Raw genomic sequence first — 72089 nt, forward strand, 5'->3', positions numbered from 1 at the left:
CCAAACAGACAGGCTGAAAGCATGCTGTGTTCACATTATTTTTAGTCTGCCAACACAGATGCAAATGACAGTAACAGTGTACTGTGATAGGCAAATCCTGACCTTCGCACAGTGTGTGTGTTTTGGAAGCCCTCTGAAACAGGACTGAAAAGTGAAGCCTGCTGAAGACAAGTGAAAGGACTTTTTGGGATTTGTGTCCTTTCCAGAAATCAACAATTTTGACATTTATTGATTGCACAAAAGGAAATTCAAAAATGTGGTGTAAATTCATGCAACATGAGGCCACAGCCATGTGCGGGAAAGAGGAAACGGCAAATAGATTGCAACAGAGAGAGTCTGCAAGGCAACAGGAAGTCAGAACAATTGTCAGAACGTCATATTATGACCACACTTTTGTTTCAGTCACAAAGATTTTACTTTACTGTTGAAACCTTTCTACATGGTCAAACTGTAGATTGAAATCCCTATATATTGTGTGTATATTTTTTTTGTTATGATATATAAGATATAAATATGCTCACAAGAATAGGAAGGCTTGCAAAACCCTTGAAAGGGAGGACATATTGCCAAGCCTCACATCCTATAAGAGAAATGTTTTAGATGGACAACACTATGGAGTTATAATATGTTAGAGAATGACATTTAATTTTTGTAAGGCTTCACCTTACAAAACTAAACTAACTAAAGAAATTGTGTGAAATTGTGACATAAGAGAGAGATGGCCGACAAGGTCAACTATTACAATAATGAACACAAACCCAAATGCTAATGTCAACAATGACTCATACACATTTGACAGGCCGCAGCCTTTAACATCTGAGCCTGTTACTTGTTCAAGGGACTGGGAACGGACATGGGTGAATAGAAATAACCGGCCAGAAATCGAGTTGTGGTGTGAGAACTTGAAGTGAACTGGACAGTTTCTTGGCGAGGGGCTAGCGTTAGCTGAAATTAGCGTTAGTAGCACTGACCCATGACATTTTATGTTTCCTTAAAATCCATTCTGCCCTGTGACATATTTTGTCTGGCTTTGGGAGTAGAAGCTGCTGCCGATGATTGGAGCTTAAGAACAAGCTGTGGGAAATTAAATTCTTCGTCATCCAGTCATGAATGCCCATCTTAAAGACAGGGGAATGGTTGAACCAAAATAGTTTGTATGAAGGGTCATTCAGCTGCGTCTATATAGCAGTTCCAAATGGCCACATTCACACTGCTAAAATGGAGAGCGGCAAGATGTGATAATCATCTGCATTTTCAAAACAGCACACGCTTTCTGACAGCCCGCATAAAAGGTATTTATAGTGCTGCACTTGATACTAATGTCAAAGGCACCTTTTTGAGACTACCCTTTTTGCATCTGTATGTGACGCACAGCTAGCTCCCAAATGTCAATGTAACACGTGGTTAAAGCTGTCAAATAGTTGCAAGTAGGTTCAGGCAATGAAAATACTTGGTTAGATTTGGAAAAAAACATTGTGTTTGGGTTTAAATGTTCATAAGTCAAGTAACATTCATTGATTCTCTGTTTGGTCAGTTTGGACACAAACAGCTGTGTCCTGGCTGAAAGTGTGTTATTGTTTGACCCATCCACCTCCCCTTCCTCCCTCCTACCCTAGACAGACTTTCTGACTCTGTATACTATGTCAGTTGCTCTGACCTTCTAATATTACCTTGGATGGGTTTACCTTGGAATTAGAGGCCGATGCCTCTCAAAGAGACGCCAAAGGGTGCCTTCGGTGATGGTATCACATGCCGAGGGGCTTGTCAAAGCATCGGCAAATGGTCCACCAATGCATAACCATTTCTTCATACGTAGCATTGCTGTGATATGAATTGCCAAGCTTTAGTTGGTTTGACGACCTGGGAATGGGACGGGCTGGTGTGAATGTCAAATTGTCTGTTCAAAAAAGTCAGATAAATTGTCCTTAGCAGGCACCGCAATTCTGGCTTTGATTGCAGATTACTGACTCTTTAAATGCTAAAACACAATTAATGTTGAGAATTAAGGTTGAAGGTATACAATGCAAAAACTGTCAGTTATTTTTTGTCAAAACTATTGCCAGTGATAGTGAAAGTGAAAGCCAACCCTAGAGTCTGCTTGATGTTTTGCTTCACTAAATTTGCATTTATTGTCACTGTGCCCACAAATTTTGTATCTTCCTCTTGGGTGCGTGCTGCCTATGGTCTGACACCTAGCTGCTACCTTTTTATAAAGTCACAAACTCACTGTGCCCAGAAATGTCTCGAACACTGCAAAATAAGAACATAAGTTTTTTACATGAGTTCATACATTGTTTTTTATAAAAGTCCTGCACAGTAAACCATTAAGGCTTTAGGGTAGGTGAATAATATTGACAATGAAGATCCAAACAAGTGTAGTAATACAACTGCTACCAAAGCCATTTGAATCCAAAAGCAGTTATGTTAGAAATGCTAGCCCTGGATGCAAAGTGTAAGTGTTTTTGTCAAGAAATCTTGATAGTTTTGTTGGCCCAGTTGACTGGAAGCCTGAGAATCCAAAGCTGTGCTGTTAGCTTTCCCCCCTTCTATTCAGGAGTACCACAACATACTACACCAACAGAGATACTGTCACTTGATGTAAAAATCATGTTTAAAGCTGCCATGGTAAGTTTAGAGGGAAAGACTGCAAATTCCTGCAAATGTAGCCATGTCTCCTAGCTCCACTCTAAGCTTTGGCGAGAAGTGTGAAAAGACAGAGCCACACCATCTGCCTCTGACTTCACATTCGACAGATGGGTTTCTACACATTTTTTTCTTAAGACACATTATTCTGCTCATCCTTGGCCACACAACACAGCACAGTATCTTTATTTGTCCCAAATGAATGTCAGTTAGTAAAAAATCTGCTTTAGACTGACGAGGGGATTGATGAGAGGATCAGAACATTTACAGTCTGAGGTGTTCAGGTCCAGTGAACATGTGATTCTCTTGAAGCCAGTTTCTAGGTCAGTGCTCACAAGAGAGTCAAGATGATCTTGGTTTGTCAAGTTAAGAGGATTTTTGAGTATCTGAGAGAGCTATTTCATTTTATCTCCATTGAAATATATTCTGAACAAAGTATTTTATCTTAACACTATTTAAATCAGGTCTACTAAGAGTAGAAGAGTAAATGTTTTCCAGTGCTACCAGCCTTGGCTTCAATTACATTTAATTTCCCTGCCAATACAAGGTAAAATAAGCTTAGAGAAAAGGGGGAGCAGCTTCTGAGAAAAAGAAAAGAAAGAGGATTCAGAGGGTAATTAAAAATACCTCACACGAGTTCTGTGATATTAGAAGCCTGACTCAATGTATCTGTTTTTTTAGCCCATTACCAGTCTCTCCTACCCACCATCTGATGCCCCAGGCTATTCTGTTACAACCTGCCCTTTGGCTTCGCTTCACTGATGCTGCTCTCCCTCTTTTGACCAAACACGGTTCTAAGTACTGAGGCGTTTCGAAGAATCACCAAACATTGTGAACTGAAAGCTGTCCCTTTGTGTGTCTTTGTGTGTCTATATGGAGAAACACAGCGGTATAGAAAGTACCCTGCAAAACATTACAAGCCTATAGCTATCCAGATCTGGCTGTGAAGTTCCCCAAGTGTGACTGTCTTGACTAACATCGTGCCATGGACAGTACTCACTTCCTGTTTGCTACCATGGTAACTGTGCTGGGCTATGGGAAAATAGTGACAGATTGTGTGTGAAGAATATGCACCATGTGATGCGGGAGATGTGAGACCTTTGCCCTTATCAGGAACAACCCCTGACATCCCAGTGTATGCAGAGTTACTGACGTTTCATGTTGATTGTGATACCAAATAGTTTCAGCCTGCAGCCCAAAAAATTACATTTATATCATTACAATATTCAATAGCAAATACATGTTAGGACATGTGGAATACTTTTTAATTAATAGAATGAGGACAAACAAAAAACAACAACAAAAAAAACCCCCAAAACTCATCTGTCAGCCAACTGTCATTGAGCACTGTTTGTGTCTCGTGTGAAAACAAAAGACAAGGTTGAGTCATTTTTTAATATCACCTGACATACTTCATGTGACATAGCTGTTAACTTACTTACTCAATAAAGTTACGCAACAAACCTACTTATCATAACCCAAACCCTGACCTTTTATCTGAATCTAACCAAGTAGTTTTGTTGCCTAAACCCAAAGTACTTTTGGTGACAAAACCTGCATTTCCTGAGAACATGGAAGTTTATCTTGAAAAGACATCATCCATGGAATGAGCGGAAATTGACATGCTGTCCCAGAGCATCCAAAACTGATGCTGGAGGGGTACATAGAAGCGTAGGGCCCTTTTCAAAATGCTGTGTTTGTTGACGAGCTGGAGGTGAGAAAATGTTGAAAATGTTCACTGACGACATATTTTCTTACTATACCTGCTCTTGCAATACAACATCTGCTAATAGCAACTATTGAGTCATTATACTTTTTCATGATTGTGCATAGACACTCAAAGCACCTGGTTAAGATTGAGAAAGATGGTGGTCTTGGTTAGATACTGAAAAAGCCAACAGTGACTTGTTGTGAAAGACCGTTTTAACATTTACTCTAACCAAAACCACAAACTTTCCCTTCCCCCACCTTCACCATAGTGCATCTGTTACCTAAAATTAACCACACATGGGATTTGGTATGCCAATTCGGGTGCCTGGTGTCAAAGTCCATGAAGAAAATTTCCTCTCAAAACTTTATTGGCAAAACCACAAGTTGTAGACATAATCTGTAGGGAGGCAGGGTTGTGTAGCCAGTGGCTATAAATCCTATCTCAAGTGTCTTACATTTAGTATTTGTGGATGCATGGGGAGCTGACTGCTGACTATGTTTGTACCATATTAAAGTTATTGAGGTACAAAGTAGGTAACACAGGTAAAAATAAGATGTTAAATTTAAGCATTTTTGCCTTGAGTTCATGCTTGATCTGAAGTATGTGTGACAAAAAAAATCCAATGCCAAAGATCGTCCTTGAATCTGGACAGGGCATACAATCACCTCCCCTTCATGTACAATCACAAAACCTGGATCACATTATTCAAACATATATCTATAACTCCATTCACTGATGAAGACCATTATGTGGTGCATGGTGGAAAACTCGGAGGCGTAAGTAGACCATGGAGTTGAGATTCACAAAATGTGTTTTTCGTCACCATGAAATATAGTGAGTATTTAGTGAGTGAGTGAGTGAAATTCATGGTTCGTTTTTCACAAATCTTTGGTGGATCTTTCATGAAATTCTCTCTCAACTGTATATTGTGCATTGCTTAATGGTACAGTATGTTTACTTTGATTTTCAGAACCCGCTCCCAAACCAGCACTGCCATGTGCAATACTGAACCCACCATTCCATCCGCAAAAATGGCCAATTTTTTTCTTTACTTCCGCAACTCAACCTGAAACGTTGACAAAAGATCGGCTGCTGACCCCAAACCATAAATATTATAATAAATATGTTGTTAAAATGAGCCAGTGAGGCAGCATGTTTAAAGTAATAATTTTGAGACATATCCTACATGTGAAACTAAGACAGTTTATTCAAAAATTAAGTTCATTCAGGAAATACAGTTTGTATGAATATTTTTTTGCTTATTCTCATAATACTGAGTAGCACATCTCCACATTTAACCTGCCTACAATAATGCACCAGATTGAAGTGGCTCAAAAGACAGAGCTGACACACAAGGTCAGCCATCCGAGGATTGAAACGTTAAAACAATAAATTATTATTATTATTATTATTGTCATTTTATTTTAATTTTTTATTATTATTTTATTATTATTATTATTATTATTATTATTATTATTATTATTTATTTAGTTTTATTTTATTTATTATCTATCACTTACAATCTGACCTGCATGTTTAACCCAGAACTGAACAATCACCAACCACAAATCACCTTTTTCGCAGGTTACTCACACAGTGCCCGACCTGATGCAGGACTCTGGTTTGAAATAAATTGGAAGAAGAAATGTTAAAGTTATAGAGCAAAAAATATCAGTAACAGTAAAACAGTTCAATACATGAAATGTATCTAAAACTAGGACTTCTACCTCTTTGATATCCATTGGCCTTTGTCCCTCCACCAGATGAGGTTCAAAGATCTTTTGAATAACAGTCAGTATGTCTTACTTATGCTAAAAAATATTACTTTTATTCTTATTTCAAAAAAGTGTGGATTGAGTCAGCAAGAATCTTAGGGGCACAGTGTGAGAATTTGAGCTCACCTTATACTCCATATTTTCTTTTTGCACCACCTTATTAGACCTGGAGAGACTGCTTGGAAGAAATAAGCTTTCAGAGTTTCACCCATAAAACATACATCTTTAGGTAAAATGTAAAAAAGCGCATGTACCAAAGAGTCCTCCCCTTATAATTCTTTTATTTTAACAACATGATCTTTTCCCAGAGTACAATTCTTTCTGGTTATTTTTTCTGAGAAAAGCACCTGTGTATCTCTGCCATCATTGTCTGAGGGTGATAAGCCTATTCCCCTAACAAGGCAGCACATCCAGCCTGATCTGTTACGCATCAGGTTGTCTGATGACTCCAGTGTTGTCGTTTAAGCCCCCTGAGTTATTATTAGCTACCTCAGTACTCCTTTTTAAGGCACAATTTTTAGGAATAAGGCCATTTACAGAACAGAGTGAGATCAAGGGTTACTGCAGGGTTACTTTTTTCCAGTTTGGTAAACCCTGTTGCTGCTGTGTGGAGTCATCTCTGCACCTAATTAGAGGATATATCAGACATGTGACCAAAAACAGAATCTCCTTGCTGGGTGAGCTGTGGAAACTGTTCTCCTATTTTTCTTTTGACTCATGCCCATCCCCGCACCTCCAGTTGGACAGTCAGTCAGATAAATATAAATCGTTGTCTCAAAATTCTGACTATATGGAAAATCGTCAGAATATTAAGAATAGTTATAGACGGTGAGTGAGAGCTACTCATCTGACGAAACGTATCCAAACATGGTCAAGAAGTCATGTTTTGCAAAACTTGGAATTTAATGCCCATTTATGACACTTTTAACGAAAACTAGGTCATTTCATTCTACATGTCAGAAACCATTTATTTATCAAACTGTACTCTGCACTTTAACTAACTAAGACTTTTCATTAACACATACAGTATTTCAAACAAGTCCAAACTCTCAACAATCATCTGAAGTCCTGACACATACCAACTGCATTCCTTCTCTCCTACGTACGTATACTTTTTTCCACTCACATTACTTTGTCTTTTCCTGCTTTATTATTTTCCACAACATTTCATCAATACATCATCCAGCCATCATATAAAAGATTGATGTGCACATGGTTGAAAACATCGTTTCAGTTTGGCTTTAGCGCAATAGAGAGATGCTCTGCCCTTAAAAGAATAGAACAGAGTCTGATCCACATCTCATACAGCGTGAAATAACTTTTCTATTCAGCCAAGCAGAAAAAGAAAGACAAAAAGTGAGTGTTGGAGAAGCAGCTTTGATACAGCATTTTGAGCTAAATGTACCAAAGAGTCCTGGATCTGTGCTTCAGACTCAGGTAGGCATCTGAGTGCAGAAATCTGGGGCAAGAATCTCTTTCCATCAGCAGGTAAATGTGTTTCTGTGCCTCATCGAAGCAGGAGCGGCTCGGCTGCTCCAAAGATTTCTTGATCTTCTCTCTAATGCGGTGGTCAACATTGATCTAGAGAAAACAAAGAGTAAAGTACAGTCTAAATTGTGTGGAATATGGTGGCATTCACACCAAATTTCTCTCCCAGAAAACAAACTGTACTCCAAGAATGTGACTAACACAGCTAATAAACAAGACCCTCTAAATATAGTCCATTGCTGTAAAGAGACAAATGTTGGCATCTGATAAAGATACTTAATTTTAAGCATTTTTTTCCTTCAACTTAACTTTCTTAACTTTTTAATTGTTTTAACTTTCATGCACAACAGGTATTTTTTTGCTGTGGTGCTTTGTGAAGATTGGATTTGCTTCCTTACTGTTTGGGTCTCAGAGACCCCCCTGCTGTTTGGTAAAAATAACATCAACAATTGCTTTTTTTCTTTTCTTCTCACCTCATGAAAACCCAATGTAAGAAAGTATTGAAGTGGTAGCAATTCCCTTTCCCCCAAACTGGACTGTCACATTTGACAAAGGTGACGTTATTTATGTTTGGGGTCAGTTCAACCCCATAGAGGTTTGTCTCTGTGATAGACCTCTGAACAAACTGTTACAAAACACCCATAAGGTAAATCATAATAGACTTATTTGGGATCTGGAAGGGTCATGTTGCATAAAGTGTACTGGACTACATCAATCACACCAACATAGAGCATGTCGTACAGTATATGTAGAGCAGTAAGGTTCAGTTACATGGAAGCAGGCCGGCAATTACAGCAAATACAAGTCCTTTGGAATGTTTCTAATGTGACAAGAATTAAAATTGGAATTTGTGTTGATTGTTCATTGTGAGACATTGTCAGACCTCCTTGATGGTATGTATTTTTACTGGTGATCTTAGGTGTCCTTGTAATTGGAAGAAAATGCCTCAACAAAACCTGGATTCAGAGTGGACGACTTTTATGTCATGATCAACTCCAAAGAACATCAACTAAATAAAGATGTGATGGTAGTATGAAAGTTGTATAGGGCCTTGTCTGATCTGCATGTCTGTAGATTTTTGGGGTCCCATTTAATCATGTATGAAACACAAACATATTATAATGCAGAGACACTGACAGGAAATCCATTGTAAAAATAATGCTATGGTGACTTTATTCATATGTTTTAATCCATGTGCTTTAGCCACCAAGAGTTAATGGATGTGCCATCTGCAGCTAGCTACACACACATGGTGTGTGTGTGCATGTGTGTGTGTTAACACATATTAAAAACAAAACAAAACTTGACAACACAAAGGCCGGTGCAGAATATTTGAATGCCAGATGGCAACTTCTGATGCTGAAAAATGAAGCATGGACATGCCAAAAACTGCAGTTCCTTGAACGGCCACTTGAGGCTGACTCCACAAGCAAGTCATTCTTCATAGCCCCCATGTTGAGATGCCCAGCTATACAATAGAAATATGCACGTTAACAGCCTAGTACAAGAAAAAAAATGGTCTCAGTTAGATAATTTCAACATTCATCACAACTGTACGGGGCTTTAAGTTATGAATAATTAAGAGCGGGGCAGCGATGAGGTGACAGGCATCACCACAGTCTATGAGTCAGATCCACCCCTCACTTCTCCACAGCTCCACTCTCTCGTAATGTCTGGCTCCAAAAATACAAAATGGCGACAGCCAAAATGCTGAACTCGAAGTTTCAAAACGGGAGTCCACACACCAGTGGGTCACGTCACAATGGCTAGGTCTATTATTGTTATACGTGGTTTAAACTCTTAAATATTAAGTTACTTATGACCTTAATTCCTCAAACCCACATTTATTTGAGTGGTTCAGATTTGATAAGCTGATTCTCTACTGGGGTCTGATTTGAAAAAATGCTACTGAACCCCAGCCTAGACTCAAGGGGATGCATCTTCACCCCATGCACCAACACTGAAAAAGCATGTAGCACCACAAGCAGTGGAAGTTGTGACATTTAGTAGCCATTCTTATGCATATTGCTTCATCCACTTTTACTCATTCTTCTTCCTGATATGAGCCGCCATTTCTTGTTCTTATGCAATAATAGGTTACCCTGTTCTGCAAATCAGTTTGGAGAAATCTAGTGTATGTTTATCATACTTAAGTATGCTGAAAGATAGAATATATTACAATTTACTTCTACTGTCATCTGGCTTTTCATCCAGCTCTGTCTCTTTCGTCCATGAACCATTAACCCTGGTATTACTGACCTCTCTGCAGGCCGTGGGCTGGATGAACTCCTGGTAGATCCCCTCTGCTTTCCATTGAAGGTCCTCCGGTGAGGCAGTTGATTTAAAGTCTTCGCATGAGAGCCAGAACTCAATGTTTTCTTCACTGAACTCAGACTGCAGGAAGCTGCGGAACGCCGCTAAATATTCTGTTAGGAGCGTAAAATTTAAAAGTAATTATGTCTCGTTTAAATCTTGTTAGAGAGATTAATGAGAGTGTGATATGTGAGTGTGATATACTTCCAACAAATATTTAGGTTTATCATTTATTTCATATTTCAAGGAACATTTCTTACTTTTATCCTGTAGTAATTTTTCCAGAGTTGGGTGGAGTTTATGGTCAGTCTTCCAACTGTAATAGAGATATCTGTGTATGAATTTTCACCATAATGAACCGCTAGAACATTGAAATGTCTATGAAAGTGCCACGTACACTACCTGAGTTTTGAAGGACATGTCTCATCATTCAATTTTTGTGCCTTCAGACACTCAATGTCCTTCTTATGCCTCCTCCGAATAAGGATATCAATTCTGCAAAATGAGTTTAAGTTAAACTTTGTTTTAGTTAATGTTAAATAAAAATTTTAGAAGTGAAAAAAGAAAGTAAGACTAACCACCTTACTGACACCATTATTCAATATCATTAATTTGTCTGGCTTACCTTCTGGGCCGCTTCACATTTGGCATTAAATCCTTAAAGTCATAGAAATGAATTTTTGAAAACAAACGTTTTGGCATTTTAACATCCCTGATAACGTCCTGTAAGGAGTTACAATAGTCTGCTGTGTTGTCTGTAAACAGTACTGCTCCCTCCAGCTCTCGCCTTTAACCTGGCAGGGAAGGTGTAACAGTTATGACGATGAGGGCCTGCTGATACAGGTCTCCAAATGCCATTTGGATAAGCATACAGCCGGTGGCTGCTCAGACTCAGTTACTGTTGTCACTGACTCACAGCTGTAAAATTCCAGTGGGGCAGGATTTGTGTGGAGACATTGAATGGAGGGAGAAACTCTGAATAAAGCGGTGGACAGGGGCCTGAAAACATGACGCAGGTGCGTCTGAGTGTATGTCCTCTCTGTGCCCAGGACAAGATGATCTCCAAAGCCCACCCCCAAAAGGCCTTTCCCATGCACACAGCGGGCTCACTGCACACAGGTTGCAAAAATGTTCTGTGCACCAGTGCAACATGTGTTTTTAAAGATGTCCAAAGAAAACTGATAACAAACTTGTTAATTAGTGATCTGAACATACTCTATGCCAGATTTATATGAAAAAAACAAACTCTGGGACGTTAAAGAGCCTAAACATAGGCCTACGTACATTATTATCACATTATAAATCAATTATTATTGTTATAAACCTACCAATGTTTTTTCGTTCTGTAATATATGTCCATAGACTTCCCATGCACAGTCTTATTATTGAGCAAATTAGGCACGTGATGAAAAATACTCAATGTGCTATCCTTTTCTAACCACACAAGGAAACTATGGTCATGGTCACAGCAGTTTCAATGTCTTAGGCTACTGTTGGTGCGGCATGTTTGGTGTTGAACTCCAAATGTCAAGTGCTGAACTCTCCTTATAGCAAAGTCATTTATGATGTCTTTAAAGTCCAGTTTCTGAGAAAGTTGACGTTCTATGGAGAGCTTTGCCAAACTGTTTAAGGTCTCCTGGGACATGGTAGAGTGCAGGTAGTTTTTTATGAGCTTTATTCTATTGTTGTCACAGTCATATGCAGAGGCAAGGAAATGCACAGCAGCTTTTCAGGCTTATTTTGTGGCTGAATATAATTTATAGTTTCTTAAAATATGAATGAGGATAGTGATCGTGAGATACAAGCTACAGTGGAATTTAAAGTGGTGATGAAAAAGCAAAAAACAAACAAAATGAGCATCAGATGGACTAAACTAAACTAAACTGAACTAAACAGCGAGCAGCAGCGACCCTCTGTCTGACACCAGCACACCGTGAGGATGGAAACAGAGGGTTTGGCGGGGATGGAGAACCTGCCGCAGCAAGCAAACACACCATCTGTGGTCTTTTTGACTTGACCAGCAGCCTTCAGTACAGTCGAGCTCAGACCAACTGGTTCCCCTGCTGCAACTTTTCACTGTAACGTTCTAAAACGGTTTTGTCTCATCACAAATCACTGGTCTGAACTGGGCTTTGGTTATTATTGAAAACAACTTTTGAAATTGGTCCAGCGTTTAGTGAGAGGGATGCAGCCGGCAGCGATGAAACAGGCTGCAATGTAACCCATCAGGGCATGTTCGCACCGTCCATAAGCATCCACCTAAAGTGCCCATTTTTTCCACTGATATGCTCAGATTTATATTTTAAGTGTCTGACTGTATTATGGAAAGGATCACATCTGCGCCAAAACAAAGCAGTCTGCCTTGAGCTACAGTAGGAACTTGGGGAGGTACTGAAAGCACAGGATGCTATGGCTGGAAGTCATGTCAAGCCTGCCACCCTCACTGGGCAAGGCCAAGATCTTCAAGGGGCTGACCTTTGCCAGTTGCCTTGGCATGATACAAATTCTGGACTGTAGCAGCTGTGTCATTCTGGTAATGCTGGTTAGAGGTACAGAAGCGGGCCCAGGGTGAGCTCCAGAAGCTGCAGGTGCAGTCACAGTTCTTGCTGCTGAGGGTCTGTAAATTCAATGTGAGGAGACTGAACAATACAGTCCCATACAGACTGGCCCCACAGCCCAGTCCAGCAGTTAGGGTAACCCATTCTCATTTGGAATTTTCACCTGTGACTAACAAAAACTACTGGACACCCTTTGAGTTATTACTGGTGAACACAGATCAACTGATGACATTTTAATGCCTTTGGTATGGTTCTGGATTTCCATAGAACACAGAGCTTGTTGCATGTCAGCATGTCAGAGACAGCGCTGTCCATTGCAACATGAAACACTTTATTTCTGAATAGGATGTCTGGGCTTTCCTCTATTCCGTGTTCTGACTCATCAAAACAGCGCTTCCTCTTTCTCTGTCTCATTTCCAACTTGGGCCCCATGGCCACGGCACAGCAGTTGTCCTCCTCCAGAAAACTATCTCATGATCTACAGATGCAGGCCATCTCTTCCTCTGGTGCCTTTATGTTGGCAGTCTGCACTTCAAGGGAAATAGGTGATGACTAGATGACAAGATTTCTATCCTCTATGCACTTGACCCACATTGTGAGGAGCGCAACTTCATTGTAAGGACTGAAAGTAGGTCTTTAAGCCCCAAGTCTCCAAACTGGTTTCACTGGTGAGGTTATATGTTGTAGCAGGGGTGTCTGGGCGCACTGCCTCTATGCATGCATTCCACTGTGTGTCAGAGATGTGATGGAAAGAACAGCCTATAACCCTCTGTAAGATTCCCCATATGGTGAGAGCTTACACTGAATACCTTGTATAGTTGATTGATAAAGTCAAAGAATGTGTCTATTTCTAGGCAGGCCTGGATTGCATGGACTCCTACTAGGTTTAAAGTCTAAAACTGAGACGCACACAGGGAGTATGTGACAAGAAGACTTTTAACTCATTGTCCACACTTGCACTTTCTGAACTTTTCCTGCCATGTTAGCTTCATTATCATAGCACTGACCTCTGCAGTGGATCAGCCCATTCTCATTCCCAGGGCATCAAATACCTCTGTTTCGTCATGCCGCTCGGGTGAGATATCAGCGCCTTCAGCGTCTTTATGAGACACAACAGCCCATAAACTCATTCAAATGTAAACTAAAAATCAATGCTGTTTTTTGTCACTTGTGTGATGTATTTACGACACGTTACGTACTTATTTAAACCCAAACCATGATTTTTTTTCTTAACCTACCCAAGTAGTTTTGATACCTAAACCTAACCGTGACCATTTCACAACATTAACCATGGTTTACAATGTGTTTCAGCTCTGTGGCCTTCACGTCACTTTTTGACGCAGAGGGGGTGTGACATTTCATCTGAATTTGACAACCTGTGATGAGAACGTGTTGGCCGGCTTTATCAGTTCCATGTTCACTCAATGATTCTTCCATCATTGCCACAATTTCTTCTCCTGTCTTTTTTGAAAAGTCCCTAAATTCTATGAAACATTCATTTCTTTTCCACCCAATCACACGGGTAGTTTGATGGGCAAATCTCACCAACAGTGTTTTAGACATCTGGGGATGCATCACACATTGTGGAATAATAATGTGTTGTCTCTCGTCTTTTGCTCAAAAAAATCTTGAGGACATGCTGAGCACAAAGATAGATCGATAATTTCATTTTGGCTGTCAGGCGAAAGGTAATGGGCTTGGACTCTCTTTCCTCGGTGTTGGTGCTCCCTAATGTTGTTCATAATGAAAATGTCATTGCACTTTGCCAATATCTCATTTATGCCTACAAAATGCCCATTATCTCGCTCATCGAGTCTCTTTGTGTGGCCCCTGAATTACAGATTCTTGGAAGCTAAAAACAGGGTAACATCCAATGCTCTGTGTATTAGTGATTGTTTTTTTTTTTTGTTTTGTTTTGTTTTGTTTTTTTTAATTCCTGACGCCATGAGTTTTTGTGGGTTCTTCCATTTTATGCACACTCTGTCTCTCATGCTCTAGAAATTTTTCCATAAAGCTATTGGCTTTTGATATTGATAATTTTCATCTCAGCTATGGAATTCAGTGCACTGCACAACTTTTGCTCTAGTTCAGAAGAGAAGAGCAAGTGGAGTAAGTAAATCTAGCTGTTTTAGAGTTGCTATATATTACACAGTCCCACTCCATTTTTTTATGGCCATTGGGGGATTTAGAAGATGTCAGGTAACTTGGGAATGCCCTCCCCTCTGCATCTTTTGGTATTTCTTTCAGATCTTATTTCTTTCAGATCTTTGTATTTCTGTCAGATCTCTGTGAAAGGTGCTCTCTTGGCCCTGACAACTAGGTTCAACCTGTCAGAATCAGTCATTTTATCCAGCCATAACCAAGGATCACGAAAATTAGTCTCCGATGCTATTGCGTTTGTGCTCATCATTCACCTGCTGCTCTGACTCCGGGGCGAGCGCTGTATCTCCCTCCCTCTCCTCTCTGGCACAGCTAGCGTCTCCCGCCACGCTCTCGTCTGCAGGCTGGGTCTCTCATCCTCTGTGACGCAGCTAATTCTGTCTCCAGGCTCAGCTGTTTCTGTCAGATGTGTTGTTGGCTTTTATGCAATGTAATTACTGGAAGTTAAAGTTAATCCTAGGCTGGGTGCTAAAACTAGGTGGTAGCTATAGGTGGCTGTGTTTGCCATATGTTTCAGCTAGCTAAATGGATGTTTCGCCTTGCTCTCAATTATTGTCCACCACCCCCATTGCAGGTGGGACTGTACTTGTTGCAGCTGCATCTTCCACTTCAGTATCTTTTGTCAAATACCTAAGTCCCTTGCGCCTCTGCAAGTTTTCTCTTTTTCATTTCTCTTTTTCTGAGCAACTGACTGGCTGAAAGTTTACTGGCAGGAGGGGAGGGTCTGACTAGATGTTGATCTTTTGATCTCACACTAGTGTGACAGACCAAACCATGATTTTGCATTATAGGGAGGGAAAGTAAAACTGATTTTGAACACTATATCAAAGAAAATTAGGAAGTTAAAAAATAACCTTTTATGCGACTCACAAATACTAAATAAAGTCCTCACAAATATATATTTTTCACAAATTTTTCCAGCAGATTATTTAAAGGTTAGAGGGCCTTTTGGGCCTTCCTTCAACCCAGGGCTCAGGACAAGTGACCCAGTGTTTCCCAGTGTCGTTGGCCCTGGTCAACTTATGCCACGTGCAGCAAATGCTGCTGGCTCTCATTCTTTTGTGTCTCTCTGTGTGCAGGCCAAGGTGTCGCAGTCATGAGGCACTTGGGCTTCCTTAAGGTGGGGGTGTTTTGGTAGTCTTTTTCTTGGTTATATCACAGAGATGACTGCCATCGAGTGACGTTTAGAGTTGTAAAAGGAGTGTAAGGAAACAAAATACCTGCAGCACAAATTAAATTTGGACTGTTTTGCCCTCCTTTTTGATAGTTGACAAAGTAGTGTATCACCACAAGCCCAGATATGAAACAATACTCTAAACTTTAAAAACTTTTCTGTGATGTGACTGAATTGGTCAAATCACTAATCTGTAGGCTCACTGCAAAAACCCTGCAATGGGTTTGTTATAATCTCTGTTAAACAATAAGGTTTCTTTAAAATGTACAAATAGAAATCCATAAATAGAACACAGAATTAAAAAATAAAATAAAACAAAATGAAGTAAAATAATAAAGAAGAAAAAAAAAACTAGATTGAAAGAAGATTACAAAAACAAAAATTACCACAGCAAGAAAAAAAACCCAACCCTGTAAAATCAAAGTTTTCATCTTTTTTCTTGTCAACAAATGTCATGATAAAACAATAAATTAAAGAATGAATAAATAAATAAGAACTGACCAGCTGCTGATCTGTTTCAGAATATTATTTTTTCTTTCTTCTTTTTTTCAGAAATAAAATTATATTTTTGACCTGTTTACAAAGATTTATATGGTGTTGTAATTTTGTGGTATTTATTGACAATAAGAATTATTTAGAATATGACCAGTTTTATCTGTAAAAGGATGTGGCAGATGTGGCAAAAGGATGTGGCAGATTTGACAAGAATGGAAGTGACATGATCTCATTCCCTGTCGTCTGTTTGTTGAAACCTTAGAGTCAGCATTTGGATGAGCTGGAAGCCAACTAACATATGGCTTAGTCCAGAGTAAAGATAATTACAGTATTATGAGTCAAAGGAAATAAAGGCAAGCTCTGAAACTGTGAGAAAATCGATTCAAATTTAGTCCTCAACTGAAGGAAGCATTATTGTACCAACAGGATATGTGGAACCCTAAGATTGTGTGCAAACTCTTTTATAGTGGATAATAGACAACCAAAGAAGATGAAGATGAAATAGGGGCCAAATGAAAGTCTTTAAGATCTGGACTGAGTCAGTAGCAGAACATGCTGTGCCACCCTGCTTTTAAGATCAAGACAGCTCAAGTGTTGGGCATTGATGGAGTCTCCAGGTTTACAGAAAAAAAACATCAATCTAACAACAATCTAAAAATCTATAAAGAACGGAAAATACGCACACAGAATTGAACAGTGCATATAATAGCATTAAATGAGATAGGAAGTTAGCTGGGAAATTCCTATGTACCAAAACCAAGCAAGTGACCCAGACAGTTCTCAGAACAACTTAACCTTTATGTCATACATTCATGGTCATCCTCATATGCATTATTACACTGATATGTGCGCAAACTTTCTCCCAATCTTGACTATGTATGTAAATCAGCATGACATAATTCCTTTTGTGGAAAGCCCTATGACAGAGATTGAAATGATACTGGAAATTTTACAAAGCCAGTGTGTTTGTGTTTTGGTGGGTGTGTTTGTGTGGTGCTTCAAAGGATTCCCTCAGGGGTCTTATGTATAGTGGTGTGTTTGTGGTTAAGAGAATGCTGAAGTGGGTTTATTTGAAACTTTCCACACAAGAATTACAGTAGGCTACAGAAGCTGCAGTAGATGCACGTGCGAGGTCACGGAGTTGACTTCTCAGTGGGCAACGCCCTTAATATTGCATGCTTGGCTGAGCGGTACTTTCATCAGGGACGTGAGAAAGTTCAGAAATGCAAAACTACCTTGGGTCATTCAGCAATCACAGTTTCATCATGATCAGTTCATTGAGCTTGTGGTTGATTTATGTATTCACACGGTTTATTCTTTAAAATGGCAACAACAGATATTAGAATAGCACTGTATCAGATGACAATGCGAAAACAGTGTAACAATGTCGAAGGTGTTGCTGGTAGTGACAAACTTAAAGAGGCTGCAGCTCCCCTCAGCTTTACAGAGCAAAGTTAGTTTATTGTGCAGCTGTCCAAACCAAATTTTTAACTTAAGCTATAGGCTATGTCTTTTTTTATTTTATCGGTGTTGTAATGAAGCACAATGTCATTAGTGCAACGCATCTAACCATTGCCATTGTTAGAGTAATTGCAGACCATTTGCTAAACCCCTCCCGTGAACAGAAATTGACCCTTCCTAAGTCCCGCCCTTCTTAGCTTTGTGCTACAATAACTATTGAGCAATCTTGTAGCCTAGCAAGATCTCAACTTTCCCCTTATTGGTATATTTAGATATGCTTTGTGCTAAGCTTGTCTACGTTGAAAAGAAAAAACAATTTTAAAGATGGTAAAAAGATGTGGCCCAGTGGCTGTCAAAACCTTCCCAGACAACACTTTTTGTAGACACATCTTAGGTTAGCTAGCTATGTCAGAAACATGCAAGCTAACTACATTAGCTAGCTAACGTATACCTACATCAAGAGGAGTTACCCCAATGTCAGATCAATAACATCAGCCACGTTTGCTTCCTCCTAATTCTTTGGTAGGCCTAACATTGAAAAGATCACATAAAGGACAGAAAAGTTGGTTGCTGGCATGTTTTTAAAAACATTAGCCAGAAAAGATCAAGGCTCATGTTGCTTTGTTCGTATTATCTCTGTGAGCTCACATGCCGCACCAAAGTAACTACCGAGACAGTACATCTGGCCGACACATTGGACAAGCGACACAACGTCTGACAAGCGTCAGCCACATGGGCGGATATCTTCAAATTTAATACTCTTTTGTCCCAGCCAGCACATCAAACGTCTCTGTTACGTCGGCTTTGGGTCGGCCCATACCTGCCCACGTACGGAAGTCACCACGGAAGGCAGAATTTCATCTCTGCGGTCTTTGTTTGGCACTGAGCTCGCAGGTCGCAGCATCTCATCGCAGTTGGTTTCAGGTAAGCTAATTGGAATAAATTGGCAGAAAATAGCTATGATGTTTATTCTGTGACCGTTAAAAGAGGTTCCTGATGAGTGGTGAGGCACGATTGGGTGTAAAGCACAGGTCCCCACCAGCTAACGTTATCTTTCGTTAGATGTTAGCTAGTTTAGCTCATGTTAGCTAACACGCTACAACTGTGGTGTTTTCATTTTGTTTTCCCTAGTTGACGTTATCTGCTGGTTATCGTGAGCACTCGCTTTGGGTTAAAAGTGGAAGTGCCTGGAGCAGCCACCTTTTCTGTGTCTTGCAGGCTGCCAGGAGAAGCGGACTGGCCATCAGATATTGTTTGTGGAAATTTGAAAAATAAAGTTTCTCAAATTGACTTTTGTGTCTTCATTTTGCACACTTACACACGAATAGGGTAACAGTTAGCTATTTTTGAATGTTAGCATTGATTTCTCACATTGGATGGTGAAATATTTGTAGTTTGAAAGGTCTGACCTAAATGAATAAAGGTCGTAGTTAACAAAGCATATAAATATACATATAGAAGGAGCGCCAACTGAGCGCAGCTTCTTTTATTGATCGTTTGAATGTCGTGTGGTGGTCATTTTCGATTAGGCCAACGTCTCGGCGACGTATTGGCAATGAGCAAACGCTCTCCCTGCTACATCTTAACGATCTAAACTTGATACATCAGGCCGACGTCAGCCAGATGTATGTGTGCTATCTGGGCAATGTAACTTTCTACAGTAAAGAGATACTACTGTTAGCTTTATGGTCTGTAGTCAGAAATATGTACATAACACTTTACTTATCCTAAAAAGAACTGAGACGGAAACAGAGCAGAGCAGAAACAGAACTTGCATTGCCATTTTTCAATTTGCTAAACTTGTCTCAACTAGAGACAGTGGGGGCGGGGCTTAATTAATAGAGTGCTAGTGTTAACCACAGACCTTATTTCGGGCATCAAACCAAAAACCTATTCAAATGACTCTGAGATGAGGGAACCGAGAGTCCTAGAAGGTTAACTCATCTTTGGGGTTTGAAGACTCATTCCTGTAGCACCCTATTGTTTGATCCTGTTTTAACACCTATAACTGTCAGTTTAAGAGTATGTAAGTGTTTTTAATCCTTTCAAAAAAATCCAAAAAGACAACAGCAAAAATATGAGGAATATATCAAATTTGTGTATTTATCCATCTAACACAAGCTACAAATATTAGCATGCCTGATTACCTACATTAGCAACTGAGTACTACTTCAAGGCCACCAAGGAGCTTGATTAGCCACCTAACTACATTTAGGGGCTATATTTTCAATATAATTTCCTCATTGTGTGGAAGCTGGTCTTTGAAGTGTATTGCCCAGTAATAACAGTCAAACATTTAAACTAACATTTAAAACTCAGCTGGAGACTGTGCTTTAGACCAACCCATGGAAGTAGCAGCAAGCTACAGCTAATGAAGTCTGTGAGCTACAGCTGTCACTTTAGTCGGCACAATTGATAGGGGCCGTCTAGAATAAGAAGACTGCTTTTGTGTATCTCTGTCTGAAATCAAGGGCCTGTTGAATAAAAAATACTCTGAATCCTGAATGGTAAATCTGCCACCATTATCAGTGTAAACTGCATATTCACAATGCAGGAGAGACACGTTTCCAGTGAGGTATGTGGATTATCCTGAATAACTGTAACAGTGTCTCTAGAAAGACAAGGTGCTTTGAGGTATTCTTTTTCTTTTAAAGGTCTTGTGATTCAGGTCATTGTGTCACCACTCAAAAGTGTATTTGTGGTCTTCTTAATAATAGTGCCATTATTCCTGACATGCATTTTGCAGGTTGCTTGTCACCTGCCTTACGAAATATTCTAGTTGTTGCCAAAATTTTTCCACCATGCAGCCTGTTAGATACTGTAGGCTGACTACTTGATGCTGTTTCTCAATGAAAGTGAAACGCAAATGATAACAGAGACCGGAGGGGAGAGTGGAAGAAAAACGCAGCAGAAAGCATATCTCCGTCACCCACATCTGCTGAGTCAAACTGTGTTCTATATAAAGTGTACACAGGATGTGGTTTGCTTCATATCTTTATACTCTGCACATTATTTTATCAATTTACTTTTAAGGTCTGATAACCAGCCTGTCTGGATTGTGGCTCTTTACAGCTAAGCCATGCCTGCTTGTCATCTTTTGACACAGGTTGTATAAATCTTTCAACTGTGAGCAGTTCAATCAAACAGTGATGCTCTCTTCTCAGATTGTTTGATTTTAATAGTTTAGTCAACCAGAGGTAAAAATCTGAGCACAGATTTGAAAAATGTTTATGAAAAAGAATATTCACCGGAAACAAGTCTAAGTTTCTTGGAGATTTGTGGGTAGAGACCATTTTTATTCAGGTATCTTGAGATAAGAGTTCAAGGGACCCCTTTGAAAATTGCCACGCCAGTTGTTCCCTCACCAAAATTTAGCCCATATTTGTAGCATGATTTAGTCCCTTTCCCAATAAGCTATGCCAGCATTATTGATACCAATGGATACCCTAGTTTGTGTAGTTTCACATGAAGCTCAGCGTAAGTTCAATCAGGAAGACCTTCCTGTGCTCATTCATTCCCAATTCTCCCTCTCCCACTCCCACTGCTTCCTCCAATCAGCTGCCCCTGGGCATTCACTCTTCTAGCTGTCCTATCATAATTAGCCACAACCTCAATCAGCCAATCAGGTTGTCACTACGAGATTTTAAATCTGTTCTCTCCTCTGCCGCTTTTAGCTGTCATTTTAGGCAGAATCGCTGCCCCTCCTCCACCCCGTTCACCTCCAGCCGTTGTATCCAAGGTCAAAGACAAACCTGAAGACTCATACCTCTACTCATCCGGATCATCAGCACTCATCCATCTAATCCTCATCTCTTTACTTCCTCTACCACCACCAGCGTCTAGACCCACGGGGGGGTTCCCTAATTGGCTACGGATCCATCACCCTCCTTATAGCTCACCATCTCAAAGGGGTCTAATCGCCAAAGACTTTTCACATTTTCACATTTTCATTCTCATGTGCACTTGTCATTAAAAGTTTTCTTTTCCAAAACTAAAAACGAGTCTCTCCTGATTGAAATGATACCAGTACCTTCACACTAGCTTATAAAATGAACACATCACAGCCTCTTAAAACAATAACATCTGCTAGCAATTTTATCAGGACCTCCCTGGCCACTGTTGGTGTCTATGCAGACAACAGTACACTTTTGCTTGAAGTAAACACATTTAAAAAAAGAAATAAATGATTATCAGTTATGACAATCTCCAGCCTCCACCATTCATTATAGAAGTGACTGAACAAGAGTGACATCAAAAGAGATGGGCCATCGATCATAGTTGTGCCTATCTATGGTTGTAACTCCGCAGGGTAGGGCACTTCCACTTCAGTGGCACTTACACTGTGGCTTCACAGCTTAGCTGTGTCAAAATACCTTAACTAAACTGACAGACACTCAAATCAAAGATGAACAGCTGAGTCATCAGCTGTCATCACACCAGTGGTTGGTTTCCTCTTGTCTGGTGGTTAGAGTTGATGACTACCACTGAAAGCAGATCATTGACAGAACAAGTATCACGTAACAGAACAGCACGCTCATCTCAATATTGCCCGTATATTCTATCATCTGACACTTGGGTGAACTCGGCATTATTACGTGACTGTTTGAATGATCATGGAAAACAACACCTCATAGTATACTATAGTATTGAAATTCTTGGAAAAACAAATCTGTCATTACTTCATCACTTTTTGCATTTCATTTGAACATTTTCCCCTATGTGTCATTTGTATCTACAATTTTCTACTCATTTCACAACTTCACAAGTTCTTGAATACCTGTCCAATGATGGCTGACAATAATGTCATGAAATCTTAATTAATTAATTAATAATTCATTGTACCTTTAATTATGTGTATCTTTAGAGGCAGATTGGAAATGGAAACTGCAATAAAGTAATTAAATTCATGTATTATGAAAAAAAAAGAGAAATGGCCTAAGTTTAGCCACCACAAACTTTTATCTATATATCATATGAATTAAAGGAAAATTCAGATCTGTTTTTCTGCACTTTGTCAGGCAGTCCATCACTGTTTTGCCCCATAAAGTATCCTTCATTTAAAGTTTGAATTTTCCATCCCATTTCCAGTTTGTTCCAGATGATATGGAAGAAACGCACTGACCACATTTACCAGCTTGTTCCAGTCCAATGCAATTCACGAAAAGATAGAGTTACTGTATGATTGCCAGACTGTGCTCTGTGATGACTTGCGTGACGAAGACAAAACCAAATGAGTCATCTGAGTGAGAACAAATTACATTAGACGGTCCACAGACACGCCGTGGTTAAAAAAACAAAAAGATTGTCATCAGACGTGCTCCAGATCATGCACAGATATTAACTGAACTGCTTTACATTCTTTTCACATTAACATGTGAAGAGTTATTTTAAGCCGCATAGATTTTGTCACTGAACTCCGCACCCTGTCCCCAGGATCACACATACCTACTGTACCTGTGCCATGCAGGGTGACATTTATGTTGCAATGTTATTTACTCTCTTTTAAAATTTCTTTGAGGGATTCTCATTATGAGTCCCAGTAATAAAGCACTATCAGCAGCTGGTTGTAGGCCTATGAGGAACAGTTTCATTGTTAGAACTTGTCCAGTGAATTATGTAGCGTCTACTGTTAAGAATTCATACTTGTGTGAATTTCGCAGGTAATTATATGTATTTTTTCTTATCATACAGACATAATAAAAGGCAATATGGATGTAGAAAATCTTTCTCTTCTTGGTGAGTTTTCTCATGGATAACTACATTAACTTATATTTATGTAATAAAAGCTGGGTAGCTCATTTTTTTATCTTTTACTTTAAAGGTCCAGTGTGTAGTCCACTGTAAGATATAGGGAGTTATATAGATACAGGGAAGTTATATTGGCAGAAACAGAATATAATATGATATAATAAGCAGGTTTGCCTTAGTATGTAATCACATAAAAATAAGAATCATGTTTTTGTTACCACAGAATGAGCCGTGTATATCTATACAGGGAGTGGTGGTTCCTCCTCTACGGAGATCGCATCAGCCAACATAGTAGGCTAAGCAGCCCCTCTGCAACAAGAGTGTCACAAAAATACTGATTTTCTTAAAATATAAAACTGTTTTATTTAGCATTGTCGCCGGTTTAAATCACTAGGTCTGTTTGTTTTGGAGAGGAAGAGACCGCAGATTATTCAGCTCTGGGTTAAAACCTCCTGAATGTCTGTCTACTCAGAGAAAAAAGGTGAGCACAATTTAGCAGGTGCTAGGCTAGCAGACGTCTCTGACTTGCCTAACAGTGCTGGGGAGACACTGATTATTATTTTTACTGGTTTAAACTGATTTGTTTTGGAGAGGAAGAGACCTCTGCTGATGAAAAGGCTCACGGTAATAAGCCCCCGAACGTCTGGATCAGAAATGAGGTGAGCAAACATTTGCAGGTGCTGTGCAAGCGGGCTGCCTGTGTTAAGCCTAACTGGGCAGGAGAAACACTGATTAGAAATGTGGAACTGCTTTAGTCGGTGCTTTTACCTGTTTTAATCCCATTATTCTGGAGAGGAAGAAACCTTTGCAGATAATTGGGCTCCTGGTGAAAACTTCCTTCGCAATGAACACTGAAGGAATTTTAACCAGGAGAAGTTTAAGGTGCTTGCAAACTGCAGTCGTCACTGCTAGATATCACTTAATCCTTCTAAATCGTACACACTTCGCCTTTTATTTGCTTACATGAACGTACTGTAGGTGGTCAAAGAGTGTAAGATTACGTTTAGTGGTGTTAGTTTTAGCAAAAGATCTAATGTCAAGATAAATGACCGTCCTGATAGTGAATACAAAAATACTCTTTAGCATCCTTGAAGTTGTACTTACTTGTTTTGGAGTACACTGTTGTCATCTGCAGGAAAAGTTTGGTCGGTTGTTTTAGAACTGTAGATAGTCAACGTTTTACTCTGAGCACTGTTACAACGCTTGTCCATGTTGGTTGATATGATTGAAATAACAAGCGGCTACATGGAGCTTAAGTGGAGATTGTTTGCTCAACTGCTTTTCCCAAGAATAACCTAATTTCACTCTTATTTCACTATGAGAACACTCACAGCAAACGATCCAGTCAGCAGTCACCGTCTGTTAGATTTTTCAGAGTGTCTGTTTGGTATGATTTTGCAGTGTGTTCACAACAGTAGAATTTCCCCTGATTATCAGCAGTGCCGACCTTTCATCAGGCTACTGTATAACATCACATTGTGGATGTTTTCAGAGGCGCTGTTGTGACATTAGCATTACAAAATAATGGAAAACCATGAAACATTTCGTCAGACTAGGCCTGGCTGATTGACAGGAAGTATGCTGTGTGAGATATGAATGCTTACAGCAGCAATAATATACCATGAAGAAGTGTGGCACTTTCACTTTTGTTTGATTTGTGACTATACTACTTAGCTGCATTGTAGAAACACATTATGGTTATCGCATAAAAAACAAGCAGTGTGATAACATACTGACAGGTTTAATTAAGAATAATTACCGCCACGTACTGCACACTGTATTCTGTATTTGTATGAGTGTGTTGGTGTATGTGTGTTTGCTCTGTACTTGCTTGCACTCGGTATATCTGATGTGACTGACTTATCTTTTATCAAACACAGTGAAGACTAAACTAAAATTGGCACTGACTGAGTCAGTATACACACACTCGTGTCATGAGGAGGCCTTCTAAAAAGCCACATGATATATTGTAGGTAGTATTCTTTCTGAAGAGGTGTCATGAAGCAAGGACACTTTCAACCTCTATTTTCCCATGTTTTTGTGTCAAAGTGACTATTGGGAACAGCCATGGCTGAAAGTGGTCCAGTATTAAACAAGACTGCAGCGGTGAAACAGGCTGCAATGTAACCACGCGGGGCAAATATGCACAGATAATTCACATCCATTATAAGTGCTTATTTTTGCCACTGACAGGCTCTGGTTATTATTCTAAGTGTCTTGCAACATTGTGGGATTGATCCATGCAGAGATAGATCTTTTTAATAAAGAGTAAGGTCTTTTTTGTTTACGGAGAAACAGCCCTGAAATTGCTATTGCCAAACCCACCAGACTCCATTTAAATAAACAACACTTTTAAAAAGGGAAAACACAGTTCATTCAAAGTCAACAGAAACAGAATCTTTTTCTGACTGTCTGTCTGTCTTCCAACAGTCATAAACTCTGATCTGGTTAAAATAAACCCTTAAATCACCCAGTTAGATGTGAAAATATGTTGTCCCTATTCATGCTAAAATCACTGTTTATTAAATGGAGTCTGGAGTCTTTGATGATAACAATGTCAGGGCTGTTTCTGATAAACAAAAAGGTCTATCTTTGTAAGGATCCTTTCAATAATGCTGTCAGAGACTTAGAATAACAATCTGAGCATTAGTGGACATAAATTGAAAGTGCATAATTGCCCCAGTGTTTCACTGCTGCCAGCTGCAGCCCTGTTACTCAACACTGGACCAATTTAAAAAATTGTTGTTCCCATTAGCCACTTAGACACACACACATGGGAAAATAGGGTCAAGATTGAAAAATACCAAAGTTACCCTTTAACTGTTGTTTGTGTTTGCTTATAGAAACACTGATGAGTGCTGATAACCCAAAACAAATTTGGCCCCTGGAATAATTACACACTTGACATCCCATAATGCTCAGGGTCACACATGAAAGTGCTGCAGTTGCACTGAGAGGTGGAGGGAGAGCACACGGTGCAAATTCTGTTGATCTTGCTGAGGTTTCACGAGGAATACTAGCTACAGTAATTAGTCTGTGTCGGTCTGACCCTGTGTGGTCATGCCTGATTCCCTCTGGCCCCCGAAATGAGCTTTTCCATCACGCTGGGCAAAGTTAGACATCTCATCCGTCTGAGTGACAAGCACAAGTAAGTGACCAGCTGAAGGGGAGGAAGCGAGGACTCCCAGTACTCTTTTCTACATCAAGGCATCAAATTTTGACTAAAATGAACAGAACGGAATTCTGTTGTACTTTTATTATACTGCAGTATACTTCCCTAAACAATTCCTGCACCCAAAAATAAAAATGCTGTTTTGTGACTGGTACACTGTAGTGCAGAAAACAATGTTATCCGGTCAGATGAATCATATAGGAAGTCCTTGTTTAGGCTATTGTTTCTGATGGATGAGAGGTCTGATGAAGGATGGCTGTGTTACAGTGTGAAGTGCTTTGCTTTTATATGGTTTTGGGCCACTGAATCTCTGATGTGTGACCAAATGCTCCTAAATATACTCTAAATTATTAGATTCATTGTGATCAGAGTGTTTTCTCCCTGGGTTGACAATTCATCTACAAAGAACAGTTATATGAGCAAGAAAATAAGATAAGCTACCATGCTGTCTAAGTCCTATGATTTTGACCCTGTTGAGCACCACATGGTGGATTTCTTGTGTTGATTGCTTCAGTGGAGTTTCACAATCTTGTAGCTTTGAAGTCCACTTGAATGGGGCACAGCGGCCTGTGCAAAACCATACAAAAGTGCATTACGAAAAGTGATAGGAAGGCAGAATGTTAAATAAAAATATGACATTATTAAACATTATGGACATTATCAGCTGCTACATGGAGAAGCTCTAGCCCATAAAGTATCCCTGTCTTCAAAGGTGTATTAATCTGTTTTTTGATTTCATATCTTTTCTCCAAAGTGATTCTCTCTCGACATGCTGTCTCTCAGATTGGTCATCCACTGTTGACGTCGTGGAGAACCACTGCTGTCCACACAGCCCGGCAGGGTGAGGAATCAGTGTCGCAAGTGTTTCACCAGAATGCTGTGTGGAAGTGAAACAGCTCTCTGTAGCCCAGGGACATGAGGCTGGGGCAGATTCAGGGGGAAGTCAGACTGACAGGTTCCTATTATGCCGTGCACCGTCCCTAGACAGAAGTCCCTGCTTCAAGCGTCACACTTCAATGCCTGGTCTTTTTTGACTGGTGTGTTTGTCAGCAGGAATCTTTAACATGCTGCACTGACCACATTTTCCTGTTTTTATTGGGTAAAAAAAGACAGAAATTTCTCAAAATGTGTGCCAGCAATACTGATATGACTGATTCTACCAATCATAAAATAAAATTGATATGGATGAAAAGTCCTATGGAAAGATTGATCCATCCTGTACCTAGAGCTCAACTTATTCTTGTAGAGTCTTTGCTTACTACTTGATTGACTAATTACAATTCAGCATCTATGATTAGCTGACTTAATAGGCTATGATTACAGCAATTACAGTGCATGTCAATATAAGTCCTAATAAAGTGTAGGTTCAGATGTGCCAAAGATGAAAACAAAAATGCAATGCCAAACCTGTAAAATATACTCACCTATGCTTTTTTCATTTTAAACATTGACACTTACACGTTGTAGTTTAACCTCCTGTACAATTATGCTTCTTTTCAAATGAGACTGTGACTGTACATTTGATAAGACCAGGCATTTGTCTCCATCTAGTGGCCATGTGTACACACTGATTCAAAAATACTATACACTGTAAAGAGTCAGTGAGGATACTACAGGGTCAGTGTGATAAAGTCGCCAAAAACACTTCCGCCCAGGCCCCAGCTCATCAGAAAAGGCACTACTGGTTTTATTCTGTTTCACTTAGTTTGTGCTAATGTGATTGAATGCACATCATAAGGCTCATCATGAGGCCCTGTTGTGTTCACAGTCACTGTCAAAAACAGGGTCACCTTTCATTTTATAGGGAAGAGTGGGGGCAATTGGGTTTTTATGTAACTTGTATCCATGTTCTACTTGTTAACAGTCATCACTTAATGTTAGACTCACAGTAACAACAACACACATAACTTTCGTATAAATACCAAGAACCACAATAAATCACAAGAATATAGATATAGTTAAAACAATTTAATATCCATTGAACAATTAATTCCAGTGAACTCAAAAGAGTATTAATAATAATATAATGGTTGGCAGAAAATCTTTGACAAATGTGAGTATCAGTTTGTCCTTTGACAGGCAGAAAGGTTTAATCACAGACCAGGTGCATAATGAGTTTTGTAATTCTGCCTCATATCTAATGGGTGCAGTTTAGGATTTTCTAATTACCTTGTGTTACCATTACCCCTGGTCACCACTGTTATGTTCATGTGGTGCATATTCTTCAACAAATATATGTTTCATGAAATTATTGACTGATACACAGCAAACTTGGGGCCGGGTAGACATTACCTCAGTGAGAGAGATCATTGAGATGAGATGATTCTGGGGCCTTTGGCAGAGTAAAATTCAGGCATCAGAAACTTAGCCCATAAAAGGTGATTAAATGTCCAGCATGTAGGATTTACGGGGGTATATTCACAGAAATGGTATATAATGTAATATGTGTGTTTCCTTTATTGTATAATCACCTGAAAGTAAGAATCGTAGTGTTGTCATTGCCTCAGAATGAGCACTTTATATATACAAGCCCTTGACTACAAAAAAAAAAAAAACACAACAACTCTTGAACGTCTGGGCCTAGAGGTAGCAGAGACAAAAGGGGAGCACACATTAGTAGGTGCTAGAATACCAGCCAGTCTCCAACATGCCAAACAGCACTGGAAAAACATGGATTTGTAATGTGAAACTGCTTTGTTCAGTGATTTTAACAGTTATAATCACCTGGTTTGTTTGTTTTGGAGAGGAGGAGACCTCTTCATCTCCTGATGAAAACCTGCTGAACAATGAACATCGAAGGAATTCCAACCTGGAGAAGTTTCAGCTGGTTACACTTTGCAATTCTTGCCACTTGATGCCACTACATCCCCTTAAATTTTACAGACTGGAGCAGACTGGCGAAAGATGCCCCATTGATCTTTCTTGTACACAACTGAAAATTCTGTCAGCTTTTACTGATTTTCACCAAATGTCACTTTGTGTATCCTTTAGGACTAACCAATATGTTCTCATAAAACATTTGGATCTTTTAATGAGCATTCTAAATCCTGCATTTTTGACATTTCTTGTTTGCTAGCTTGCGTTCTCCTTTCTTGACTTTATTGGCGCATTTCTTCTTTTCACTTTACCACCACCAACTGCTGAGCAGAGCAACAGAGTGAAACCTGCAGCAAGAATGTGTATCACATTGCACACGTGTGTCCTTGTGTGCATGTAATCTATAGTACTACTAATGTTAAAAAACAACGTTCTACCTTTAATTGAGTCATTATTTCAGCGTTAACTATGATAAAGTATTCAGTGTACTTCAGGACCCCATGTGGCTTAACCTTCCTGCTTCAAGGAAGATAAACTGCAATTCTATGTCTATCTCAGTGTGCATCTTAACATATTTTCAGATAGAAGCTCTGACTTACATGATGAAAACAATGTAAAATATTTATTTGAAAACGATACACCAGGGCTGCAGGGTCTCCCATTTTGTTTCTCACACAAACACACACTAGCTGGGAGGAAACTCGAAGAGAAACGTTGTTTGGTCTTTAGATTATAAGATAGTTGAGGGGGAAAAAAACACTCTTTCATCACTCCTCCTATATCTTTGAAGCCCAGTATTAAAGCTCTCAGGGTCTGCCACAGGAGGAGTTAATCTTTGGGAGTTTTAGCATTGAGATGGTGTAAAGTTTTCTCCTCCCCAGTCGGGAAGAAAGAACAGTTTGTGGCAGTCAGCAGAGACTTGGTTGCCTTATCTCCCACCCACTGCGAACTCTGCCACTCGCGTCTCCCCGAGCCCGAAGTCCTGGGGCATTATCTCAGCCTCTGCTGCTCACATTACGTTGACCTGCTGGTGCTGCCTCCTGCCTCAATCCCCCCCATCCATCTATCCATCCTTCCTCCTTTCCCTCATCCTGCCGTGCTTCTCCCTTCAATTACTCCCCGCCTCCCTTCTTCCCCGTCCTTTCCAACCTTCCCCTAATGTTTGTCCTCTGACTTAATTTCTTTCTTTATTCCTTCCTTTCTGTCCTTTTCTCTCTGCCTCTCCTAATACCCTCACCTTCCTCTCCCTTCATCTTGTTCCTTCTCTTTGTCACCTCTCTACAAATCCTTTTTTACTCATTACTGACTCCATCCTTTCCTTTTTCTCCCTACTTCTAATACTCTTGCCTCTCACACTTTTGTCTCTCCAGTTCTTCCCACCCAGACTCTGCACTCCTTTTTCTAATTACTGATTCCGTATTTTCTTTCCTTCTGCTCTTCCCGCTTTTTACCTTCCCCACCAAACCCTTCCAGCAGGGCCAGAAATACAATCAGATAATGCCGGACCTCCAATCAGACTGGCAGAAGTTAGTTCTCTGTAGAATCCCTTGCACAGAGTGACTACGCTCTGCAAAGGTACACATAAACTCTCTGTAGAGGCTCCAAGAAAAGTTTCATGCAAGCAAGAAACACTCAAACCCACACACAAGGTCAACAGCACAGCATAAGGACAAGAAATGCGGCAAAGAAATGTAATAACGTTTCTATCATTAAAATCAAAACAGAAAAAAATCCTCTTGCCACGAGAGAAAAAAGGTGGCTGTATAGTGCTCATTTTTCTTGGTGGAGGCATGTTAACATTGTTACATCTCCCCTGAAAGAGCAATATATGAGTGTTTTTCCCCAAATGTACTGGCACAGAATAAGTTAAAAAAAAAGCCTTAATTCCCAAAGGTTTTATGTAAATTTCACACCATGGTACTGTTTTCTGTAGGTATCAAACTAGATATTTTGGCTTTGCCTTAGTCACTATGCCATGTTCACATATTTTGGCTTCAATCATCCTCATTCTTTTGTTTAATATGTATGATTGGACGCTGAACAATACCGTCATGAAAGCAAAATTTGCTGAATGTCTGCGCAGAGAATTTGTGCTTTGGAATAAGGTTCAAGGGATAATATGACATTGTGTGAAATATGCATATTTACTTTCTCAACAAAATTTAAATGAGAAGCTGATACCGCTATTACTCCATTCAATGTGAAGTGACAACAGGCAGCTGGTTACCTTAGCTTAGCATGAAATACTGGAAACATTTAGCCTGGGTCTACCAGCAGGTAACAAAATCACTAATTACTTCAACCTGATGTCACAGAAATACATAAAATGACCACGACCCCGTACTACAGCATTATGTGGTGGTGGGACGTTAAGTGTTACATGCCTGTAACACAGACAGAGTGTTAATCTGAAACCAAAGTGTAAGATGACAATAACTTTCAACCCCAGGGAATTGATTCAGCTTGGTCTCACAGAAATTTGTGAAATGACCACGACCTCTTAACACCTCACTACATGGCAGTGGCACCTAGTGAGTTAAAATATTATGTCAGCCCACTGGAGACAGTGGTGGATACACGAAATCCCTGGACAATGTCACGCAACGGGTAGGGAAAAGAGCAAGAAAGTCTATGCAAGGAGGAGATCAGGTCAAACAAACACAGGACTTACACCCAGGAGACCACTGTTTGTGTCCCATGTGAAACCAAAAATAAGTGATGACTTATTTTAACTTTACCTACTTAAATACTTTGCCTTACTACATTACATTATCTGATGTAGTTGTGTGATGTTATGGGATGTAACAACGTACTTATGTACCATAAATAACAAACACACTTACTGCAACCAAAACCATGTTTTTTCCTAAACCTAACCACATATTTTTTTCTCCCTGTGCCTAACCAAACTGTGACCATGTTTAAAGTTGTGTTTGTAACCTTTTGTAACTTAAATGGTGCTGATAGGTTGACTTTGTTTCCTTTGTCAGAACCAGGCTAGCTGTTTCCCCCTACTTCTTTTCTTCATGCTAAGCTATACTAACCTGCTGCTGGCTACTTCATGATGTGAGAGTGGTATCTCATCTGAGGAAGTGATTAAGCATATTGCCCAAAATGCATTACTGTTACATAAAAATCTAAAGCATTAGCATCAAACTTAAAAAAGCACACAGGAGAATTCTTCTACAAATGCTGAACAACAGGAAGTTAGTTAATCACTAAAATTAGAATACATAGGGATGATGTTTGTGGTTGATCCTAATCTCAACATCATGCCATAGATGCGGTTTGGTAACCTCAGTTTGATTCATTCCCAGCGGATGTTTGTACTTTGAGAGCTGACAAAAATGGTCTTTGCAATGTTGGGGTCACTATCAGCAATCCACTGTTGCTTACAGACCCCCATAGGTTTGGCAGTATAGTGCAGATGAGAGACCATGCTGATTAAAAGCCTTGAGCCATTTCCACTATCTCCTTACAGAAAATCTCCACAAACATCATATCAGACTCGTCCACAGAACTAAACATACTTCACTTAAAAACTGAGACTGCTTGCTGGGATTTTTTAGGCTGAGTAACAGATCTTATTTTTAGACTGTTTGTGAAACAGCCCCTGGAGTCTTATCCTCCATTTCTTTTTGTAAATAACTAAAACATTTACTTTTCATAGCAGGCTGTGGTGCAGTGATTAGCAGTGGGTTTAACAGCTACATCAATAACATTAAAGAGCACCTTAGCACGTACGATTTTCCCTTTAAAGTGCTTTGTACAATCTCAATCTCATCCCCATATTTCAGCATGAAGTGCTTCATGATACTGTGGTACACGTGCATTTTATCAGCGTTCCATTTATGTTGACTTTTTTTCGAACATTCTCTCTTCACAGTGAGAGTGTTACAGCTGCCACTGCTGTAGTAAGGAAATGGCTTTGTCTGTCTTGATTTCGTTGTCCTTAGCGGAGCAAGGGCATACAATTTGGTGAATTTGAAGGTGGGGCGGGGGTGGGGGCATTGTCTTGGGCATCAAATGTGCTCGGTCCAATACTGGACAAGAGTCAGTCAGGAAAATCACACAAGTGTAGGTAATACTGATGGCTAAATTCCATTTAGCTGCTTCAATTCCAGGGTCCTGGTTTTGTGCTTTTTGGTCCATTGATATATTGTCATGACACGCTGGGACAAATGCACAGAATGGAGCCATCGCTAATGTTATTAACACCTGGGTTAGGCCAGTGCAGGGGAAAGCTAATGAGGGCAAGGGGAGCAGGTGTGGCTTGTAACCAAGGTGGGGGCACATTGGGGACAACTGCTGGACAGTGAGGGAATGGCAGGATCTAAAATGACCAGCTGGCTATCGTTATGACAGTAAGTCAGTTTTGCACAGCTGTAGCTCTCTTTCCATCCAAAAGTGATTTGAATTATTGGGAAATGCGTATTAAAAGAAATACGAATCCTGTGTGTTTCCATTAAATGTACGGACTTTGGTGAAAGCTACAAACTTGCTTTTTTTTTTTCGCAGAACCGGAAACAAAACAAGTCTTGCATTCTTCTTCTGGCGGTTGGCAACCAGCTTGTAAATGCATTACCGCCTTCCCGACCCGGAGTGTGGATATCACCATGGAGAGAGGTGCCCTGCGTCAGACTTAATTCGAACATAATTGTTTCCATCCCCTGTTTTGCGAATCAACCAAAACCCGGCTAAAGCAAGTGTATTTTAGTTTGTGCGACTCAGGGGATTTTAATTCGAATTTTGGCGTTTCCATCATAATTTTCTGATGTGATACTTCTAGATGCGCATCTAAACAGGCTGATGGAAACATGGCTTGTGTTGGTCTTATTTCATGTTTTTACCCTTTCACTCTTTCTTTAAAGGCGCTGTATGTAAGAATGTGGCCAAAACGGTTACTGCACTCAAATTCAAAATACTGCCGCGAGTCGTGTCTGCCCCCCCTCCCTACAGATTCGAGGTTGCTGGACAGTGGCACGCGGCACGGAGACAGATTTGTTTGCCCACAAATCTGTGGCAGGGCCGCGTAACCGCGTCCTTGATCTTCGGTTTTCCAGCAGACTGTTCGAGGAAGTTCAGCTTCTCTGCTGCTAACGCTGCTGCCGGGATACAGCTCAAGAGGAGCCGGCTGCTAATGCTATGTACTGGGACACTGCTAATGCTATGTACCGGGACACTGCTAACGCTGCTGCCGGGATACAGCGGAGGAGGAGCTGGCTGCTAATGCTGCTTGCCGTGCTGCTGTAGCTCAGTCGTAACTGTAACTGATGCTGAGACTCTACTGACTGTGTGACTGGTAGACGGCGGTGGGTGGCGCAACAGGCCAAAACACAAATTCATAACAAACATAAACATGATTTGTGGATCGTAAAAATGTTTTTTAAATGCGAATATTCTGGCTGTACTATTGTTGTCGGTGAGATCAGTATGTTATATGAACATTATTCCTTAGTCTCTGTGACATATTAGGAGGATTTTACGACTATTTGCTTTAAATTTCTTACATATAGCTCCTTTAAAGAGGCAACAGATAGGATTCGATTGGTAAAAAGAAACTTTCTACACTTAGGAGTTAACTAGCAGCCACTACAGTACAGTCCTCTCTCGTCTAGTTAACATTTAGCCGTGTTACTTACTGATCCATTAGAAAGAAAGCCAGCTGGACATCGGTTTTGAAGCCTCTTTGGTCACAGAGCTCCCTCCATCTCTTGAAGGCCTGACTGAGGTTTACTCTTGTTTGTCCTCTTCTTTTATCACACTCCTTTTTGCTCTTCTTTGCCTCCTCAGACAGAGGAGCTCCTTTTCTTTTGCTAGGCCGTTTTTCACTTGTCTTCAAACTTAGTCTGTCTGCCATTGTGCTCGTGACTCAACTATCTCATGCCCAACTCCTCATAAGGACTCACTCAGTCCCTGATTGCAGAAAAAGATGCTATCTGTTGCCTTTTTAAATCATTGTTGAATCCACTGACATTGTTTTCAGATGTATAATAATACAATTCTTAACAGACTCTTCTTGCACAGTTATCATCATTCTGGTGCAGATTATATGCTCTTTTTTTAATTTTTAACACAAAATTTAATTATGAAACCTTATTGGTTCGAGTTAATATATTCTATTTAATCTATTTACGTAGTTTGAGGGACAGATGTCGTTATGTCATTATTTTCTTTATAGGGACCTTGAATGGACAAGCTGCCTCCTTCCTGTGAGGAAATCTTCTCACAAATCATGGGGCTAATATTCACCTCAGACAGTTTGTTGTATAATATTTCATATATAGGTATGACCTCTACTGAACCAGTGAGATGCTGAGAATCTTGTTCATGCTTTTGTTTCTAGATGTCTTGATTACTGTAACACCCTATACACTGGCCTACCTAAAACTGCCATAGTAACACTACAGACCATTCAGAATACTGCTGCCAGGGTTTTAATAAAAACTAGAAAGAGAGACCATATAACTCCCATTTTAGGTAACCCACAGTGGCTCAGACTATCTTTCAGAATTGATTTTAAAATCCTTCTTTTGGTTTTTAAGGCTCTTAATGGCCTCACCCCCTCCTATATCATACACTCCCTATCACCTTATGTCTCTCCACAAACCCTGAGATCCTCCACAGCTGCTGTTTTAACTGTTCCTAATGTCACTACAAAAGCCTTTGGGGATGCTTCTTTTAGCTACTACGCCCCCAAAATATGGAACACCCTGTCTTTACACATTAGACTTGCTGGCTCAGTGGACAGTTTTAAATAACGACTCAAATCATGTCTTTTTAGCAGTTATCTGTTTTAATATTTTAATATGTTTTTAATGAATTTACTGACTAATTGATTAATTTGTGCTTCATTTTGTGCAAGAAAGGCGCTTTACGAACAAAGTTCATTCATCTGCAAAAAGGACTATGCCACGGGGGGCAGTAGTATCAAGGTGCTCAATTATACACCCTCCAAACTACATTTGTTCCCAAAACTTGAAGGGAGGTAGACTCCTAAATAAAAAAAAAAAATTTCCCTCTTACCTGTAGTGTTATTCATCAGTCTAGATCTGTGGTTCCCAACTGGTCCAGCCATGGGGTCCAGATTTCTCCGTAGTCATTAGTTTGAGGTCCCACAGTTTATTACATTTAGCGTCATACTAGTTTGCTGTCTCTGTCAAGCAGCTGCGTTGTTTTACAAACTTGACACATTAGAAAGTCACTTGCAGCTCATTCAGAATGGGCCCATGACCCACATTTGGACCGCGACATACCAGTTGGAACCACTGGTCTAGATTATTTTGGTGTGACCTGCCGAGTGTTGGGGATGTCAGCCAAAGAGATGTCTGCCTTTTCTCACAAATAATGGAAGCAGATTAATGCAGCTACTCGTGGATGAGAAGGTCATGCTTGTGACATCGTGAGATATAAACATCAAACTCTCTTGTCTGGCTCTGCTCTAATTGATCCAGACTGAGAGCAGACCAATCTTAAGTCATACAGATCACATCCACCTGAGTGATGCTTGTGTCTATATATTGCTTGTTGTAACACCTAAAGATCAGATCAAAACTTTTTAAGTGAAATAAAATAAGCTATCAGTATCATGTTCATGTTTGCCAGTTTGTTTTTTTACCATCCGTCTGCTTTTTGATCCAGCACCTGTAGAAATTTCTTGGATGTGTGTACCCTACAATCTGTTTGTACTTCATCATCATAATCAGCTACAACAGCTGCAGGACTTGTCCAACAAAAAAATAATAAAACAACACAGAAGAATTTTAATTCAAACACAATATTTACTGTCAAAATAACTTATTTAAGAGCAGGGAGTATGAGATGCTTTAAAGATTGTTTAGTTATTGTGCTTTCATGTGATGTGTATCCAACAGAAACAAAATTACAAGAGTGGTAGATCACAGAAAACATCACAGACAAATAGAGTGCTGTCAGCTGGTTATTCAGACATGCAAGTAAATGACAGGCTTTTAGATTATATACCAACACACAGGATGTTGCTTTTTAATCTTACATGTAATGTGAGGTTCAAATATAAATTAAAATTTAACTGATGATGTCACACTTAAGAGATACTGGGGTTGAGGTTTATATTGGGCAGTTGACAGTTTCATCATGGACACAGACATTGATATTGATCCGTTCAAAAACAAAACAAGCACTCTCCAGCCTTTTCCTGACTTACGGGCCTTTTCTGTGCAATATGAAACAATCCAAACAAAAATTGACTTCAAAAGCTGTTTAATACATTATTTAGATCATGTTTGGCTTTTAGATCCTGTCAGTCCTCACACCGACAGCTCTGTATCTCCCTTCACTTCTGCTTCCTCTGACAGACGAGCCTTTTTTGTTTAAACAGAGATTCTTAAGAGAGTCGGCTGAAGTGCAGAATCAATCATTCATAAAGGCATTGGACGAGCTTTTTTTTTTCTTTTTTTTTTTTTCCTCACGTTGCTTTCAATGCCGTTCAGCCTGTTCCAGGAGAGCTTGGTACATTTCTGATTTCAGAAATCGCGGATAACAGTCGTTTTCCATCAGAGCGTATATCAGTCTCTGCGCCCTGTCGAAGCAATTTGGCTCCGGCTGAGAGAGATTTTCACTGATTTCTCCTCTTGTCACACAGTCAATGTTTATCTGTGTTCAGAAAACAGCAACTTTTATTTCACTCATGAGTTCTTTCTATTTGGAGATGCTTTTCACATTATTATTCTGCACACAAAGTTAACTGTATGTTCAAAAGGTGTAAGAAAAACCGTGTAGCACTGAGCAACAAAGAAAGTGAAGGTGGCCTATAATCACTGTGTTTCATAGTAAAAGTGAATGAAATTGTGGAGGCGTGACAGTGACAACAAGCAAGCTGGGAATTGAGGCTGATTCAGAGTTACACTGGTCTGACTTCATTCATGTCTCACTCTACAAAAGCCATACCTGTCTAGGCGCATCAACTTGGACAAACTCTGTGTAGATCCTTTTGGCAGCAACCGTCATTTCTGTCTTGCTGGTCATTTTCTTGTAGTCTTCACAGGCCAGCCAAAATAAAAGGTTCTCTTCACTGTATTCTGTCCTCAAGAAGTCCTCAAACACCAGCTGGCCTGCTGCACAGAGGAAGCAGGAACACTTTGAAACCTGGACTGTTTCATTTCAAACATTCAACTGATGTTCAATTACAAGGTTTTTAAGGACCCACCATAATCACCCACCCCCTTCTTTTACCTTAATTACACAGTGTCTAGCGTGCAATAAAATATGCCATGATTACAAATACAAAACTGGTTCTTCTAGCATTACAGCAGTGTAACCAAATCCAGTATACATATGCATGAATGCATACAAATACATAAAATATTGCTCCAAGCTCTGTACAATTATGACTATTGTTGATAATTGTGGTCGTTATCATCTTGTGATATTAATACGCTGGGCCTCATGCATAAACATTTTTGTATTCTTATTCTAAAGCTCAGTCCCTGTGGTTTTGATCATACAAATGTTTAAAGCTGACTCACTTAACTCTCTTAAAAGAATACTTCACCTGCAAAGTGATCATTTTTATATCAATAACTCACCACATGTTACACTGAATTTGTGAAGAAAACTTTGTTTTTCTTGCATGCCTCCATGGTGAACGGAGAATCCAAAAAAGGCAAACATTGTTCATTAGGGGCCACGTTTTACAATATAAAACATTACAATTATAACACACCAGCACACACACAGTCTCATGCATGGCCAAATAGTGCCTTGATACTCATGTAAGTTTAAACTCTGCTCAATATTAAACACTTCCACCTAAAGGTTGTGTGCCCTAAGCGTGTATGAGCTTGAGCAGAGTTCAATCCAGGAACGCTACTCGACCGTGCATGTAACTTTGTACTGACATGTTTTAAATCATCATCATCATCATCAGATGTTTTGATATAGTTTTGCGGTTGGTAAATGTGGTCCCTGACTACTGCAATTCATGAGAAATCTTCACCCTTTTTGGATTCTCTGTGCACCTTTGAGACATGCAAAAATAACAGTTTTTTTCGTGAATTCAAGAAAACATGGTGAATAACTATACAAAGGTCATTTTGCGGGTGATGTGTTCCTTTATCTGCATAAACCTGGTGGAAATTGGTCGTTGCAGCCTGATGAATTCCCATATATTGCTACCTAGCAAAGAGCAAAGAGACTTTCATACTGCACTGAAATCAGCAGTCAAGTTCAGCCGTAGCTAGCGGTGGTGGTATTAGTTGACCTCGAAGACTTAGAGTGGAGCAGTGCTGTCCTGTGACAGACACAGACTGAAAGAGTGAATGGTCTGACCTGAAGAGCTAAATAATGACTGACTAATGTGAGAGGTGGTCAAGGGGGATGTGACAGTCATCCAGATATCAGACCAGAGAATATTTCAGTGCGAGTGCAACAGAGGATACTGGACAGAGACCTGCATTGAGAGTCTGAGGCAGCTGTCAGAGAATTTTCTGACAACTACTGAAGTGTACAAGTTGCTGTGCTGAAATATGTCAACAAAAATGATTAAATCTAAGGGACTGGCAAACTATCATGATGACGATCAGGTGAACAGAATGTTAAAGGTTAACTATGTAAGGTTTTGGGGGTTTTATTGGCATCTCTCATGAGGTTTGCAAATTGCAACCAGCTAAAATTTTTGGTCAGAATTCCTTCAGTGTTCATTGTTCAGAGGGTTTTTGCCGTAAGCTAAATTATCTGCAGAAATCTCTTCCTCTGCAAAACAAATGGAACTGGTCTTTTAAACTAGTGAAAACAGTTTCATGTTAGAAATGAGTGTTTTTCTGATGCTGCTTGTCATAGATGAGTTTCTCACTATGGTGGCCAGCATGAAAAAGCAAAATGCTTACAGCCCTGTCTGGCGCCAGTGTTTGGTTTGTCCGTTCTGGGCTATTGTAGAAACATGGCAGCTAACAGGACGATCCTTGTAACTGAGGAACCACTCCCTAAGTAAATATAAACAGCTCATTCTAATAACAAACAAACAAACAAAAACAACATCACGATTTGGCTTGAAACATGTTTGTTACTGAGGGAAGTCACACACATATATATGTTAATAACGTTGCATGCTACACATATGAGCACATGGCAGTCTTAATAATGTAACTCCATTGATTTTTGGTTTCATACAGGAAACAAACAGCAGGCACCTGAATGACAGTCCTGAGTATGGGTGACCCAACCAGCTCCCCTCCCACCGACCCTATATGGACTTTATTGGTCTTTATATGTACGGTAGATGCCGGCGACCTCACAAACTGCCGGCACCGCGTGTTATCTACCGCTGCTAAGGGTGCCTCTGTACACCTGTGTTTGACATGACAAAGCAGCAGTGTTTGACGAGTTGGGTTGTTGCCCACTGCTTCAGAAACAGCCGCTGCCCAGTGTGTGTCATACCTCTCTGAAGGGTGCCTCTCTGCATAGGCGTCTGGTGCCAAGATCACTTACAAAGCAGCGGTTTTGACGAGTTCAGAGTGAGGATGGGCTGAATATATCCCTAAATCCTTCACACTGGACTTTTAATTTTACAATAACTCTGTTATAGTTTTATGTTTCACTTAAGTTAATTTTGGTATCATGTTTGAGATCCAAAGATCTTATAGAGTAAGGCTTTAGGATTAAGAAGTCAAAAATGTGTTTTTTTTACTTGTGAAGAGAGAACCACTTGTGAATTTTGTTTGTAAAAAATATCTACCTATCCGTCTGTCTGTCTGTCTGTCTGTCTGTCTCAAGAGTTTAGACAGCTTCCATGCTTGAGACTTTTTTCCTTTTGTTGTCTCCACTTTGTATTTACACAATATTTCTGACCTTGTATTTGTTGCAATGGGACTTTGTTTACCATAAAAACTGCTGTGGTCAGTGTCCTCTTGCAAAAGGAAACTTAACACGTGCGTGTACAGGGACATACCATTAGTTGAAAAAAGGTTTAAAATAACCGTCTCTCTTTTAAAATAAAAAATGAATCTGTGTACTTTCGGAGAATATCACAAGAGCAATGAGCTGTAGCTAAAGGTTAAGCCATTCTGTTATCTCTCACTCACATTCTCTCTACCTCAACATCGTCCTTGTTAGCTCAAAGAAAGTCAGTGAACAAAGAGACGTGCAGCAAACTGCCAGGTATTGTGGTGGATGTCTGGAGGCGCTTTTAACTTCAAAACCTTCAAAAACCCAAACCCTGCATCGCGAAGTGCACTGCCTCAGCATCATATAATTGCACACACCTATATTTCTTGTTATCTTCCCCTCGCACCCATTACATTTGTTACGGGAGTATTCATGCAGCTGTGATTTCAACGCAGGTGTAAAATACTTAGCACGTCTTCTGGGAGCACAAACAAACAGCTAACTGGGAGCACCGGTGTTATTCACACAAATTGCTTTGCAAAAAAATCACAGCTGCTGCACTGACAGTAATTGACAGGAAACAAAATATGTCCAGGGGCAGCTTGTTTCCCGTCTACAAATCACTCTCGTCCATTATCCGAGCTTTCGATCATAACGGAGTCGACCCTTTTAAAATCACACGAGATGTAAGAGGTCTATGAATGCCATCAAATTGCAACTGACACATGCACAACTATTTATTCTTTGCTACTGTTTACCAATTTTTCATATGTGTCACTGCATTTCTTCAAAGGGAAATGGCGCAACTGGGATGCAAGACCAGATTTATCTTATGGAGGACAGTTAATCTTCACGCAGGAGACAAGAGGCTGAAATATTACAGATCAGCTGAATTCATTTCAGCAAAGTAATGAGAGCAGAGACAGCAGAAAGAAAGAGAGAGAGAAAGAACCCATCTGCCCCTTTAGTCATTTTCAAATAGGGGCCGGGAATATGGTCAGGTGAAAGCCATCAGTGAGCGCCAGCTTTATAAATGAATAAGAGCTGGCTGGAATCACCCCATCTACCCGGGCAGCTCAGATTAGGCCTCTTATCTCTGCCAGTGTCATCTTCCTTAAATATATCTCCAAATGGATTTGATGAACTTGAAGGAAGAATATATCCTCGATCCCCCTAAAGAAGCCTGAGGGCAATTCAAGATGATATGCGGGGCCAAGCAGCAGAGAATTGCAAGGGTGAAAAGAAGAGGATGGAGAGCTAAGAGAGTGGTGTTTGAGGAAAGAGTGAGAGGAGTAAATCCGTAAGTGAGCTTACTTTTGCACTCCAGAAGATGGTCGATTGACTCTCCCCATGCCACAACATCATCAACAGGAGCCCTGTGGAGCAAAATGACATAAAATGTACCTGTACTGGTCAAACAGGTGAAGTACATATTGTGTAAAGGACAGAGCTGCATCCCTATGCGATAAGTAAATACTTTGAAAGTCCAAATTTTTATCTTCTTATCACATCACAGTCATAGATGATTGATGGGTACTCCCCCAAAGTATGAGCAAAGTGTCATTTCTTAAATTAACTGATATAAATCAATCATTTTGAAAATATGACAATCACCTCATTCTGTTGCATTTCTAATTTTAAAGGATGAAATTAATGACAACTCACATATTGGCACTTAATTGAGTATCAGGTATCAGATAGTTGGTGTTGTCCGCTGGAAGTGGGTTCCCTCCTGACCACAGTTCCATGGAAATAGATCATAAAAATAGCAATCAAAAGTTGTTTTACATTTGGTATAGATATTAATAAAACAAATATGACTTGAAAGAAATTCCATAAAGTAATAACTCTGGTTTGTAAAAGGATATTTATTGGCTCCAGCTCCAGTCGGCAGTGATGGAAATACCACACCCGGTTGTATGCGCTAACATACTTTAACCCCTTTACCAGTGAGACGCCATGACATGTCACCACAAAATATCGCCTGTCTCTGCCAAAGCAGTGCGCAAACATCATTTCAAATAAGCTTGCACCAAGTTTAAAAGAGAGGCTGAGTAAGTCAGAGATATCTAGAAATAAGTAATGGTAACTTTTATACTGGCCTCCATGCTGCTTTCTGATGTTTACTAACCCGTTTTATGAAATATGGCGTTGAATATGATACACCAGGAAAAAGAAACAGAAAGACATGCTTATCTGCTGCAGAGCCGAGTAAACAGCTCTAACTGACTGGAAATGGTAAAGGAGTCTGTAATCTACTTTTAGCGGGTTTTCCCATCTTCAAGAAACCCATGCTAGTTTTGGTGGAAAAGGGGTACATGAGTCTTTCCTTGACTAGTATGAATGTGTCCTCTGCTGTTTGGAAACAAAACAATCAGGGGTTGGTATGAAGCGTAAAAAAACAATCAACAGGGACATCTGGGCAATTACCAAAATTATTAATGCACCATAGACCCTTTTAGGGCTGATGCCACAATGATGTCATTTTATTAGCTGGATGCAAAACATGACTGTGTAGACTACATAAGAGTCCTGATTCAAAACTTGAATTTTACTGCATACCAGCCTCCACTGCCCTCCAACGAAAACAAAGACAACTACAGTTCAATGCGAAAAGAAAAAAAGGACTGGACGAAGGTGATCATCAAAAAAACTGTGCAGCGCACACTTCATATCAGGTTAGGGGAAAAGTATTTCCTGTTGTAGGGATGAATATTGTTATGTGAATTGTTATCATGGCCACCTTATCAGACATTGGGGAGGTTATAAGAGCAATACTGGATTTCTTCATAATGCGATCTTTTTAGCACATTAGCTAACGTTAGCTTCAATAGCAAAATCAACCACAAATTCCAGTTTGTGCCAGAGTGTGCTCCGGTCGGTAGTGCATATTTATGAATGCACCACTCACATTACCTTCCTCCACTGTCGAAAACAAACCAACAGAACTTGCTAGCTAGTGCTAGCTAATGTCTGTGGAGAATTGTTTTGTCTCTAGCTAAGACCCGTAAAAGGGTCTACAAACAGGTAAAAAGACATGGCTGGGACAATTCTACTTTAAACATCTCTTAACGCCTGTTTTTCTTAGCACCTGGCCAGTTTTAGGTTGTAAGAGGGTAAATCATGGTGGCCGCTTGTTACTTTGTTGTGCAGTGCCTTTGAGATCAGAGCTGCCACACTCCACTTAAATGATACCATATGGAGTTTATCTATCTATCTGATGAACATAGTGGAACATTAAGAAGCAAAATAGCCTATTTTTCTCAAGAGCTGGTGGAGACAAAAGCAGAGCTAAAAGATGAGTGAATGTTGGACTATCAGGCAGGAGGTCAAGAGACACAAATAAATGCTGGTGTTGCTCAGTGTCCACATCAACTTTATAAGGTGATAACATGTCGCTTTTACAGCTTATTCTGCTGCCCTCAAGTGGCCTAAAAATATGCAGCTTTAAGTAAAAAGTATACATATGTAAGTAAATGTCCTGTTTCAAAGTGTAATGTTATATATGTTGTAAATACAGATTATGTTGGATTTCCCCCTTTTGCAGTGCCATTACATGTAATATATTATTGGGTTATTAACATTCTTAATAAATTAAAAAGCATTTAATGTTGCACTTGCTCGGGGTGGAGTTCATTTTATTCATGTTCATTTTTATTTTTTTTAGTTTTCATTTTTAGGTACTTTATAGATTGCTAGGTAGCTCAAACTGCAATAAAACAACATTTCTTACAAGGTGATCATACATTCAGTAAGTAAAATCTGTAAAGTCAAAAGTAATTATATCTCTAAAATGAATGTGGAGTTGTAAAATTGCATTCATTTAAATTTCAATACCTCATAATTATCACGAGAAAATGGTTACTTTCCATAATTACACATAAGACTATGATTAAAATGTGTTTGTGCTTCGATAAGTACATCAAGGTCTACTTTAATAATTTAATAAAGTTTTAATATTCTTTGGGAAAAACTTAAACCAGTGTGCAGATTGGGTTCACAAACCTTTTTACTGAAAATCCTGTTTCTGTAAGTTTAATTGTAGCTTGTCTGCAATGACTTTGATTTATGTCAGCGTGGCAGCTAACAGCCAAACTATCAGTATCCCCTTGTCATTAGTTTACTTGTTCAGAAATCCTTTTAAATTAGATGAAAATTTAATGATCCCTGTGGGGAAACTGGGTCGTTGCAGCAGAGGCAGAGAATCAGATAAGAATAAGTCAGAGCAGTGGATGTAATACAAGGAATTACAACAAGTGAACATAATGAAAAGAGGAGCAAAATAACTAGCATCTGCACTGACAGACACAGAGGCTGGTTAGAGTGGATGTGCAAGAGGGCTATTCACATCTACTGATGAGATAAAAACTACTATATAGAATATGTCCATGACATATATATATATATATGCACTGTAGGCAAGCAGATACAGCAGCCTCTGTACATAGAAAGGTAGCCTTTATCATCTTTATCTCAAATTGTTGGCAACTCCCCAGACTTCTGCTGAAGCCACAGTGTTTTTAAGCATACTGCACGGAAGAATCATATGCTTATAATACTGTAGGAATATTTAAAGACTGCATGTTTTTGTCTGAGGTAATGATAAATACATATATTAATAGCAGTCATTAATGTGAAAGACTACAGCAGTTCTCCCTACTGCTAAGCCAGACTCAGCAGTGAGGGTTGGCTGTGGGTGCAGCTCAGCACCACTTGTCAACAAGGAAGTAACGCTACTATAGTGGCTAATATTTTAGCATGTGTTTCATCTTGGGTGACACCCTGCAATCAGCCAGTTTACATACATTTACAAGCTGTTAATGTAACTGTTCTTCAGTATTGGTGGTCTACCAAAAACACACCAAAGACTTCCTGATAATGGCATTGGATTTTTTTGTTTTTTTTCTCTATCTGGTATGTCACTGAGCCAGCAGCACCGGGCTGACCTCGCCAGCTAGTCATCAGCACCAGCACCTGGAACGAGACTGCTCCAGGCACCACAGTCCAGCAGCCTGCCTCAACAAATGAACACTGCTGACTGAGTGTCACACAGTTCTTTCTGCTGTGACAGCTGTCCAACTGACTACGAAGAGCTGTGGTGATGTGTGTGTGTGTGTGTGTGTGTGTGTGTGTGTGTGTGTGTGTGTGGCTACACACATTTCTTGATAATAAAAAAATATATATCTTTGCAGAGTTTACAGAGATACAAGGACAAATAGTTTTTTTTATATCATCCACACCACAGTTATTGTTGTACAGATTATAGAGCCCCTTGAAGGAAATTTGCGATTGTAGACACTGGGCTCAATTAAGAAAATTGACTCACTTTAATGTCATAATTCGGCAACTTAATTGCCAAAAACAATGTCTGCATTTTACTTTTCTGCAAACTACAGAAATGTTACATTTGTGCATTATTTTGTAGCTGATACATAGAAATGTTACATTTCTCAACAATGCTGTGGTGAAGGTGTGGTTAGGTTTAGGCATAAAAACCACTTGGTTATAGTTGACAATGATCATGTTTTGGCTTGAAACACCCACGACTGGTGGCACAAAAGCTGCCAGAAAAGCAGGGTTGGGTTGGTGAAAAACACTCAGGTTCAAAACCTCAAACACCACTGGAAAATGCTGCAGTGGGTCAGTGAAAAACACCTGGGTTTGGTGGCTTGAACGCTGCTGAGAAATGTAGCCATGTACACCCAGGTTGTGATGTTTCAAAGTATCGCCAAAAAAACAACCATTTTGTTGGTTTGAAGCAGTGGCCTGCAGTTTGGCAGCCAACTTGCCTTACCATCCCCTCCACATTCCAATGACAAAATCAGCTCATATGCTGTGTTACTTTAGAAACGCTGATATGCTACGTATCAACAAATACAACGTATTCTTGGTTCACAGAAATGTACAATGCAAACGTTTTTTTCTGGCATCTGGGCTGTTGTATTTGGTTGTTAATTGCGGCCAATGTGGCTATTAACACTAGCTGAATAATGCTACTATATAGGGGGGCATTCATGAGGGCCCTGAATCGCCCTGAATACAGAGCGCTACAGATGACTAGGAAAGCACATATTGGTACAATTCCTGTTTTAAATGAACATGTAAAACACAGTTAAACTGTCTGTAGATGGGCAAACCCTGACCTACTCTGTTCCCGCAACGCAACAGATTGGCAACAGATTTTTGCTATGTTTCAAAGCCAGAAAACTATCTAAAAATTTCTAGTTCCTGGACTTTGAACAGATTAAGCTAATTTGCCTGAATACGGCCCCCCTTAATCACTGAATTCCTAGGTTTGATGTCCTTCTTGATAAGAACAAAACTAATTTCTTAAAAGTAGTTCATCCAGTGAAGTGGTATGAAAACGTTACCAAGTTCTGACAGCTCTAACAGTGCAGCTTTGAGCTGTACTTTTAAGAGATGTGTTATCAAAAAGTCCCTCAGAAGTGAGGGACAAGGCATCAGAGGAAAGGCTATCCTAATGCAGCCACATATTTTTTTGGGATTGCACCATATAGAGCACAGAGCACATTCAGCTCAAAGAATTCTCACTCATCTTTGGACCTGTTTCATGTTTTCTTAGGGAGGGAAGGAAGGAAGGAGAAGAGAGCTGGAGGCGTACTGAGAAGCACAGCGAAATGCAGAAACACAGAGGGAGAAACTTCCAATAAAAACTGCTCAGATCACAGGAGCCCCATCAGGAACACTTGCTCACAAACTCACAGACAAGAGAGAACCATCCGCAAAACACATCCCAGTTTTATTTTAGCAACATGCTTTTTGCCTGGGTGAGATCAGAGAAAGTCTGTCATTACCAAAGAACAAGGCAGACCGGAGGGGAAGTAAAACATTCAAAATGTTCAACAGTCTCAGAATCCTCAGTGCCAGACCACCAGTTTGTCCAAAGTCTCAAAGCTTAAAGCCAATTTGGAGCTCATACTTACAACATGTGTTTTCTGTTGCCCAAAAAAGAATGAAGTATGTTTCGAAACTGCAAGTTGTTGATCAAATATGCGCAAAACAACACACTCTGATCCTTAGCTGCTCAGGCTCCTATTCCCCTACTTGACAAACCCTTCAGGTACAAGCCCATGCATGTCGAGCTGTAGAAGAGGCAGGCTCAGGGTTTACAGAAATGTCAGCGTTCACTCCTAACTTTGTCAAACTCCCTCCACTGAGAAAAGTTTTACCTCAGCACTGCATCTGTAAAAACCCCAATTTGTTGCTTCCCATAGTTGGATGACTGTGATCTTTGAAGCCAGCAACAGCACAAACCTTATAAAGGTTAAATAAAACAACTTTAAGCAAATGATTAGTTTACAATGCAAAGTGATAGGAGGCAGGAAGGCATGGCTAACTCTGCCCTGATAATGCTGCTTTAGCCCTGCACATTTGTGTGGCTTGGGTTTGAATTTTGGCTCTGAGATATTTCTGTTTCTCTTTGGATGTGTGCAGTTTTCAGACAAGTGTGCTCATTTTAAACTGAGGTAGCCAGGTCTCTGTTAATTTTGTACAGTATAAGCAACATTATTTTACAGCCATAGGAAGTACGCAGTATTTATTTCACAAACATACATTAAGTCCATACCAATAAAGGTAAAAGGATGAAATGCATTTTGTTCACCCGACAGTAAGTTAACCATTACTTGAAGGTTGCCATAGCAACACATTAAACTGAAAGCAGTAAACTGAATATAGAAACCCCCCCACAAATGTTTGTGTTTTGTGGATTTCACTGATAATTAAAGGTTCCTACCATCACATGATCATTAGGTGACTGTAAATTTAACACTATCGCTTAACCCATAAGGTCAGTTTTTAATAGTATACCTTTCACAACAACTACATGTAACTTCTGACACGTGTTATGTGCATAGCAAAATGTGACTTAAGTGAATGCGACTTCAATGATTCTCTATACCTTACCTTGACAACACTTTTTTTTTACCCCTTTTTTGTGGACTGCTCACCATCACAATCAAATTCAACTGCTTTGGCCGACTTCCCCAGAAGTTCTTTTTATATGTGCTGTCTTCACGTTGTTTGTAAAAAAAGGGCACCGTATTGAGAAACCAAATAAATCAACTGGTGTCTGAAAGTGTGAATGACAGAATTATAGAATTATGATATTGGTGACATCAGAGAAATGTTATTGATCGCGTAAGCATAAGTTATTATTTTATTTGTTGGCTTGTTTTTATGGGGATCCAAAATTCACAGGAATTGAACCAGCTGCAAAAGCAAAAAAGGCCCTGCATTTAGATATGGTGTTTATAGGCTCATAGAGATACTTGGGTTATTTTTTTCTGCAATTCATTTACACAAAGTATTTGCATTAAGTCTGAAAAGACCTTGAGACTGTAAAGCCTTGTCTTAAGATATGTTTTTCTATTGTCTTTTGACCTTTGTCTCGTTCTTGTGGATTTTTGACTTGGTCTTATTCCTGGCCACTGATCTTGCCTATTACACACACTGGCGCCAGAGAGACTCAAAGAAGACTCAGAGTTTTGATATCTCTGATATTAGTCAGAATATGGATGGTTGCTGATGTCACTGCTTTTAGCATGGACTCCAAGACAGGACACTTCTCAAATGAAATGGGCCTAAAGCCCAATGTTAGAGCTGTGACTTGACTCTAAATCTTTTGTAGTCAGTCTTGGACTTAATATTGGCTTTTACCTAGGTGGTCTTGACAAAAGTTCTGCCTCTTAGCTTGCAGTCTTATTTCAAATAAGCTAAAAAAAAAAAAAAAAAAAAAAAGGCAAAAAAGTGGCACTATTACATGGATAAAAACACAGGAAAGTAAACACAAGAGAATCTGAGAATTACATGTAAAAAAAAAAAAGCAGACATGAAAATTGTGTATTTGAGAGGGAAAATAATCCTGCATATTCAAAGCACACTGCTTTGTGCAAGCAAAAAATGAAAACAGTTATTCATAAGTGATTAAAAATGAGATCAAAAGCGTACCAGCTGCACAATGGTATTTCTCAGGGTTAACCACAGTTATTATTAATTCTTTTTCTCCCGTTTCAATAAAGGTCCCATGAAAATGTGTCATTATTTAATGAGATCTGTTTTCTGTTTAAACAGGACAGTGAGGGGTCCATTTCTAGTGCAAATCAATGGGCTATGAATTATGGAGAGGAAGGCAGTTTGATGTGACAGGAGGAAGGGGTGATTACTAAAATGTTTGCGATGATGAGCTTGCTGGTTGGATGTTTTAGTTACACCTACCAGTACAGGCTGATCTCATAGAAACCCACAAAATGACCACAGCCTCTTAACACTGCATTATGGTCAGGCGTATACGCCAAAACTAGTGGCATACGTTTAGAAAAACATTGTATTTTTGGTTAGCGTTTTTTTACGTAAGGATGTAGGTACATTGTTAAGTGATGCAGTCACATAACATGACATAACTACCCAAAGGACACAAGTGTGTAAAGTTAAAAGAAGTCAGCATTGACTTTTAGTTTCACATGGGACACAAACAGCGACCTCCTGGGTGAAAGTCCTGTGTTTGTTCAACCCATCCGCCAACCCAACCTACACAGAGTCTCTTGCTCTTTATACTACCTATAGGTTGTAATGTTAACTTCTGTCCATTGCGCGACCAGCGAATTTGTGTGTCCACCATGACAAAGGATTCTGATTGACATTCCATTGGCATTGTTTCCGTGGAAGCAGCACTGCAATACATGGTGTTGGCATGTAATGTGTTAAAATTTAGAGATCATGGTCTTTTCATGTATGTCTGTGAGACAAAGTTGAGGTTGATACAATACCTCAGTCACTGATCAGCCATTACACCATTACTTCATTAGATGTCAGTGAATTATATGGTTGATGTTGTGTTGTTTTGAAGACAAAAACTATTGGACAATATTATTGGACAATTTTGCAAAACTCTGTTCAATCACTGTATTGTTGGTTTTTGTTTTTACATTCAATGCCAACATTTTTCAAATTCCCATTTTCCTTAATATTTCTACATGGTTTAGTTAAGGTAAAGCATAATCATGCTTATGACAAATAAACAATGATACCCTATCACCTTTCCTTTCCGTCTTGTTACATCATAGACAAATTATTTCATGCATTCACCATAGTTGAAGAGTTCAGCATTTCAGCTGTCTCCAGCTTCGGTTTTTAGAGCCAGAAGTGACCAGAGACAAGAGGGTGAAGCCTCGGAGGAGCGAGGGGTGAATCTGACTCATAGACTGCAGCAATGCCTCACAGACAGCCTGTCAGTCAAGCGGCCCCCACCTTAAATATGCATAACTTTAAGTCTTGTTTAAATGTAAATAGTAGAGTTAGATCAAAATTCACCCCTCGTACAGTTGAATAAATGTTGAAATTAGCAATGGAGACCACAACCATTTTTTGTACCAGGCTACTCTAAAGTTGGGCATTTTAACATGTAGGTCTGTTGAGGAATGACTGGATTATGGAGTTGGCCTCAAATTGCCATTCAAGGAAGTTCCGCACTGGCTTTATTTTTCAGCCCCGGAGGCTGCTGCTTGGCATGGACACTCACTGTTAGTTGCAGAATTGTTTCACATAGAGACAATTTCTAGTGTAACTGTCCTGAATTGCACTATTAAGCTTTCCCACCAGTTTCCACAAATAGGGTAAATCTGTCATCTCAACTATGGGATGTTGGGCCTTCTTTACTGTTGCAACCCCATTTTATGATCCAGCCAGATAACAGTGATGTAGGTCTATTTTTTACATATAATTCCTGCCTTTTAGGCCTCTGAATTTATCACAAGTGCAGTGCTTGGCAGGCACTGCAGGGTCCGTTAGCATTCCATGGTTGCACTACTTACCTGTGGTTATGGCACTGCATTTCCTTAACATGTTATTGGGACATGTTCTCTTTGCATGAAGCCAGACATCTGCACGGGAATGAGGAAGCTCTTTGACCCAATTCACACAGAACCCCCGTGAGCATCAAACTCTCCAGAGACAACCGGTGGCAGAATGAAGCAGATGCTCAAGTATCAGGCAGAGGTGGGGTGCAATGTCCTCATCTAACATAGAGAGAGAGAGAGAAGGGGAGAGGGATGGGGCTATGAAAATGACTGATGGGAGCACAAATGGCAGAGCTGTGATCGGGAGGTAAAGGAAGGAGGGGGAGTGAAGGGAAACGAGGGACAACGCTGACAGCTGAGCGGGCCTACCTGTCCGCCTATCTCTCGTTTTCCGTCTTGATTTGCAAGTCCTCGACGGGACACTTGCCGGGGCCGGCCTGGAAAACAAGAACAGGTGTCATAAAACACCGCTGCGACTGGGATTTGCATCTGTAATGACCCCACTGGAAATGCTGAGAGTATGATGTTCGCAACAAAAACCTGTCAGATACACACTCGGAGTGGTATTCATCACCAGCTCAGCTGCAGCCTATCTACCATCCTATCCTATCACTTAACGATGATGGAGAGCAGCTTTTTTGTCTTCTCAACACAATAACAAGTTGCCTATCTTAGCATTTTCCTCAATGTCCTAAATGTTTATTTGTGGCTGAATCAGACACATGTTTAATGACTTTGAAACACAATTTCACATAACACACCATAGTTACACTGGGTAGGTATAGTTGGAAAAGATTTCACGACGGCTGAGCTGTGAGGAGTTTAGAAATTCAATCACTTCCAGACTGAGCGACTCAGACATCTGAGCTTCCACGATACCATCAAACATGTTTCATATTTATGACCAGACATCTGCAGCGTACTGAACAAGTCCTTTTAGAGTGTGGAGATCACAGATCCAGCTCAAGAGTGATAGCTGAAAGCCCAGGTAACAGTGAGATGAAGAGGAATCTGTACATGAAAAAAGCTACGTTATTGTCCGCCTAAGCATACACATACTCCAACAGGCTGTAGTGCATGTTATCTATGTGACATCTCAAGGTGGCAGCACTGATCTCAGGCCCCACTTGGGTCTGCGCGGTCTCCAGTTCATTTGTATTCTTGTGCATGAGCATCACAGCTGTTAGGTGTTTGATACTGTTCTTATGTAATGTTGTAATAATGTTCCCCATTTGTGGGTCTCATCAGAAGAGTAACCTACTGTAGTTTTAATGAATAGGTAACATAAAAAATTAGCTTACATAGCTATTTTGAGTTGCATATGCATTTTAAAGGGATACTTTGTTGCTTTTTGCATCATCTAGCTGAGTTTCACTGGCTCTAGGGCTGTGTTTATTGGCCTGGTGTGGCACAGTGCATTCTGGTAGTTGTAGGTTTTCTACCTTTTGAGCAAAAGTCAGTTTCACAGTGCTGTTTCTCTACCAATTTGTATCTTAACACAGTTTTATGAAAAGGCCATTCTTCCGGCAGTAAAATACTTCTGTAACTGCATAACGTTCACTGCCAACATTTGTCCATTTTAGTGTTGGTATATCACTTATAACTACTGTAGGTGTCCAATAAAATTAAATAGCTGGAGAATAGCTGCAGTTTGTCCACTGTTCGATATGGAAGTAGCTGGTCACCATAGCAACAGTACTTCTGCTTCCTGCTACTCAAACTTTCACTGGTGAAAGAGGCCTAACCATGGGTTAAATTGACTACAAAAAACATTTTTTTTGACAATGTGAGTGGAGGAAGCGTAATGCCAGAGTCCAATTCAGTAGCAGGCATAAAAAAAACAAAAAAGAAGAACATTGCCTCACCATAAGCAGCCACAGTTAACAGTGCAGTTGATGCTCCTTATTTCCAGCAGCAAGAGGTAGCTATTTTCAGCAACAACAACAAAAAATGCCCTGGTTAACCCACTGCACACAACCTGCCCTGCACTAAAAGTCAAACTGACAAAGTAAGCAGCTAGCTGGTGAACATAGAGGAGCTTTTAGCGGTCAAATAGTCAGATATTTCTCCCATGAGTTAGTGGAGACCAAACTAGAATAAGGAAGAGCGTGAATATTGGACTTCCATCCATCAGGTCACTATCAGCATGACTCCAAATCAAGGATAATGTTGGTATGTGTCTGCTGGATGTGTGAATAGGCAACTATTTGCTCACGTGCTTATCATTACAGGCTGATAATACGTCAGTGTTGTATTTATGGCTTTTCCGCTGTCCCAAGCGACTCAGTAATAAATTTATGCAGCTTCAAAGTCCAGCAATTCATGCAAATTGCAAATAATGACAGTCAGCACTTAAGAGCAACTAATGAAATGTATTTTAAACTTAATTGAAGCTAGAGCACCTGACCTTGGGTTAAGTGAATGAATGAGGGCAGCAATGTTAAATGTGTTCAAAACAAGTTGATTAAAATATAGTGCATTTGTTCAAGTCACGTTTCAGAAACAAGAAATGACTTTAAATGTGTTCTTACTGTTTGTATATGTGGATGGTTTGGATGTCTTACACTCAGATGAGGGCTTCTAATGTGTGTGTGTGTGTGTGTGTGTGTGAGTGGTTGAAGGACACCTTTTCTCACCCTGTTTATGATACAGGCAGTGTACAATGGGAATATGTTAGCAGTCGCGGGTGGGGAGAACATCTGTTAAGAAAGTATGCATCAAGGTCTGTCCTGAACAACCCACCTTTGCTTATGATAATTACACTGTACATACAAATGTTAATTTACATAAGCCATTATTGTAAGATGCCAATAATTTTGTTGGTGAAGGCCATGTGAGGGCAGTACACAGCATAATGACAACCTTGGTTATAAAACAAGCTATTAAAGGCTACCTGCAAAAGCAGCTTGACTTTCTAATTTATTCACTATTATGTGAATGCAGCTGGCCACGCTTTCTGCTTATTAAGTGTGTTGCTATGTGGACTTTCACTTGTGTGAGCTAATTAAAAGCACATACTGCGTACTGGGACCTGCTGTCGAAACAGCAAAAGTAAATCCTTTTAAATACTTTAAAAAATTCAGCTACTTCATAACAATGTCTGTACGCAGTGAGAACGTTACTGAAATGCTGTTATAAGCCATCGTATGTGATAAAACAGAGGTCCAGTATGAAAAGGTCCACAGTATAACCAAATGATCACCAAAGAGCCATTTACAAATATTTGAACTGGCAACAGAAACTCACAGGAACAGATCAGCTGACTGCATTTTCACTACGGTCACTTTTTATTTGAATAATGCCAATGCAGCTCATGCATACTTAGCAGATGATTGACTATTCTCTACACACTGGTCTGAGTTTGCTTGTCCTCTCTGTGGGATTAAATACACATGTTTACATACAGCAAAGTGCTGCAGAGCTTCCGCTAACTCAAAGTGTTCAGTAATATAATGGCAAAAAAATAATGGTTCTTTATGTGAATCTATTAAACAGTTGAGCGATCTGATGCCAGTGGGATTCATAAAGATGTATGTTAAAGGAGCTCTATAGGACATACAGAGCATTAATATAGCAGCAAATAACTATGTGTTATATTACGATATAGTGGCGTCCTGAGGAGAAAATGAAATCACGCTCCTTCTGTGTGTGTAGTAATCTGAGCTTTCCTGTTAGCAATGGTGGCATACAGTCCAGCCATGGGACTAACCCCCCACCCTGGTAACACTGTTATCTGTGTCAGCACTGTTAGCTGCTAGCTGCTTCTTTGGCCAACTCCATGTTGAGAGCTGTGTGCAGACAACCTCTGAATTATTGATCTGCTATCATTTCATACAGAGCTCCTATAAAGGAAATGACCATGATGAATATACTGACACATGAAGGGACATACTAAGTGATTAATGCATAATATAAGTGATAACCATGGGTATTTTAAAAAAACTACATTTGCTTTTATTTAATAATGAGAAATTACACCTGCGTCATATGCCAAATCATAAATAATAAGAATAAATGTGCAATAAAATGTTGTAGGTAAATACTTTATAGAGCTTAATAACAACTAATAATTTTATGGTCATCAATATACCAAATTTACTGACATGCATGTGACTCAGGTGTGACTGTAAGCAGGGTATATCTATCTATCTAGTATCTATCTATACTTAGACGAGTGGTTCCCAGCTGGTGGCTCGTGGTCCAAAAGTGGGTCATAGGTCTATTCTGAATGGACTGCAAGTGATTCATAAATGTGTCAAGTTTGTAAAAAACACACTTTATTTTTAAGTACAGTGAATTTCTGGCACCGAGCTTTTATTTTGAAATGCTGTTTCCTGCTGTGGAGTGAGTGACTAACAGACAGCTACTTGACAAAGACAGCAAACCAGCTCAGCGACATGGCCAAATTCAAGTATGATGCTGCATCTACTAAAGTGTGTGGACCTTGAACTAATGACTAAGGAGAAATTTGGACCCTGTGGCTGGACCAGTTGGGAACCATTATCTTAGACTATATGACCAAAAATATTTGGACACAGCGTGTACTTTTTGTTTGGGGCGGTTTGGTAATGGTTTGAGCTCAGACCCTTTGTTTCAATTCAGGAGAGCCTTGCAGTTGCAGCATACATGCTGTTTTAGAAAAACAAGTGTGTATGCTGTCTACATACTTTTGGCCATGCAGTGTATATTTGCTTCATTATATACTTTTGGCAAAGTTCACTTGCAGATGAGGTCAAGGAGAAAATAGATGCAGAGGCTGGGGAAATTAATGCAAAATTTAAATAAAATGATCAATTTAATTGTAATTAACTTCTCTTAGAACACATTTGGTCTGGGATTTCAATTTTTAATCAATTTAATCTCACTCTCGCTCGCCTTCTGATTACAGTCGGAGAGTGACTCAGACAGTTGATTAGCCTTCCTCACCCCTGTTTGGCTGCGTCGACCTTATTCTCTAATTACATTACGTTTGACAGAAAGCTCGCAGGGCATGCCCTGTTCACAGCTGAATTGCAAATGTGCCACCCGCATACACACAGCATTGAACTGATATAAAAAAGTCGAGACAATAACAAAAACAGGAAGCAACGCACATATAAAAGAAATCTAATTTAATAATGTACTTTTGGGGGGCCAAATCTTGATGCCACAGGCTCCAAAAGTGCATCTCAGGGGCCCACACATGTCCTACAAAGCATTTCTTTTTCTTTGAGCTGTAATGCCATTTTGTCGTAATGCAGTAAACAGCACCTATGTGAAGCATTAAAGAGGAGTGTGACTGAACTATAGCTGCTGCTGTGTGGAGCAGGAGTGAGAACCTGGATTGTAGGTGACATAAATAAAGCTCTGTGTTGAAGCTTTTACATCTCTTTTTTTAATGTGTCCTATGGCATTTTGTAGACTGTACAATACAGCTCCACTGTGGGGAGCTGTGTCTCTGTGTCTGCTTTCTCTCTCTCTCCCTCTCTGGCTTCCTTTCTTTCTTTCTTTCTGCCTGTCTGTCTCTCCTTTTGTCTGTCTCTCTCTGGCACATAGCATCATATGCAGTGGCTGTGGGCCGTTGTTGCGCATGTTAAAAGCTCAGCTGGGAAGTCAGAATCCCTTGGACTGATGCTCTGTGGCCTCAGTGTTTCGCAGCTCTGTAGCTTGGACCGACCATCTGGGTTAGAATGGGGGAGGTGGCGTAAGTGTGTGTGTGTGTGTGTGTGTGTGTGTGTGGAGAGGAGGTGTGTGTGACGTGAGTGATGGAGTGTAGGCGGTGGGCAGACAGGCGTGTGTACGTATGTCTGTTTGTGTGTCTGTTCCTGTGCGTGCATGTGTGTTAAATCTTTAATTTACATTCATCATGCAGAGTAGCAAAACAGATATCAAAGCGAGTCTGGACTATACAGGTGTATATGGTGGTAGTTGGGGTATGTGTGTCTGCGTCTGTGTGTGTGTGTGTGTGTGTGTGTGTGTGTGTGGTGGCGGGGTATGGGGGATCTCTCTGTTGATCTTTATGCATATGCAATGATCCTCCACTATGTGGGCAGCGCTTGAATTGGGATGAAAAAGGTGCTGTAACTCCAAATTAGCAACTGCACGGCATGCAGCTTTTATGGGTAAGGAGTGTTTTTGTCTAGTTTACGAAGATGAATGACCGAGTACAGGAACTAGGCGGCCTACAATTATAGCATCTCATTTTCAGACCCACCTTTCCCCAAGAAAATGGAAATAAGTCTTGGATTTTATTGTCTTATCCTTGACAGTTTTCTAGTTGCGTGTGATTTAATGCCCTCCTTTTCATAATGTCAAATAAACTCAACTTCATTCTGTATAAAAACAACAGATATCTCCATATAAAAATAATAAATCATCCAAAGTAAGCCTTTATTTGGTGTATTTTAAAGATACAGAGTCTGTAAAACATTGACATAAATCTTTAAAAACATGAATCAAAACAAACTTTAAACGCATGCCATTAAGAGAAAGGGCAGATTCAGAGACTGGTAGCACAGACTTCAGTAACATGGGGTTTTCACAGACAAGAGAAAGAGGCTAAGTTTTCTTTCTTTTTTTTTCCCAGCAGATGTCTGGCAAAACTCACAGAACTGGTTTGTTTGGGCAGGACAAAGAAGCATCTGAGCCTGATTATTGAAGGAGGACTCCAGTGATTTGGTACTGCACCTCAGTTAAATTTGGGGGGGATCATAAGAGGCAGACTAAAAAACAGAAGAGGCAAAGATATGCTGATTCCCAGCCTTTGATTTGCAGTTCCAAAAACACTTTGCAATACTTTCACCTAATGGCTGCATCTTTGAGACGCCCCCCAGTTTGTAACACAAATTTTAAATATGCAGTCTCCAAGCACATGGAGAGAATGACCTCAGCGACATCTCCTGAGGAGCGCTTTAAAACACTATTTCTGAATAGGTCCCCCTTTTGTTTGTCTCATGCAAGTCACACATGCATGTGTGTGTGTGTGTGTGTGTGTGTGTGTGTGTTCAAAGCAATAATAGTTTATTAAAAAAAAAAATAAAACAAGGTGTGCAAAAGCATTTAAATGAACAGAAATTAACATAAAATTGGACTTTAGAGAAAAAAGCTAAATGATTGAATGAAAATGTCAACACAATAAGCATGAGGAGGCATTGGTGCATATGTGCATTGAGACTGGGAGTTAATTGCTTCACTAAGTGTTGTGTTTTGTATGGTAATACCTATTCTGAACTACTTAAATCTCACTTCTGACAAATACCTTCCATTATATAAAAAACAAAACAAAACAAACAAACTAAAAAATAGAACTAATTCTGAAACTTTTTTAAACTGAACTAAAACTAAACACTAAAGAGCAAACCCACTCTGGAAGCTAACTGAAAATAAACAAACTGAAAACAAAATAAAATCAAAACTATTGAAAAATACAAAACTATAATAACTCTGGTATACATGCATGTGTACGGATGATCCATCTGCTGGTTCACCCACAGAAACTTTGTTACGGCTTTAGATTGCCAGGTTTGATCGTGCTTCTGCTGCGATACACACTGATGCCAATGGTGTCACACAATTCCACTGACCTGCAGGTGGCGGTGTTGCAGCAGGAAAGAAGAAAACTTCATGAACCCTTAAAAAGTATTTTTTTTTAAAATGCACAACTTAAAATTCAAAATCTCATTTGGAAATAAAATCACATAAACGCACATGAACAAAATTTTCCATTTCAATGCACTACATTTGAAGTATGTGAATCTGAACATTAAGCTTTCACTAAGTTCTTAATTAGATTCAAATCCTTGAAGGGTGGTTGGGATGGTTGTTCTTTGCTTCTTTGCAAAACTTCTCCAGAACCACAACAGAAAATGTACAACTGTTTTCACAGGCTAAGTACTCCCATGGATTAGTAAACTGACTTGCATGCAACAGTCATTAGCAAATGGCTGGGTGTCAATGTAAGTAAATAGTACATAGTTGGGTAATATTAAAAAAAGAAACTGTCTTCTAATAGGTAGATACACACACACACACACACACACACACACACACATATGTACAGTGCAATGAAACCAACATAATCACCGCTATAGTTTTCATGGGCGGCAACTTGTGCAAATGCGTTGATACTCAAAACTCACTCTCCGAAAGTTCACCCACATCTCACACACACACACGCACACACACACACACACACACACACACACACAATACAATATTCCTCTCCAGTGCTCGCCTCATTATGTCTTCTCAGCAGCTAATGATCTTCACTTTCTATACCCAACAAAGAGGAATGCCAATCTGCAGACAAAGTCTTACAGGCTACAACACAAGACAAAAGCATCGACTTTGTTGTGCACTTTCCTTTTTTCCCACAACAGAAAAGAAGGCAAAGGAAAAATGGGCCAGCAGCAATTAAATAGCCAAATTTCAGGGTTTGTTAAAGCCAAAGAAGTGTGTTCGTGGGGGAGCCGAGGAGGAAGAGGAGGTTGTTCCTCAGTCAAACAACAAAGACTCCCCACCCTCTTTTGCATTTTTTTTTTTTTTTTTTGCATCTCTCCAGCCTGAAGATGCAGATCAAGACTAGGTAATTATCCCCTGATTGAGTATTCATAAACAATTATGCATTGTTTTGTCTTTAATGATGCAAATTACGACTAATTACCTCCATGTTAATGGATACCGAGAGTCTTTATGAGCTGTGGAATAGTGCAATTAGGCAACTGTTTATCTAACAGTGCCACGTGTAAATATTAGTTGAAGGTGTCTGTGTATAGTTAATGTAAGCGTGTCCATTTGTCTTGCTCATCATCTGCGTGAGTTTGATGGATGTCTGAGAGAAAAAGGCCTGACTCTGCATTAAGGAAACTAATTCAATTATCAGGCACATGAATAATAGAGCAGCATAAATAGAAGCAACCCTATGGAGGATTTGCACATTTAAAAAGTAAAGGTTTTGAATTTTCAAGGACTCTACAAACTTTGCAAATACCCCCTTGGAATCATTAAAAGCACAAATGAAGTTGTCTCAGAGTTTATTTAATAAGATGCCAAAATCATTTATTTTCTTCTTCCTTCTGAGTACAAATATGTTGCCTGACTTGAATCGGTCTATTCCCTCTTTTTTATTTTTTTTTTTTCTTTATTCTGATGGTTGTCTCATCTGTCAAAAAGCCTCTCGCAGACTCCAGTGAATCATGTCGCAATTTGTTGCTGGCACATTCATCATTAAAACTTTTGTACCTCCCCACGATCCTACAACTTTCCCCTGATAAGACTTTCATGTGCGAATAGAAAATTAGTTCAGTAACAACTGAACAGGGAGCAGAGATGAGGCATGGCTATTATTCTGAAGGCTACAGCCAAACACCAGCCTACTGCTAGAATACAGAAAAATCTGATTGGTGAGAAATTAGATGGAGGACACTGGAGCCTGTGGTGCAAGCTAAATTAATTAATGCTGCACCCAGAATTAGCAAACTGCTGTTGTAGTTTCTACATACAGATTGTTCTGTGTCAGCCATGTAAGCTTCATCGTCTGATGGGGGCATAAATCTTCCGGGAACACGAGCTGATTTCAGGTAATCTCATCTCTCATTTCCTGCTAGGCAACCACAAGGCTAGATTAGTGTAACATCATAACATTGCAATAAAAAACAAAGCGGAACAATACAATTCCTGATCCATTTATCAATAGAACATACTGTAGCTATTACAAACTTATTGTTTAAAGAACCTGTGGGCATTAATAAATTCATAATTGTTTTCTGATGTCAGTTTTACTCATGATTTATTTATTCTGCCTGGAGACTCAGAGAGTTTCTTACACAGCTGTTCAAACACTCAAAATAACTGAGGAGGTGTAAAGAATTGTTCAGTTTTCACCAATGGCCCATTATTTCACAAGACTAAAGCCAGGCTCCCTGAGCGAACTCTTTTTTTGTCGGTCCCCATAGCAGATAGTGAAAGAAATCGAACAGTTGCACACATGCACACAAAAGGAAAGAAAAAATACAGTTTTCATTTGTGTTCATTACAATAGTGTGAAGTCCTCTTTCGTAATGGAGGTCATGCAGAAGAATGAAGAGCTCAGAAATGTTAACTGGATTGAAATTCCAGACTCATTAAAAATAGATAAATGTATGTCCACATATTGTGAAGTGTTTCGTGCAGTTTAATTGGGACGTTAATGCTTCAGGCTGCTGGTATTTACAAGCAAAATTCTATACAATAAATAGAGCCTATTGTTATTTTGACTTGTTTTCTCATTATGCCCTGTAGCTGGCTCAATTTGCATCCAGTTAGAATGTAAACCTCTGTGTTGTGGTACATATACAATGGGTATATGTACATATCTATAAATATACTCCCCATTATTTTCTTCACTTTCCATTATCAGAAGTACATTGTGAGCAGGAGAACCTGGTTTACCGTTAACTGTGTCGTCTGGCGGCAGCAATCACTTCAGGCGTATGTGTGGGGACATAAAATCTCGGTGCAACCCACTTTAAACCGCACTAATACTTTTAAATATTTCTCTTTTTTTCAATGAAGCTGGATTTAAAAACTGGAAAACTTTCACCAGAACCCTCCATGTGTCCCAGTTTGGCTCCAGCTCTCTAAAACTTATGCATACACAGAGAAAGAGCTAATAGATGCTGTCAAACTAAACTAATATTTAATGACAGTGCATCTGCAATATAATTTTTGCAACACAAAATAATTTAACAAATGATATAAAAAAAACCCTTTAGAATTAGCTTATCAGTATCGGTGATAAATGTGGGAGGCAGGTGACATCTGAGCGCTCAGTTGGAGTAGTGTCTGTATGAATTTAAATGAATTTATTTGGAGTTTTAGAAATCATTACAGTGTACTACAGCCACACGTTGGAAAGTATACTGCTTATACCAAAGCAGCTATGTTTCTACAGTGAAAGGTGCTGTATACAACATCAAGAGTACTGATATAGCAGCAAACAAATATTTGCTATGTAAAGATATAGTGAGTAATGGCATCCTGAGCAGAAAATGAAGTCATGCTACCTCTGTGGGTGTTGTAATTCAAGCCTCTCTGTTCTTTGTGGTGGTAGATAGTTTGGCCACATGTGCAGGTTAGTGCATGTGTGTATCCTAATATCCAAGTAAAGTAAAGTCATGCAATTAATGTAAATTTATGGAGGTTAAGTTTAGGCAAGTAAAGTTACTATGGTTAGGTTTAGGAAAAAAAAATATGGTGAGGACATACCTTAAAATGATGCAAAGTTTACTCAAACTTCACATGGTTTAGAACACCAGTCTCCAGGGGAAAGTCCTGTGTTTTACGACTTGAGACCAGTGTTGTGGGTACAGTAATTTATATGTTTTAGCAGTAACACGTGCCACCAGGAAAAATATCCCCCGAAGATTGTTGTGTGTTGTCATGTCATTATGCATTACATTATAGGCCTAGAGGAGTGCCAGCGATCGGCACATCTGTGACTGTGTGTTATCATATTTAGTATGGTTCCATGAATACACCTGCAACGTCTACAACGTATCCTGGTCTGATTTTGCGTTATAAGGCTGCTAGAAAGTAGTGAGGATGAGTAGCTAGCCTCCGGTTTATTTTTGTCCTCACCGCGATGATCATATAACATCTGGGTGATGTTATTATATGTTGGATGTTTCCATTCACATCCCCTACATCTGCAGAGCAATGCCAGCACGCAGTCCCGTTCTTACGCATAGCTCTCTCTTCAGTACGGTTGTAGCTGATTTGCACACCAGGAACTGGCAGGTGAGGCTTCCAGCTCCGGTGTGTGAACTTGCACTCGTCATAGTGGCTTAATCACACTCCATTCTGTTTGTTGTGCTAACCTCAATATTTGTTTACTGTGTTTCATATCATAGAACCACAAATATTTATCCATAGTCGTAATTATCAGACTTTGGTCTTCTGCCTGTCTCTGTGTCCAAGGCTATTCATTTATTCTAACAGGTCTGGGCTATTTAATTGTTCTATATCATCACACTATTATTAATATAAGCAGGGGATGTTAATACAAAGTGGTAACCGCTGTCTGTGAATGCATGAATGGGTCAGACCTGCAGCAATGGAAGGTAACTAGTAATATGTAACATATAACATTTTGAGAGTATGCACAACACTGCTTAGGACCACTTCCTTCATTATACTCTTTTCAGCACATTGGTCACATGGTCGCAGCCTTCAAAAATATGTATGTGATGCCCAAATTACTGGCTTGTGATTACATTGGATATGTACCAATTGTGGTGTATTACTCATAGAAAAATGTACAAACAGTGCATGAGAAAAGCCTAGTGTATCCCACTGGCTAGCTCAATTAGTGCAGTCCAATTGCACTGGGCTCATTTGGCGATTACCACTGATAATATTGTCCTGACTGTCAGTGACAGGATGGCATCATGTGTGGCCCTCCCCACATTAATACTGTTACCTCTGTTAGCACCATTAGCTACTAGCTGCTGGCTCGGCCTCCTCAATGATGACAGCCATGTGCAGATAATCCCCTAAATGTGACTAATGCAGATGGCAGGTGACATCTGAGTGGATACGGCATTAAAAATGACTGCATTTTGATTAAATATATTTTCTCATTTGAAGGAGTGCTAAAATAGATTGAGGTGAATATACAGTATATGTAATTTTAGACATCAGTAAAAACTTCAGGAAATATCAGGAATTCTGCCACACTGTTTATACAAAGGTACATAACTATAACTGTAGCTAGCTATTAGCTATTATGGTCGTGCTATGGTTAACATTGTTGCCTCACAGCAAGAGGGTTCCTGGTTCAAATCTGGGGTGGAGAAACCCCTCTGTGTGGAGTCTGCATGTTCTCCCCATGTCAGCGTGGGTTTTCTCCAGGTACTTCCTCCCTCAGTCCAAAGACATGCAGGTTAGGTTAACTGGTGACCGTAGGTGTGAATGTGAGCATGAATAACGCCAAAATTCCACTGGATGCATGTCCGTTGTGGAACGGCAGCGCTGGTTATCCGCTGCGTGCTCCGCCAGCTGTCAACACCCACCGGCTGCGTTTGCTGTGTGGAGCGGTGCAGCTCCGCCAGACAGCGGGAGTCATGAGGACCCACGAGAACACGACAAGTACACGAGTCCTGCGTATCTTTTGCGAAGGGCAGCACAGCCGCAGCCGGTGGAAGCACACACATTGACTAGAACTGAAACGTATTGACTCTGCCGCCGTTCTGGAGTGCAGACGCAACCAACACGCATCTGGTGGAATTTGGGGGTAAACCTAACCTCCAGTGTTGGGCATGCTATTTGGAAAGTGAAGTGAACTTTGTTCTGTACAACATCTATTGCTCGTCTGTCCGTCCTGGAAGAGGGATCCCTCCTCAGTTGCTCTTCCTGAGGTTTCTACTGTTTTTTTCCCCGTTAAAGGGTTTTTTTTGGGGAGTTTTTCCTTATCCGCTGTGAGGGTCCAAAGGACAGAGGGATGTCGTATGCTGTAAAGCCCTGTGAGGCAAACTGTGATTTGTGATATTGGGCTTTATAAATAAAATTGACTAATTGAATTGATTGAACTATGCTCATCAAAATCATTTTGATGTAGCTATGTTACATCAAAATGAAGTTTCACTACATGTGAGGCTATATCCAGAGAAATGTAGCAAGCTAAGGTACGAGAGAAATGCCAAAAGTAACTTGCTACTTGCAAAGCTACTTTTATTTATTTTTTTTAACTTTATGTCAAATGAGCATCATCTCAGTGATTAAATAAGGTTTGTCAGCCAAACAAATAAGCAGGCAAAAAAATGTTCAGTTGAACTGTATGAGCATAAGTTCCTTAAATTATCAGCTATTAAATTGACTAGTTTGGCAAAACCAACCTTCTCCTCTGGTCATTAACAGTTTTTCTATAAAATTTACAATATCAACATGGGACAAAAAAAAAGTATGACAGGATATATTCCCCCAATGTGTATTCAATGACTGATAAAACCAAATGTTATTGATATTTGTGTATTAATTTCTTTAAAATTCTTTTTTTTTTTTTTTTAAATTCAAGCTCATTTCACTTCCCAGACCTCATATGGTCAAGACTTTGTACACATATTGGCTTGTGCAGTAGAAATTCCAAACATCTTTTATGTTTTAACAATTCTACCTCTGCGTAAAATGCAACTTTGTCTCAATGCCAAATTGTTTAACACTTATGTATAATCCCTCCTGAAACTTCAGTATGTCCTGCCTCAATATGCTGCTCCAACAGGAAGCAATATCCTCTCTGCAGCTTCACTGTGGCTTTAGTGGATACATTTATTAGCTCTGCAGTCTTTCAATTTTTTTTTGTATTCCCTGAAGTACATTCACACTGGAAGCCAGAACCAGTTAGTGTGTGCCAGTAACTCTTTACGACTGCTTGCACCCAAATCCTGACAAATAAGTTTCCTTTAGGGGGCCTTATGCACACAGAACAATCAGACATGGTATGCAGAGTCCACTTAAAATGAACAGATGCAAGCTTTCCTCAGGTAACCACAGCGATTATGATTAATTTGACTCACATACAAAGGGAAATCTGTATTTTAACACGTTGAATGGCTTCTGCTGGTTCTCACTCATACAGTAATTGAAGGCTGCCCATGAATAAGTCAGGAGCACGAGTCGCTCTTTCTCTTGTGCAGCTATTTCTTCTTTTTTTTTTCACCCTCTCCCCACACTGCCCAGAGTAAGCACTGCAGTAGCAGCAGCAGCTGTCTCAGAGGATGAAAACGTCGGGGTGAGCAGTCCCTTCCACATCCCTCAGTGCTCCACTCGGGCTAAATTACGTGTCATTGCAGCCCAATTTCATCACAGCCACTTGTTTTGTCTTCTTTTGATTTGTTTATTTGTCAGGGTGTTATAGCCTTACGCAAAACAATATGAATTTTGCAGAGGGGCCACGTTGCCACCAATGCATTCCCACAACATCTGAAGATGGCAGCTTTTTTTTTTTGGTCAATTGTGCTGCCGAAGACCCTCTTTTGCAAGAGTATCGCATCCTTGTGCTGCTATTTTTAGCCAAAGTGTGCACACCACAAGGAGAAGTGAACGTGCGTGCACATGTGTTTGTGCATGTGTGTGCTTTGGGGGCTGATTTGGTGTTTGAATTGATGGGTCATTTAATGAAGAGAAAATGGAGAGCAAGAGTGAAGAAGAGCCAGTAATTTTCTTTGTTAATACACATAATACCCAGCTGTGCTTTGTTAAACATAGCATGCACATAGCGTGAGTCATCCAGCGTTCACCTTGCTATTATGGTAAATACTGGTATCATTCCCAGTTTGACAAATTAGCTGTTTATGGCTGACAGTGAATTGATGGCTGGGCGGATGGTGCATAGAACAACTTGTTTAAGTTCTCCACCAAACTTTACCCTCTGTGTATTGCAGATACAGCTCAGTCGCTCGCATGTTGAGAGCTTGGTTGTCCTTATTATCTTCCCAGAATGCCATCCTGCAGGTTGGCCCTTATTTGCACTGCATTGTTTGGTGCCTTTTTTCTAAAAGCTGCATGTCCTCGTTGAAGAATGTGACACATGGCGCCTAATGGCATGCATCAATGACGTGCCAGCAGGAGAGCGAGAGGCTTCCTTCCTTCCTGCCAAGCTTTGCTATCAACTTGGAGTCTCACCCCAAACAACAGACCAGAATAAGTCCTCAGATAGGGATTAGTATGAGAGTGAACCACAATGGGGGGAAAACACAAATAAACAAACGCTTTCTGTTGGATTTGGTGTAGACTGTGTTGGACACATGGGCGAAAAACACATGCAAATACCCACGCATGCATGATTACATTCACACTCACAAACACATTTACATGCACTCCTCTCAACATGTGTGTTGGGTGATGGAGCCACTGAAGCAGAAATGTTTATGAATACGCAGGGTTTATGTATTCCCATTGTTTTGTTTGTGAAACCTTGTAAATTGGCCAACAGTCAGGTATTCCACAAGATCTGCAGGCTGTGTAATAACACAGAAAAGGCTCAACATTTTTCTCGACATAATCGTTGTGGAAAACACTGCATGCTTGATTGACAGAGCTTGTTAGAGGCTCTTATTTTCCAATCAGCAAAGTAATTATAAAGGCAGCCTCTTGGGTTCCCCCCCATGTAATCTGGTCACAGTGGCTAGATCACCCCCTGATAGGAGAGTGATTGCCGAACTCCCTCGGATACGCTGGCTGTAAGCTTTCTAACGCTCGCCCTGCTGTCTTCATTAATGAAGACATCCCAAATGTTTCAAAACATGCTCTTACGGTCATTTATGTACAGACAGTCATTCACAACAAGCTCCTACAGGAGGCAGGAGAAATAATATAAGTACCTTATGGAAAATGAAAAACCCTGGGGTAACTTAATCATATTTACTAACACTGCTATACAGGAAGGTCATGTTAGGTGGAACACCAATTACTGTAGCAGCATTTGTCAGGATAGAAAAAAATAAAGCAGGTTGTCAGATCTTTGATTTGTCTTCAAAGAATACTATAAAATAACTGGTATATTACCTTACATGACCCACCATTGAAGCAATATGCGCAAGGGAAAGTTAAAGTTCTTTGAGATGATTTTTATATAGTTCTAACCCCAGACTTTTAATATTACTCGAGTTAGCCTTGATCCAGAGTGATGATATCTGGCTTGAGGTTGAATGCTGTAGCAGTCAACTAAATCTGGATCCAGTGTCAGATCTGCTTATCATGTCTGAATCCCCTCAAATCCCTGCTAGAATCTATTGTCAAAACTGTCAAGATTTATGTTTTAACATCTTTATGCAATAAAAGTGTTGTTATTCAAATACTCAGTACATGGTGCCACTGTTTTTCCAGAGATTTAAAATATAAATGGCTACTTGAGACCAAGGGCAAAGTGAGGTCTTCTGGGGCTGCAGCCCTGAATATTTTCTCAAAAGCCCTGAATCTATGCTATTCCCTATAGAAATCTAATATACTGTAACTGAGTATGTTTCTCTGTCGGCATAGAGAGTTGAAGACCGCATTTACTTGGCATTGTTGGGGATCCTTGATTTGATTAGATTTTTATGGCATGCATTTAAATGCAGCATATTTTCAGCTAAACACTCATTCTGTGAACTCTACTCCAGCACTCAAGCACAGTATAACAAAAATAGATGTCAAGATTAGTCATGCTGTTTCTGCCAAATTCCTATCCTACCTATTTAATGTAACTTAGAAATAGTAACATCAGACAATTTTTGCCTCTTTTCAAGGTAGCAGGAGTGAATGCTATGGTTTCAGAATGACAAAGGCAGTTGACGGTACAAATTAAGACATGAGGAAAACAGGGTGATTTTCTTTCCTGGCAGCCATCATGTGCACATGATGTGCAGAATTTGGGAAATTCTGTTATCTCATATGGCTTGAAAAATAGTAACTGCCGAAACTCGGAAAAAAATATCTACTTGGGGTAGCGTGCTCCTGGACCCCCCTTGGTTTGGGTTGAGCCCCAAATGTTTCCAAAGTTTGGCTCCGCCCCCGCTTGAAACCAACTATTGGAACCCAACTCTAACCATACAATGCTGCTGAACACACTCCATTAAGCGAGCAAAGTAATTAATGTGAAGGAATAGTTTCATAAGGGATCATATTAATTTTCTTGCCGAGTGTTAGATAAAAATGTGGATACCACTCTCATGTCTGTATGGTAAATATGAGGCAACTTCCCGGAGTCTGAGCAAACCATCTTTTGCTCAGGCTTCATATTTAACAACCATATAAGATGGTTGTATCAATTGTTTGTACTTTACACTACCTGACATCTGTATATGTATAGTGTAGTTACCTTCGCCAAGGAGGTTATGTTTTCGCCGGCGTTGGTCTGGTAGTCTGTTTGTTTGTTTGTTTGTCTGCAAAATAACTCAAATAGTTATGAACAGATTTTGATGAAATTTTCAGGAAAGGTGGATAATGGGACAAGGAACAGATGATCAAATTTTGGTGGTGATTGGTTGAAGCAAAGTGGCTAAAATAATAAATAAAGTCTATCCTCTGACAGCCTCAGCAGCAATTCCAATTTCTAAAGACGGTGAAAATAGCACCATATGGTGGCCAGAGAGCACGTCTTGTTCTACTTGTTAAATATTGTTGTAATTCTGAAGTTGACATTAATGTTCTGTATTGGTACAAAATAAAAACAAAGTAAATACACCACAGTGTCTCCATGGTGAAGGCATATATAACCTAATAATGATAGTGATGCAAATAACCTAATTGTGATGCAGGCTGCAAAATCTGATGCAGAGGGGGAGGGAATATCACCTACTTGGCGGAGGTCTGCACTCTCGGGGTGCTTTTCTAGGTTATTAATTTGATTTACTAAAACAACCCATTTGTATTTTCATCATTATCTTCACTGGGCTCAAGGATCATGTGTTCACTTGTGTGTGCGTGTGTGTTTGTATCTGTCTGTCACATTTATGATTTAGGTCCTCTTGTTTTTGGGGTGATTGACAATTTTTATCGACTTCTCCATTCATACTGTCATTGAACACTGACTCCTCACTCCTCTTTACCGACTGGTAGGTGCAGCAAATGATCAGCAACTTTTGCAGGCCATATTTTAGCCTTTGTTGTGACTGTAACTCTGACACCCATAGAAAAGATTGGTCTCATTTTGAATTGAGGGCATCCGCAGAATAATTTCATACCCAATATGTTTTGATCCACTAAAGTTAGGACCAAAATGAAATGAAGAAATCCCCATTTTGTTATCCTCACCACCATCCTGCTTGTTAGAAAGCTGGAAGGGACAACTGAATTGAGAAGTTTGGACCCACTGTCCCATTTATTGTTTCCTCATAAAGTTTATACTGATAGGTAAACTCAGGATGCTCAGTTATGATGACATTAAACATTTCTGTGCATCTTAAGGAAAACTTATACTATACACAAACACTTTATTAATTTCACAAGTGTCATACATACACAGGACACACAGCCCTGCACTCCCTCCCACCCACTTGCCTCTAGACACCTGGCAGACATCTACACTTTTATAGCTCTCACTATAATCACAATTATGAATGGCTGATACGTTGATTGCCCTTTTTGGTCAAATATCAACTTGTTAGCAGTCTTAAATTTATCCTGGCAACATTATCTGTGTTACCCAGCATGGAATGTTGTCCCCCCAAAAAATGTTTCCACCAGCATGTATGGATGATATATATAGATATACGCATCAAAATGTGGGTTGATACAGTGTGAAGCACTGAAGATAGCTTTCTAAGTAGCAGTGAGATTGGTACGGGGGGAAAGAGCTGAGCTGTGGGAAGCCAAATTGTCACGTTTGTAATGGTAATGCTGACCAAAGCAAATTGATGGCACAGCCAGCAAGGGCTTGAGCTCTGCAACCTTTTAAGATGCTGAGACCGTTCTGGCCGTGGCAAATCCTCAGCTGATGATAATGCATTGAGGAAACCTGCTTTTTAAAGCGGCTGTCAAAAGGTGCTAGAATCAGATCTTACTATGTTTTTGAAGGTGCAAGGTGTCTGACAGCCAAGAAGTCAGATGTATTTTTAATTGGATGTAAGAGAGGTATAGCAACGCAGTTCCTGACTCAGGATGTGACCAAATGGATGAATACTGCTTTTTGTTCTGGAGCTAATCAGTATGCTGGAGCGACGTGCTTTTAAAGCATTTTAAAAGGCTATTGTGTCACCTCGGTGCTCGTCTTCTCATCACTGATGGAGTACCGATGATGCGTTGAAAGCGTAAGCCCCCTTAAGCTGCAGTGATTGGACCTATCACGCTCTGCAAAATACATGAGGTGATACCCATAATACTAATCTATGTCGCCACCTTTAATGACACCACTCACTTAGCCACAGGTCTATTGTCGAAGCAACGTCTCCGCTCTGAAAATG

General features: G+C 39.8%; 2 protein-coding genes across 4 annotated transcripts; both read right to left on the reverse strand.

Moving 5' to 3' along the window:
* Window positions 1-7008: 7008 nt before the first annotated feature.
* Window positions 7009-24863, reverse strand: LOC117253649 (regulator of G-protein signaling 21). Of its 2 annotated transcripts, none has more exons than XM_078169013.1 (5): window positions 24631-24863; window positions 10333-10425; window positions 10191-10246; window positions 9877-10043; window positions 7009-7710 (listed from the first exon to the last, which is right to left on the reverse strand). In XM_078169013.1, the coding sequence occupies exons 1-5, from the start codon at window positions 24735-24737 to the stop codon at window positions 7525-7527; spliced, it is 609 nt and encodes a 202-aa protein (XP_078025139.1). In that variant the 5' UTR covers window positions 24738-24863; the 3' UTR covers window positions 7009-7524. The 2 variants fall into 2 exon arrangements, with proteins under 2 accessions (XP_078025139.1, XP_033477115.1); XM_033621224.2 differs by lacking the exon at window positions 24631-24863 and adding an exon at window positions 10556-10728.
* A 12413-nt stretch (window positions 24864-37276) lies between these two features.
* Window positions 37277-48462, reverse strand: LOC117254266 (regulator of G-protein signaling 21-like). Of its 2 annotated transcripts, XM_033622418.2 has the most exons (5): window positions 48322-48462; window positions 43043-43109; window positions 42692-42753; window positions 38444-38610; window positions 37277-38149 (listed from the first exon to the last, which is right to left on the reverse strand). In XM_033622418.2, coding segments are annotated over exons 2-5 (408 nt in total). In that variant the 5' UTR covers window positions 43045-43109; window positions 48322-48462; the 3' UTR covers window positions 37277-37972. The 2 variants fall into 2 exon arrangements, with proteins under 2 accessions (XP_033478309.1, XP_078025140.1); XM_078169014.1 differs by lacking the exon at window positions 43043-43109 and having other exon boundaries at window positions 48322-48452.
* Between the last annotated feature and the right edge of the window lie 23627 nt (window positions 48463-72089).

The sequence above is a fragment of the Epinephelus lanceolatus genome, chromosome 6 (genome assembly GCF_041903045.1).
Source record: "Epinephelus lanceolatus isolate andai-2023 chromosome 6, ASM4190304v1, whole genome shotgun sequence".
Lineage (NCBI taxonomy): Eukaryota > Metazoa > Chordata > Actinopteri > Perciformes > Serranidae > Epinephelus > Epinephelus lanceolatus.

Excerpts from the sequence above, each read along its gene's own strand:
- LOC117253649 (XM_078169013.1), bottom strand. The coding sequence starts at position 24,737 with ATGGACAAGCGTTGTAACAGTGCTCAGAGTAAAACGTTGACTATCTAC. Across the intron at positions 10,426-24,630 it reads AACAGTGTACTCCAAAACAA|AATTGATATCCTTATTCGGA; the intron begins GTAAGTACAACT and ends CTCATTTTGCAG. Across the intron at positions 10,044-10,190 it reads AAAATTACTACAGGATAAAA|AATATTTAGCGGCGTTCCGC; the intron begins GTAAGAAATGTT and ends CGCTCCTAACAG.
- LOC117254266 (XM_078169014.1), bottom strand. Across the intron at positions 38,611-42,691 it reads CCATCTTCTGGAGTGCAAAA|CAGGCCAGCTGGTGTTTGAG; the intron begins GTAAGCTCACTT and ends TCCTCTGTGCAG. Across the intron at positions 38,150-38,443 it reads AAGTTGATGCGCCTAGACAG|ATAAACATTGACTGTGTGAC; the intron begins GTATGGCTTTTG and ends TTCTGAACACAG.